This window comes from Columba livia, chromosome 1 (assembly GCF_036013475.1).
Source record: "Columba livia isolate bColLiv1 breed racing homer chromosome 1, bColLiv1.pat.W.v2, whole genome shotgun sequence".
Lineage (NCBI taxonomy): Eukaryota > Metazoa > Chordata > Aves > Columbiformes > Columbidae > Columba > Columba livia.
Window position 1 is genome coordinate 49,776,245 of NC_088602.1, and position 72,089 is coordinate 49,848,333.

The following is a 72,089-nucleotide window of genomic DNA, read 5'->3' on the forward strand; positions in this document are numbered from 1 at the left end:
TTATACTAAGAATTTAAATTGAGAAATAAGAATAGAAGTTTATTATCTTATATTTATATTGTCCATATATTGCCTGCCCAAACATTACTTTAAAGGGTTTTCTTATAAATTTCATGTTCAATGATTCTGTTTTTACTGTAAATAAATATCGTATTATGATGGCAAGTTAACAATCAGAACTCCACTGATAATTTGCAATCTGAAGGCACACAACTTCAGCTACATTAGATGCCTAACTCATATGTAGAGACCATTAGATGGTGCAATTGAAATTTAAATCCTTTTGAACACAAAATTCTGGACTCTAAAATGTAAATCTCTAAGTTCCATTGAGACAACTGCTTCACATTCTGGGTCATTTTGTGCTTATATATTGGACCTGTTCAGGTCATAATGCTAAACACAGTTTAGCAAGTCTTATTTTTCCTTTCTTTGTTTCTTTTTCTGCCATCTGAGGCTGAAATTTTGACGTGATGTTGGTGCAGAACCAACAGTGTAGGATCCTAAATAGCATGATAGCTCATCACAGAAGAGATGTGGTGTCTTGGGAAACTGGTAGGGTTGGGCTGCTGTGCAACAGTCACAGAGTTACCAGCTATGTGCGGCTGACAGAAATTTTATAATAGATAGGGGTAATAATCCCATGTTAAATAAAATAGGATCAGGAATTTATACATGAATTTAAAGCAAAGTTTTATGGGTCATTTTATGTACTAATTAGAGGCAAGTTCTCCTACAGCACGTCAGGCAAGTCAATACTACTTTCTTTTCTTCTGAAGTCCACATACTGCCCTTCTGGCAGAAAGGTGTAGTTTGTCAGGTTTTCCCCATTCAAAATATCCAAAACAGTGGAAGGCAGTTTTTCAGTCTCTCGGAGAAGTATATTTATAGCAGGAAACACAAAATAACTTGAATGGCCTGGAGTGCAGTGAGGGCGCATATGAACAAATGTCCTCCCAGAAACTTCCAAGGTGGTAGTGAACCAGAATAAATGGTGTTGTTCTGGGAAAGCCTGGGAAGTTTGGGTTTGGGGTTTTCTTTCATTTGTTTGTTTTTCTAGTGGTCTGTTATCACTTGTAAAAGTGATGATGTATTCAGATGGTCAAAAGACTTTTTGTAACTGTAGGCATTCACAACTCTATGTTAAATGTCTCCTGAAATGCCACAAAGCAGTAACTTTAAAGATACACTGATATTTTTTGGAAAAGACTAAGGATGGGCATCCCATTCCCCCGTTCTTCAAAAGATGTCCTGGTTTCCGCTGGGGTAGAGTTAATTTTCTTCCTAGTAGCTGGTATAGTGCTGTGCTTTGGATTTAGTATGAGAAGAATGTTGATAATACACTGATGTTCTGGTTATTGCTGAGCAATGTTTATGCCAAGTCATGGACTTTTCAGCAAGAAGGCCTCTATATTTGCACCAGAAGCAGAAGTAAATCTAATGCTTTGCACATACATGCAGGAGAAAAATAAGGCTTTACATATGACACTCAAATGCCCTTAAGAAATGTTTGTGCCATACATCTCCAAATGAAATGTACCAATATCTCCATTAGAATGATTTTTAAAGATATCATCCATTATAGACAACAGGTCACAATCAAATTTTTGAGGTCAAATTCAGTCCTGTAGTACTTAAATAAAGACTTCATATTTCTCTGGCTGATTAGTTACTAATCACTGTATGGGAATATTTCAAGGTTAATATAATTCCAGAGACAGACAAAGCCTCAGATTAAAGGGGAAGAAGAAAGGATTGCTACAATCATATATCCGCAGTCACATTGAATAATATAGCAGGTGCTCACATCAGAAGACTTCCATATTCCTGCAACTAGACAGTCTCAGTTGGACAAACATAGGTGCCTGTGCCCATGTAGAATACATTATGTGTTTATAGTGATAAATAAAAAAGTGTGATGGAATGAGCTCAAGCAGTGTTACCTGATTATCCATGCTGCTTAACTGTAAGCTGACCCTATCACTCATTTTTTAACTGCTCCCGCTAGCTCTCTGCAAAATAAATGTTTTAAAAGGAACTACCACCAAACAGAGAAGAAAAAAAACAAACAAACAACCAACCACAAATCCACAGTGGTGCCTGTTGACCCTGAGGCAAGGGAGTACTAACTACCTCTCTTTGCTATAACAATGTAGACATAATCAGTGCAGCTGAGGCTTGAAGGACACATAAGACTTGCTCCAGACAAAATGCTTAGATAGTGGAACATATGCAGCAAATTAGCATGTTCCTGGTGTCTTGGACCTCCTATTTGGTAGGTATTACTGAGCACAAAGACCATGCTTTGCAGAGCATGTGGATCTCAAGAAGACTAATTAATCTCAGCAGGCAAAATTTCTGCTGGCGTCCAAAAATCTTTCACAAATACTCTGACTAAATAGTGTTTGAAGTAGTGCTAGCACTTCTGTCCTTGCCTAAAAATCTGCATCTGCTTCTCTTGCATTTATTTATTCTATCTGAACGAGAAGAGATCAGCTTTTCAGTTTCCTCTTCTAACTGATGCTTCCAAATCAAATCAATTCCATTAACTATTATTTACTCTTAAAAAATAGAAAGGAACCTCAAAAGCACTGGTGAGATAGCATAAATAATATATGCATGAAGTTTTGAAAATGCTGTGCTTGAAAAGCATGTCAAAGTTAATTGAATACAAACACAAGAAATTAAGATGCTGACAAAAACCAAAGAAATAAAAAAGCTAAAAATCTTCAAAAGAAGAGTAGAAACAAAAGGGATAATGCATAGACAGAATCTATTTGAAATGGAAGAAAGAAGCTCATAAAGCTATTTTGAAAGGATGTGAAATATTATTCAAGGTAGTTCAAAATAGAAATATCATTCCTTTATGACAAGCTTATCAGTTGAAAGGCACAGAATAAATAAGTTACGATAAATAATGCATAATGAATATCCATATGTCCTACTCTGCAGTAATAGTGAGAGACTTTTTGCTAGAATTCCAACATTCTAATTTTTCCCAAAAATGTGTGTTGTCAGCATAAGGTCCTGTTTACTAGTTTTAAGTCCTTCAGTATATATATCAAATATTTCAACATATAAGTTTGCCTCATAAGTAAGTGAACACCAAATGAGGGAGAACCCAAGAAAGTTTTTACTTGACTTTCATAATCTGTAGGTTAAATAATTGAAATCTTTATAAGATTATGCTCAGGGATCCTTCCTATTGAAGGTTACTGTTACTTGTGAAAGCCACTAAAAATGAGTATTAATGGAGATGTATTTATTGTAAGCTAAGATTTAATGGGTTTTCAGGAGTGCTGACATTTGCTTTGTTAGTGTAAATTGTTTAAGAATGGAATTATGTGGTTTATTTTCACAGAAAATTTCAAAATCTTTACTCTCTTCAAAAAATGAACAAATGTTTATTTTATTGTGATAATTGTGCACACTTGGCTGAAACTAGTCATATTTTTTCAAAAGAATGAAGCGTTTTATTCATGTATTTTTAAAGCCTGCTTTCTGGTTAATGAAGAAATCATGCTTATGAGACTAAGTTGTTTTTTTGAGACATGTAATTTCACTGCAAACCTTAAGGAGCATGAAGAGTATACCAGATATGAAAGCATGGATTTCAACTATACATGCATCAGAGCTGTATCCCAGGATATAGTATAGAGGAGCACAGGCATGAGGTGGTGATAAGGGATGGGTCACAGGCTTGGTACTGAAGACACCACCACTGTAAACAAATCACTCATGGTCAATTAAAGTGCAGACTTGGAGCGGGTCAAAATCAGTTTCAGGAGAAAAAACTAAACAAAGATGTAATATCTGACGTATGTAAAAGGCACTACAAATTGCTAATTTGTATTAAAAGGAGCTGCAGACCCAGGAGGATAAACGAAAGTACAGAAGCATATTAAAGCACAGAAAAATTACTCCAAGTGGACCACAGGTTGAGAAAAGAAAGCATGGAGCTGACCAGCATATTTCTCCTCATGAAGGACTGCAGGTCCTCAGTGTTACCTTCTCCTCTTCCTCGCAACATACATGAGAATGAAGCCACTAGTTTTACGGTCCAGAGAAGAAGAAAAAGTGAGCATAACACTAGGAGCAGGTGTAGTAATTAAGTATGTGTACAACAGTGATAATTGGATTATTGTTCTTTCTTTTCATTTCAGCACTCTACACTAATAATAGTTAGTATTAAAATTCCTGAGCAGAAAAAAAAAAAAAAGTTGGTTTACAGTGAAGATATTCAAATTTATTTATTTATTTATTTAGAAGGCTAATCCTTGATCTATTTTATTATTTTGTCCTACAAAACACCTGGTTTCAAGAACTAAAAAAAACCTGTAGGGAGACATAATCACTAAAAACTCTTAAGTGTTCATTGTTTACCTAGACAGAAAGAGAAAGAGTTTATCTGCCTCTCTCTTTTTAATGGCACAAATTACAGTGTTCACAGAGTTAAGTAATATTACTGACAATAATTATTGTCAGTTAATTAATATTACTGACAATATAGATGCATTTGTTATGGATTTAGTAAATTTTGACTCAAAAGTCTGCTAACCACCTCAGTAATAACTAATTAGTGTGAGATTTTTAAGAGATATTAATTATAAAAAGCACAAGTATTCTGTATTATTTTCATTTACCTTTATGTTTAGCTCTGGAGTTACATGGCAATACAAACAATTGCTCATATATAAGAAAATGCTTTTTTGTTATCTAGATGGTAGACGGTTAGAAGTACAGAAATCTTGGGACTCTTAGATATGCTGAAATTTGCATTTCTATATTTTATTTATTTAACTCTCTTGAGTTAGTAAGTGAACTCTTTGTCCTTTGTTTAAAAATGTGTATGAATGATTAATTCTCATCCTTTTACATACATATCTCAGCCACCTTTTTTTTTTATGCTACCAAAAGCCTTAGATTAATTTCAGTTACAATATTCTGGTGATTCACATTTTAATACCCTATACATTTATGTCTAAGTATTAGGAAGAGTACATAAAAACTGCAAAAGCAACATTATACCATAGGATATATTATAAACAATTATTTCTTTCTATTATAAGCCTAATTTAAAAACAAAATAAAAAATTAGTTCAGCTTTTTCCCTTCCAACATAAAATATGTTCCCAGTTAAGTTTTACTCCTCAGGAGTAATTAAGGAAACTGCATTTAATTGTCTTGTGGTAATAGCCTGGATCACCCACAGAGGCCTATTGCAATGTGAACTATTCTATAACCATGTATTAGAAGTTTATGACTGAAAAAAAAAAATAAATCTGAAGAACTACCATAGGAGTGCATAAGTTAGAGTTATATTGGCTTTTTGAAGACAAGGACAAGAATAGTGTAGAGTATTGCATCTGGGTAGGAACAACCCCAGGTTCCAGTATAAGTTGGGGAATGACCTATTAGAGAGCAGTGTAGGGGAAAGGGAGCTGGGGGTCCTGGTGACAGCAGGATGACGACGAACCAGCACTGTGCCCTTGTGGCCAGGAAGGCCAATGGCATCCTGGGGTGTATTAGAAGGGGGGTGGTTAGTAGGTCGAGAGAGGTTCTCCTTCTCCTCTACTCTGCCCTGGTGAGACCACATCTGGAATATTGTGTCCAGTTCTGGGCCCTCAGTTCAAGAAGGACACAGAACTGCTGGAGAGAGTCCAGCGTAGGGCAACAAAGATGATTAAGGGAGTGGAGCATCTCTCTTATGAGGAAAGGCTGAGGGAGCTGGGTCTGTATAGCTTGGAGGAGACTGAGGGGTGACCTCATTAATGTTTGCAGATATATAAAAGGTGAGTGTCACGAGGATGGAGCCAGGCTATTCTCGGTGACAACCAATGATAGGACAAGGGGTAATGTGTACAAACTGGAACACAAGAGGTTCCACTTAAATTTGAGATGAAACTTCTTCTCAGTGAGGGTGACAGAGCACTGGAATGGGCTGCCCAGGGAGGTTGTGGAGTCTCCTACACTGGAGGCATTCAAGATCTGCCTGGACGCCTTCCCGTGTAACCTCATCTAAGTTTTCCTGCTCCAGCAGGGGGATTGGACTAGATGATCTTCTGAGGTCCCTTCCAATCCATAACATTCTGTGATTTTGTGATTCTGCAAATATCATAATGTCTTCTGACATCTGTCCTGAGATACATGTTATTTTTCATTAAAAAGACACTCAAAAATATATATGTACATTTACCTGTGTTAGTATTAAAGAAGATGTAGACACTGATAGTAGAGTAGCTGGACATCTTCATTGCCTTTCTTGTTGAATGCTGTCTCAGAAATCTCATGTATTTTACTACAATTAAAGTTATTATTGACATCTGTGCTGGCTTTGGCTGAGTTGATTATCTTCCTAGGAGTTAGTTTGGGGCTGTGTTTTAGATTTGTGACCAAAACAGTGTTGATAACACTGGGTTGTTTTCATTATTTCTGGGACAGCTGACCCCCAAAGGACCAAAGGAATATTCCATGCCATATGATGTTATGCTCAGCAACATATAGCCAGGGCAAGAAGAAGGAAGGGTGGGATGTTCAGAGTGATGGTATTTGTCTTCCCAAGTAACCGTGAAGCATGATGGAGCCTTTCTTTCCTGGAGATGGCTGAACACCTCCCTGACAATGGGAAGTAGTGAATGAATTCCTTATTTTGCTTTACTTGTGTGCACAGCTTTTGCTTTACCTATTAAACTGTCTGTATCTCAAGTCATGAGTTTTCTCACTTTTACCCTTTTGATTCTCTCCATCCCAGTGGCAGGCAGTGAAACAGTGGCTGTGTGGTACTTAGTTGCTAGATGGGGTTGATCTACGCCAACATCCCAATGAAGATTTTTCTTAATAGAAACTAATCACTTCTTATTTAGTCATTGGAGGAGGGAATAATATCTCATTTGTTCATTTTTGTCTTTACAACAGTCTTTTTAAAATTTAAATATCTATTATGCCTTCTCAACAGTTATATTTTCTTCAAATATCTTTAATATTAGATGAATCATTTTTAGATAAAATATTACTTAATGATTTAATCCTCAAATCTTTTTATACTGCTCATATAAATAAAAACATGAACACAGGAGAATTTGAAGTAAGAGGGCTTATTTTGTCTAGAAAAAATATATTGTGTGTAATGATAATCTGCATTAATCAAGAAGCTTTTTTTTGGGTTACCTGACCTTTTTGAGTGAAAGTGACTTTTTCTGCTGCATGTGCTCTAGTCTCCAGAAACAATTTAAAGTTCTTACAGTCTCCCTGGGGGACTTTCAGGACTCCACCACAAAATATTTTTTAATCCTTTATTTCAAATATTTATACCATGCATAGTTCTTCCACTTCCCAAAACTCCAGAATTTTGTATTTTTTGTCTTGTCACAGTTTAACAAACAAACAAACAACCCACCGCCCTTCACAGAATGTAGCTTACCTCAGGCACTAGAGAGGCTTAAAACTAATATTCAGACAAAACCCATAGCTTCAGTCATGAAGCTAGAACAGCATAATTTAACAAGTCATTATGCTATGGCATTCCCATAGCTAGTAATGGTGCCAGTCTGTAAACTACACAGAAAAACCTGCTTTGGGAAACAGTGATGGTAGTGGTAGTGGAAGGATGTATTTATTTCTAATCTTTAGACAGCTCAGGGTTGTTTGTTTTGTTTGTTTGCTTGATGGGAAACTATTATTACATAAGTAGAGAAACAATATAAGGGAGAACTTGCCCTAGTTGGAAAAAGACACAATAAGAATGATCTCTGTTGCCCAGTATTGTTGCTCTGACCTTAAATAATGCATTTTAAAATTACCTGAAAAGTTCACTGTTTCCTTTCAGCCAACACTGGAAACAGCAGCCCAGTACTTTCTATGCACATTCTATCTCATCATAACATTTCAAGATAAAATGAAACTGAAAAAAATTTAGATGTCAGAAGCAACTAGGTGGCACAGATACAAACAGCTTTCTGCACTGACAAATTTCAAATCAAGCGTTTAAGAAATGATATTTTGCAGTGGATAAGACATCATGACATCGCTTTGATAGTGTGTGTCAATGTCACATTCTTCAGTACACAGAAAATTGGTTTTCCATAACTCAAATAAAAAAAAAGGAAAACAATATATGTAGTCCTAGTTTCACCCTTTTTTTGCTGATAGGCAAAACAGACAAAAGAAGTCAGAGAGGTATTAAACAGCTATAAATTTCTTATTAGCCAAAATCTAAAGTGAAAAGCCAGTGGGTGAGGAAGAAGAAAAAGAGATAGTATTTGACCATGAGACAATCATTTAGATATCTAATGGTGGGTATTTACAGTCCAAAATAAAACCTGAAGGGGACACAAGGTCTCTTGCAGTCTGCATTTATCATGGAAACAGGAGATCTGATTAGATGCAATAAACAATAATTCTAAAAGAACTTAAAATATAAGGTGCATTTATTTCCTATATAGATTAAGTAAATAAAAATATTTAGCTGATAAGCACTTTTAAATATTTATTAAGAAACTGTAGTTGGAGAGGGTGGATGCCTTCCTTTCTTGGCTTAATATTTTCCTTCCTTCCTTTTCCCCTTTCTTTTAAACCCACAACTCCTGACATCCAAGAAAATGGCTCATTGGCTAGCTGAATGACTAGAGGACTTAATTACTCTAAATAAATAATTTTAGCATCTGAGAAAATCCAGATTTTTTAGTTAATCTTATTCAAGATGTTACGTCCCCATTTTCAACTATTTATTTAACAGGTCATATTGGCTGCTGTGATATTTGTGTAGACCTAGAGTCTCTAATTGTTCTCTGAACATACCTATTAGATCCAGCTGTGCAGAACAATTAGGCAGAGGAATGCATCATTTTTCTAGATAATTCTCAGCCACATTTAGGAGATAGGTGCCAAGATGCTGTCAAAATTTAAGTGCCTCTGACCAGATGTAAAGACAGCCTTTCAGTAATTGTGGAACTTGGGCAAAAATTAAGACATGTAGATATTAGGTGCTGCCTGGGTAGGCTTGTTTGAAACTAAATTCCACCTTATCTCTGTATTAGGCAGCCATGAATACATGTAAACTGTTGCTTTAGCTAGCTTTAAGCAAGCTAGGTAGGACATTACAACCTAGCCATTGTAGCATATTATTTTACTCTACTTTTGTGCAAATGTGCAAAATTATCTCTTCTGACTGAGCAAATCCAAACCTGTATCTGCCATCCTCCAACTTATACGTTCAATGTTTTTTATGAAAAGACGTTACTATGAAGAATATGAGAGAACATATGTCCATTTTACTATATGTTCAAAAGTCCAAGAAAGGGAATAGTGCAGCAGAATAGAAAGATCAAAGATTGTTTGCAGCATAGAAGAACAAAAAAGTGAGAGCCACCAAAGAAGTCTGTTGAGTAGCCCATCAGCATGTGTTACCTGGTATTAGCTGCAAAACATTTTTTCCCCAATGTTCTTTTCTTGTGGCAGATGCATTTGCAATACTTTCATGTCTGGATATTACATTTAGTGTAACAGTAACATAAACAAAAATACTACATGAGAATTAATGGGGGATTTCAGAGTAATATTTTCATTGTATTTGAAAAGAAAAACAATTGCAAATAATTCAGATCATTTGTTCTTGTGAATAGTGTCGGAATCAGCATTCAGATGTTCACAAAATGCCTAAGATCAGCCTGGATAGAAAAATTTTCTCTTCCAAATAAAGATATATCTGGTTATCCTCCTAAGGATAGTTTTATTCTGTCTTAATGCTTTCTAATTGCTTCATTCGTAAGAGTTATTAGGATATTCAACTCTAAAGAAGAAAATGGTGAATATAGAATGTTAAATGGCAATTAATAATAGCATGTCTGAATCATTAGAAATTATTAATCTCATGAAAGTATGTAGGTTTTTTTCAGAATACATATCTGACTTAGTTTGAAAATTGCTGAGGAGGGAAACACATGCACAAATATTTGCATTTATTCACCATAACCCTAGAAAGGTTAAATTTGTCAGGTATCTTCTGAATTCAAAGCATGGACATGATGTAACTTTTCCTGTACTCCCATGAATTGATCGAAGTGCAATTGATTTAAGGATCTAAACAACGGAGAGCATACCCAGTGATGGAGAACTTGGGGACTCCAAGTGTGTAATAACATGAGTACAATTTAGGATAGGTCTGACAGGAGCTTCATTAACTATGATCATAATGCAAGAAAATTCAGAAAGCATCTCCTCCTTTGCTCCCCTGCTGTCTCCCAAGTGATTGCTGAGACTCAACATATATACTGCTTCAGAAAAAGAAAAAAAAAAGGAAAGAGGTGAAGAAAAGCAATCATTTCAATGTTAAAAAAAAAAACAATAAACAGGTGCTTACAAAATGCTCCTTCATTAAAAAAAATACTAGGCATTGGGACCACCCATAACATATAGAAATTGATTTTTCATCTCTTTATCACACTCCTTTTCAGTTATATTTGGAATACTTAATGACCACACAAGTTGTATATTCTACCTTCAGAAACCAAAGCTAATGTTACCCCTGAGTTCACCATGGTCTTACAGTTCCCTATATAGATAGTGGCAGATCCAGAATTTCTTGGGATTTCCACTAAAGAACAGCTCCACAGCTCCTTCTATTTGGTATTTTTCATTACTGTTGACTAGCCTCACCTATTTCACATTGTCTTTACATCTCTGTTCCCTTCCCCTCTACCTCCCTCCCCCAGCTCCCTTGGACTGTAGGCTCAATATTGTCTTTGCAGAAACAGTAACTCCAGAAACTTCATCATAATGCCAGTATGTTGCTACACTACAGGCAACTACCTGTGCCTTAACAGTGAAAATCCCTGTGTTTTTCAGAGAAAGATTTAGAGACAGCATGCAAGATTGTATTTCTTGTGCACTGGTAACAACAAAACTTTCTCAAATGAAAACTAGGAGCAATACACTTCTACAGTTTACTGTGATGAATAGGATTAACTAGACGACCTCTAAGGTCATTTCCAAATCTATTTTCCATTATTTATTGCCTCTCCTCACCTCAGTCTTCCCAGGAAACAGCTTGCCTTTCCCCTGGACACATTAATTAAATGCATCAGACTCCCACAGCAAAAACAGGTCAGCTGCAACACATGCAACATAATCACATTCACCAAGCCACCACTTCAGGGAAACCTGAGTTTCACTTCAGGGAAACAGTATTCATAAGCAGAAAAACCTGTCTGCAAGTGGCAGGGCACATCAAGCATCCAAGGTTATAGTTCAGAATAAGCTATTTTTTTCTAGAGTGGGTGATTTTGCTAACAGTGCTCCTTCTTCAAAATTGCAGGGTATTTTCTGTTTGAAATTATAGTGACCATTTGATGTTGACTATGAATCATAGCTTTAGCAAGGCACAAGGATTAAAATGAACAAATATGCATAACTATTCCCTCCATACACCCTGATCAACAATGCACCATGAATAAGCAGACTTTATCTATGGGAGATGTACTGTGTGTTGTTTGTCTTTTTTTTTTTTTTTTTTTTTTCCAATTTATTACCTTCCGCCTCCAGTAAATATATCCTTGGCTGGGAAAACCAAATCTATGGCTCACAGTATTGGGTGAAAATTCTATAGATGACTTACTGAGGTGCTTGGCCCTCCAGTTCAGTCTTCCCAATTTCAGAGAGCCCTTTAGCTGTAGTCACATTCTTACTAACCCAAATATATGTACCCACACCCACACAAATGAATCTTTAACTCAGTGAGAAAGACAGGAAGAAACAAAACAGAACATTAGCACACCCGCTATCATCTTCCCTCCAACACTCGAGAGTTCTCAGTGAGAGGAAGTCCCAGCCACACATTCCTTTCCAGCACTCAGTGCCCTGCATCCTGAAACCCCAGAACAAAACAAAGCTTCCTCAGCTTCCAGCTGTCTCAAGCTGTATTGATCTTTGTTGCAGCTATAATAATTCAGAAAATGGAACTACTTGAATGTACATATTGCTGGATATTTTATTTTAAAGATAATAATGCAAAGAAACAAAAAAATAGGAAATTATTCATAAAAGGAAAACAGTTGCATACTCTTAAAGTTGCAAAGTCCTAGAAAACTAGAAAAGCACGTATAACTACATGCTAAAGCTCTTAATTGTATACGCACAAATCATTCTCACCGATCTACCCTATCACAAGGACAATCATTCAGTGCTCAAACAACAAAAAGTCTGCCATTTCTCCATGTTCTAGAAACTTATTTTAGAGTTTAAAAATTTCATTTGTTTGTATCTGACCTCTAGATCTGGAAAGCGGAGAGCTAATGATAAACATTATTATAACTTATTTCTTTGGCTTGTGGTTTACTGCCTATTTTAAAAAAAAAATCTGTAAATGGTGAAATATTATTAAAATTATAATATGACTTTATCTTGAAGGAAGTATTCTTTCAGTATTTGTGTTACTTGTCCCAGTGTGCTTGTCTCAGTAAACTCTATTTGCCTGCAAATTAAAATGAAGCACTTTCTTGCACTACTGCAGAATATTGACTTCCACAGGGTGGTGTCATGCAGTTGTGCAGTATTTGCCATTCCTTTTCCATATAGCACCAATAAGGGTAGAGGTGCAAAATATAGAAAGCATTTTCTTCTTTCTTTACTTCTTCTTAGTCCCTTCTTTGTTACTTGTTTTCTCAACATATTTGTGCTGTTACCTAAATTCACTACAACTTCTGACAGGCTCGCCATCACAATATCACTATAATTAAATATGGCCTCAGATCTAAACTCACGTCTTATTCTCAGAAAACCAAACACATGACATTATGATTCAGGTATCTAATACTGATTAGAGAAGAGGCTCTTATATGGTGGGAAGTGAAATCTATCTAAAATATCATTAAATGGTGTTAAAGATGAGGATAGAATAAAGAAGAAAATATATTGGCTTTTTGGGTATTCAGGATTTCTCAAAAAAAAAAAAAAATGAAGTTAACATATTCTTTAGCAATATCAAAATTAGAACATTCTAAACACAGCTATTCACCTTACTAAATCGTCAGGGGAAAGAAGTGAAGGAATGTTCTACACTAATTAAAATAAATTAATTCTAAAATGCAAATAAACTGTCACTGTATAGTAGCTTGAGCTCTTAAATGAGATTACCTGTGGCCAACAGCAACCCCATAAAGCTTAACTTTAAACTGCAATTTAATAAAGTGCACACCTGTTTCTGTTCTTTCTTCATGATAGTTTCACTAGGTGGAGCTCTATGTCAAACATCCTTGCAGTTACCTTGAATACTTTATCGTGCTAATTTTGGAGATTTGTTTTAATATCCTCGGTTCACCACATCTGTTACCATAAAATGAGGTGCAGAAACTGCATTGGCGCTTTTGTTTTTGTCACTTTATATTCACTGTTTATGTAGAAGTGTAATTGTCCTGAATGATGAGAGGATTAAATAGAAAATCACAGAAGCTGTCAAAGTTAACAGGACTGTTGCTGCAGTTTCATGACATATACAGACATATCAGATTTGTCATGGTTCACATTTTTATTAGTTTTGCTACAATGCTTCTGCACTGATGGCTTATTAAATAATAATTCACAAAGTTCATAAAAATTCAGTTCTTTGAGACATACTCAAATCATCGATCTCCCTTTGTTGTGAATAACAGATGACCTGATATAATATCAAAAAGAATGGAGATGTCAAATGTCAAATGAATTTTTTTAGTTAACATATGCATACAAAAAGCGTGACTTATGTTGTATTTTCAGGGAAGACTAAGAACATTAACATATTTTTAAAATGTATAAGTCCCCAAAATAATACTAATAACAAAGCAATAGAAATAAGACATACTTCTTCCCAGTGTTGTTTTTTGGTTTTGTTTGTTTGTTTGTTTGTTTGTTTTTGGTTTTTTTTTTGTTTCTTTGTTTGTTTGTTTATTTTCTCCCCCAAAATAAATGCTTGGCTTAGTAGCCCTCTCAAACATGAGTACTACGAGCTGGAAGTTCAGCACTAAGTTAAAAGACGAAAACTTAAATGTTCTCAGGCACCAAAAACGTTGATCTTTCTTTGACCACTTTTTGCTTGAGACTTAGGTTGGAAAGAATATACAGAGTGTAATTTATAAAATGTGTTGAAACTTTGGTTTAAGCTTCATTTTTTGATGATATAGTACATGTGACCAGAGAACTGACAGCACACAAAAACTTTTCAATTCCATTCTATTAACTAGAGCAAGAAAGAAGCCCATTTTCTAAAATAAATTATACTGTTTTGGACATGAAATCAAGTGCTGCTTGGCATTGTAAACCAAACAAGGCCTTGACTAATTAATTCAACAGATAAAGTGAGAATAGGTGAACAAAATGAAAACGTAGCTTGAAAAAATAAATCTGTAATAGATAAAAATATCTAAAACAAGAGCAGCTGTGATTTTTTAACCTTATCCTGTAAATAGTACTCAAAACACAATTATTTCTCTTTTAATAGCACCTCTCCAATAAAAAAAATTAAAAAACTCTAGTTGGGATTCAACTTGTCTTCTCAGGAACAAAAGCACATGAATTAAGTACATAATGGAATCCTATCCAGCTGGAACACCACCTACAAAATTCAGTAAGTGGCTGACATGTAAAGATAGAGACACTTCAGTGGAACAAAACCAACAAAAAACATGCACACACTCTAAACCATCAGTAAGCAGTAGATTTACATTTGTTCTATTCACAGATGAAGTTTTGGTGTATACTGCAATGGGTTGAAGAATAAATCTGTTTTTTTGAAATAAAGCTTTGCAGCCAAATCAGAATCTGTTTCTATGTTTGACTTTTTGCCATGAATATTGAAGTTTACATGGGCAGTGATTTGCAGGTAAGTGTTGAACAGCACTGTACTTCTCAAGCAAAAGAAAACACAGATGAAACACTAGATGTGTGTTCTAAGGTGAAATTCTCCCTGATGTGTTCCCTCTAACTGCTTGCCAAACAGATATACTGAATGGTATCAGAATTAATGAAAATCTGTATAATACACAGAGACACAGACAGTTTTCTGACTCATATTCTGAAGATCTGAACTTTTATATAATGACTAAAAGCACATGTGCATGTTTGGTATGGAGGAACAAAAATATTACCAGAACTTTTTTAAATTGACCATTTGTCAGCTGCCTAAGTATACAGTTAGAAGTTTAGGTTGAGATACCCTCCCCAAGGCTTGTGCTACTGGACATAGTACTACTAAACATAGATTAGCACTCTGCCTGTCCCGAAGGACAATGACAGAAATTAATTTGATACAGGAGGGAATTGCTATTTGGTCATTACTGAGATACTGATTTTTGGATGGACTATGAAGTGAACAAATTAAAAATTAATCAGACTGAAAGAAAAAACAGTTTCAAAAGTAAGTTTATTTGTATACCCTCCCAAATCTGTATATTAGGCTTCCAGCATAGAAACTACGATGAGGAAATAACAGTCTGAGGATTCTTTATAATTTATCAGTCTTTGAATTGAATAATTGAATGGAAAAGTAAATATGTATTCATATTAAAACAAGACAGGTTTTTCTTATACTGCTTATCTAGTGAATTCTTTTCTTGCCTCCCCCTTTTATAAAACATCTGTGTTTCACAAGAGGAACATTTGCATTAGTACTTCAGTAGCTATATTCAACCAATACAGCATTTGTTTGGATTGTCTGATACTTTATATTAGGGACCAAACAAAATCAAACAACTGAAAAAAGAGGCCAGAAATCCCTAAAAACACAAAGCAACTTTCGCAGTAATTTAGTTAACATTCTATAATTCTTAGTAGTTAAAGATATTTGTCCTTCCTAAAGGACAGTTCAAAATCAGCATGAGGTTTAGCAAACTACATATTTCATTTCTGTTAAAATAATGGACTATTTTCAATCACAGAACAGCTGAGGTTCAAAAGGATGTCTGCAGGTCATCTAGTCCAATCCCCCTGCTTAAAGCAAGGTCGCCTAGAACAGTTTTTACCAAGCCATGTCCAGTTTTGTATATTTTCAATATAACCTTTCTGTGCAACCTGTTCCAGTTTTCAATTACTGTCATAGTAAAGAAGATTTTTCTTATGTTTAGGTGAATTTTCCTTCCTTTATATTTGTGCCTATTGCCTCTTATGTTGTTACTGGATATTACTGAGAAGAGTGTGACTTCAACTTCTTTACTCCACCTATCAGGTATTTAAACACATTAATAAGATCTCTCCTGACCCTTTTCTTCTCCAGCCTTAACAGTCCCAGCTCTCTCAGCCTCCCCTCATATGACAGATGTTCCATTGCCTTTTTCCAGATTTGTTCCAGTATTTCCATGTCTGTCTTGTACCAGGGAGACCAGAACTGGATGTGCCTCACCAGTGCTGAGTAGAAAAGGGTTGCCGGCCTTGACTGGCTGGCTATGTTCACCCAGGTGCAGCCCAAGAGACTTGGCCTTCTTTGCTTCAAGTTGTTTATTGTTCAGCTTGTCCACTAGTACACCCAGGTTGTTTTCTGCAAAACTGTTTTCCAGATATTCAGTTCCCACTCTGTACTAGGCCGTGAGATTCTTCCTCCCCGGGTGCAGGGCTTTACATTTGCCTCTGTTGAACTTCATGAGGTGCCTGTCAATCCATTTCTTCAGCCTTTTGGGGTCCCACTGAAGAGGAACATACCCTCTCCTCAAATCCAGGGCTAGGTTCTTGCTGTTTTCCCTGTCCTCACTCTTCAGAATCCTAAACTCCATCATAGCATGGCCATTATTGTTAAAGTGATCCCTATCTTTCAACTCCAGAACCAATTCTTCCTCATAGATTAGAATTAATCAGCTCCAGCAGAGCCCCTCCCTTTGCTGGCCCCTTCATCATGTGTGCCAGGAATTTATCACCAATGCACTCCAGAAACCTCCTGGATTGCTTGTGATCTTTTATGTTGCTCTTTCAGCAGATATCAGATTGTTTCAAGTCCCAGTTAAGAGGTGCTCAAGTGGAAGAGCATCGGAAAGTAATAGCTCAAGGGCCAGACAATACTCTGCAGTTTCTCCACAATGTTCTGGATCCAAAACCCAGCAAGCAGCAGTCTCCTGAGATCACAAGTCAGGATGGCAGATGGGGGCTGCTCTTCCTGATTGCAGGGAGTCACCCACTACCAACATTATGCTCTTTCTCCTGCTGCTGCAAGGATTATACTCAGCAGGCTGAGATGTTTTTCTAGACAAAGCTCCCAGCCCACCCATTCAGGGTGCTGAACCTCTTCTGTAGACACAAATCTGCAGGTGAAACACCTTTTAGTGCCAGAAGTCACATTCTTCTAGCCTTCACCATCTCAGAAGTCTCCATTCCCCAATCCAAGAAGCCCAGCCTACGCCCATACTTCCTTCAGAAGAGATGAGGTGTTGGGGCTCCTCTTGTAGATGCGGTGTCTCAAAAGAAGATCTGGTGGTTTGAAAGGAAATCAAAGGAAAGAATGACACAGTAAGTGGCATGTATTTCCTTCAGTGGACCAAGAAAATAGAAGAGGAGGAGAGGAGAGGAGAGGAGAGGAGAGGAGAGGAGAGGAGAGGAGAGGAGAGGAGAGGAGAGGAGAGGAGAGGAGAGGAGAGGAGAGGAGAGGAGAGGAGAGGAGAGGAGAGGAGAGGAGAGGAGAGGAGAGGAGAGGAGAGGAGATAGGGAAGGGAAGGGAAGGGAAGGGAAGGGAAGGGAAGGGAAGGGAAGGGAAGGGAAGGGAAGGGAAGGGAAGGGAAGGGAAGGGAAGGGAAGGGAAGGGAAGGGAAGGGAAGGGAAGGGAAGGGAAGGGAAGGGAAGGGAAGGGAAGGGAAGGGAAGGGAAGGGAAGGGAAGGGAAGGGAAGCATGGATTCCAGATGCAGATTAGGACAGATTAAAACAACTCAATGTAGGTGTCTTCCTTTAATGATCTATATATTAAAGCAGCCACCATCATTATTGGAAGTCTAGGGCTTGATCCACTGTTCAGATATTAGCTCCCATCAATTTATTGTTGTATCTAGGCCTACCTGTACATCTCAAATACCTTAGCATAGGATACACTGTACAAGGTTACAGTAGGATAAGCATATGCACTGAACGGCCTGAAGGCAGATGAAACATGCTAACTTCAGTATAGTTAAAGCAGCAAGGAAGACAATAAAGTTCATGTTGAAGAAAGTATCAGGAAGTTGATTCTGTTGCTAGACTGCACATCCCTCTGAAACCGGTTTCTTAGCTATTAGCAAGTTTACTGTTTTAGGGTATTCCGTTTGATTTAAAGACATTTTTTTTACTTGTTATCTGATTCTTTACACATGTTCTAGAATCCCAGTTCAATAGAGTTAAAAGACATCAGTTGACTAACCTACAGTGGCCAAAATATTAATACAAATCAAAACAGAACTTGCAGGGAAAAGTTATTTTTATAAAATTAATATAAATATATATTAATTAATAGGTTTATTGTATTTTTGTTCAGCTGCAGTTCATGGCATAAATTTATTTTCCACCTAAAAATGAAAATAGAAGTTTGTAATTGATATGTTTCTTGTAGAATATAAGCATAAAATTTATCATGGCATTACAAACCAGACAGGGATAATCAGTCTTTTTTTGAAATATACAATATTTTGTTAAAGGTTAGGGTTGAATAAATTTAATGCATGTGACTTGTTGACCCTAAAACTTGTTCTTACATGAAGGTGAGTAAGTAGTCATGAAATTACGAGTTACCTAACTTTCAGTAAATTAAGACAAAAGTAGTACCCCTTGGCACTTACTGTCTTTTTCAATATCAAGTAAAGCAACTATATTCAGAGTTAATGTTGCCCATTTTAATTATCACAGTCACTAAGAACTTCTTTTAAATCACCAAAACATCATGTTATATTCAATCTATTAGACACAATAATTACATTTAGTGAGTTTTTAAGAGGTGTTTGCTCTCTTTTTAGTGGCTAAATTCACTTGAGAAGCTGTCTTACAGATAGCAGATTTTCATAACTTTATTCTTCATGTTGGCTTAGGATATAATTAGAGAAAATTTCTATTGGTCTAAGAAATTAGGATTGCTCATAAATCTTACCTGTTCACATTGCTGAAAAATACAGTGTAGTAAAATGTACAAGTTTGTAAGCAACTACTTTATATGTCTCTTTTTGAGTAGAGTTTGTTTATGTTGTTTTAGCACTTTCTGCCACTTCAGCTGCTTTTTTAATCTTAGAATGGCAACATTTCTTTTTTTCATTAGTTTTGCTTTTTGCTCCAATACATACATTATATTTTATAATGAATTTTATTTTCTTTTCCAAACTGAGTAAATGACATCATTCTTGACAAATTAATGCAGTGTCTTTTAACATTTTATGTATTTTGACTCTCAACTCAAGTCTTTCACCTAGTATAGTCATAGATTTACAAGTCAAGGTAGGCTAAATTAAAACAAAACAGGTTTGCTAATGGGCAGTACTGTCAGGCTACACAAAAGTTAACAAAGGTTTTAGAAACAAGCTTGGCACACTTCAAACGTGTTTTACCCTCACATACTTATTATGCAGATGACCGACATTTCAGATAAATCTATTTAAAAAGTCAATCAAACTGAAAGTCACGAACATCCTGTTTACAAAATTTCTATGATTTTCAAAGTTCACAACGCTCTGAAAATTCCTGTCACACATTCTACTAAGAGCTTCCTCATTGAACAAATTTTAAGTTTACCACTGAATGAATAAGAAAAGTTCAGTCTAAGTCACTAATTATTTAATCAGTTATTGATTACGGAACTTAGTTTTGCTTCCTGATTTTATTTCTAATGATTTATCATGTTTTTTTGTTATTTTTTCATTCTAATATATAAATTCCAAAAATTCATACAGTTATTTCAATAATAATTTTAAAAATCCTTTCATTTTAATGTGCTAGTGCAGTGTAATCTGTGTACCTCACTTCTATAGGATACATATAAGGAAGCATGTTGGTATTTAACTAGATATAGACAGTATTATCGTAACTGAACAGTTTTCAGATATTTTCATATGTACATTGTTATCCCTAGCAAATACTGAATTGATGTTCAAGGAAAGATTCAGTGATTTTCTCATGTTTTTGAAGGAGCATATGACATACAGAGGAGAGGACTATCACATAATCACAGAATGATTTGGGTTGGAATGGCACTCTGGAGATCATCTCGTCCAGGGGTGTCAAACTCATTTTCATAGGGGGCTACATCAGCCTCACGGTTGCCTTCAAAGGGCCAAATGTAACTACTCCCATATTCACACAGTCCTAAAATTGCATTTGGCCCTTTGAAGGCAACCACGAGGCTGATGTGGCCCCAAGTGAAAATGAGTTTGACACCCCTGATCTAGTCTGACCCCCTGCTAAAGCACATCCACCTAGAACACACTGCACAGGATCATGTCAAGGTAGATTTTTAATATCTCCGGAGAAGGAAATTCCACAACTTCTTTGGGCAGCCTGTTCCCGTGCTCTGTCAACCTCAAGGTAAAGAAGCTTGTCCTTGTATTCAGATGGAACTTCCTGTGTTTCAGTTTGTGCCCATTGCCCCTTATCCTGTCATTGTGCACTACTGAAGAGTCTGGTCCCATCCTCTTGACACCTGCCCTTAAGATATTTATAAGCATTAATAAGATCCATTCTCAGTCTCCTCCACGCTAAACAGACTTAGATCTCTCAGCCTTTCATTATAAGAAAGATGCTCCAGTTCCATGATCTTCTCTGTAGTCCTCTGCTGGACTCCCTCCAGTTGTTCCTTGACTTTTTGATCTGGGGCCCTAGAACTGGACACGGTAATCCAGATGTGGCCTCACTAGGGCAGAGTAATGGTGGAGGATAACCTCCCTTGACCTGCTGGTCACATTCTTACACTCTTCCACGGTTACTTAATGAATCCTAGGATACCACTGGCCTTCTTGGCCCCATGGGCACATTGCTGGCTTATTGTTAATTTGTTGTCCACCACGTCTCCCAGGTCCTTCTACACAGAGCTGCTCTCCAGCAGGTCAACTTCTATCCTGTACTGGTGCATGAGGTTATTCCTCTCTAGATGCAGGACCCTACACTTGTCTCTGTTGAACTTCATTGGGTTCCTCTCTTACCAACTATCTATCCTGTTCAGGTATCACTGAATGGCAGCATAGCCTTCTGGTATGTCCTCCTGGTTTTGTATCATCAGAAAACTTGTTGAGGGTACACTGTCCCTTCATCCAGGTCATTGATGAATAGGTTGAACAAGACTGGACCCAGTACTGACTCTTGGGGAACACTACTAGCTACAGGCCTCCAGCCCTTTGGTGAATTCATGTTGATTACTCCTGACAACCTTGTTTTCCTCCACATTCTTGGAAATTATGTCCAGAATGAGCTGCTCCATCATCTTTCCTGGATTGGAGGTGAGACTGACTGGCCTGTAATTTCCTGGGTCATCCTTCTTGCCCTTTTTGAAGACTGGAGTGACATTGGCTTGCCTCTAGTTAGACACCTCTCTTTTTATCCATGACCTTTCAAAGATGATGGAGAGTGGCTTAGCAATAACATCTCCCAGCTCCCTCAGGACTTGTGGGTGCATCCTGTTGGGGCCCATGGATTTGCAGGTGTCCAGTTTGCCTAAATGATCTCTAACCCAATCATTGTTGACCAAGGGGGGAAAAAAAAATAAATAATTCTACTTCAGTGTTTTGACCGCATAATCATGTGACCTAACTATGCCTGGAGTTTAGACTACAGTGTATTTTATCTATAAGTGATTTATCTTTGCCTGAACTAGTCTTAGGAAAGAAGCAGACTAGTTTGGGCAATTTCTCACGTTCTCACAGCATGACCTATGTGTTACCTTATTTACAAAAAGCTTAGGTAACTATACTCTTACTGTTCTATACATTGCAGATATTCCTGAAGGAATCAGCTGAAAAAGTTAGGAGAGCATAAATAGAAATCTAGTCTACAAACTAAACCCTGACGTAATGGACACCGTTGTATCGTGTTTTGTTTTCTTCGCAGGCAGGTTAGCAAAAGGAAATATGTTTTCCTCAAGTCTTCCATGTGCTGTGTGTTCTTCATACTGTTCTCTTGCCTGCTGCAGCCTGAACTAGCTGTATCTCTTCTGGAGATTTCTCCACGGAGGCTTGCTACAGACAGGCAATGAGATTCATAGACTAATCACTGAAGTCTTATATTCTAAGCATTTCTGGACACAAAATACTTGTTCTCAGGTATGTACAAACATGACACAATGGATGATACCTACAGATAGATAAATTATCATAATAATAAGCACCGGGAGTGGATACGATAAAGGGTGTATAAATTTCTGTCAACAAGGAATTGAATTTTCTGACTTTAATAGTAAATGTCACAACTCCTCTTTCAGTCCTGTGTTTTCAAACCGTGAGTTATGATACCCAAGAGGGTCACAGGAGGATTCAAAGAACATTACAAAGTGTTTATACTATCTGGGTAGCATTAATTACCCAGCTGTTTCCAGCAATTAAAGGCAGTTAGCTGTTCCAAGGCTAATGGTATACTTTTAGACAATAATTAGAGCAGATTCTTGGAGTGCCTAAGCAGTAGCCCTGTGTTTTGAAAGGGAATGAGAAAGAGGTTTCATCTAGAGGATTTGTCCTCAAAAACAGAAAAACCTTAAAAGGACTAGTGTTAGCAAAAGCATTTAGGAAATACTGATCTGTTGTTAAAAAATAATAATAGTGAAGTTATTTTAAAAATACATATGTATTTCACTGTGGAATCCTGGTCTAGCTTAAGTCACGCAACTAATATCAAACAATTTGTAACAGCAATTTTCTTGGTGTAAGCATGTTCATGATGAGGTCACAAAAACCTTCTCTTTTTGTTTCTCATTTTAGAAAATTCTTTATGTTAAGTATATTCCAAACTGTATTGCAACTTATATAACATCAAATCCAAACAGAAAGTCTTTCCACAAAACCACATTTGCTGCAGCTGTCTATAAAATATCATTAAATGAGACAAACATTTAGATATAATTTAATTTTCTATTTAGTTTTGCTAATGTAATATCTTGTGTCACTTAAATAGGATTTTACTACTGATAGGACTTCAGATTATGCAAAAATCTGACATCCAATCTCCTATTTCATGTTGAACCTTAAAGTGATATTACATTTCACTATCTAGTTATTTTTCTTCCAGTACCAGTTACTGTAACATTCAATAAATGCCCAGTACAGTGTCTCATGTTGAGATGCAACAAAAGGTTTAAGTGGCTTTTCTGTTATTCTGCTATTCTGAAAGGTCCTACTCTCAAAAACTATTAGGTATTTACCTCTCTGAAAATGGAAGTGCTGGAGGGACTCCCTAGGATTCTCGTTCTCATAATGCACAGAATCACAGTTGTACTGGTTTCAGCTGGCATAGAGCCTTTCCCTCACCTTCTGTCACGATGTTTCCCCCTGCAGCCATCAGGGGATGGAGATTCTCCTTAGCCTTCCTTCTGTTGATGATATATTTATAGAAATATTTCTTGTTGCCTTTAACAGTGCTAGGCAGGCTCAGCTCTAGTTGGGCTTGGACTCTTCTAATTTTCTCTCTGCATAACCTCACAGAATTCTTGTATTCCTCTTGACTAGTCTGCCCCTCCTTCCAAAGGTTATAAATTCTCTTTTTATTTCGAAGTTCCAGCCTCAGCTCTCTATTTAACCAGGCTGTCCTTCTTCCCCACCAGCTCACATTCTGGCACACAGGGACAGCCTGCTCCTGTGCCTCTGAGATTACCTTCTTGAAGAGAGATCAACCTTCCTGGACTCCTTTCTTTTCAGAACTGCCTCCCAAGGGACTCTGCCAACCAACCTTCTAAACAACTCAAAGTCTGCCCTAAAAAGATCAAAGTCTGCCACAATACGAAGTCTGCATAATACATACTGAGATGAAAACCAAGTCTGGGTGCAGAGTTAGGCAGATACCCCATAGTGGCCAAGACAAAACTGCTGTGACAGATGATCAAAGCTTTTAGCCTACAGAAGAGGTCTCCACCTCTGCTTTCAGTTCTCCACTTTTCAATTAAGGCACCCTGCTGTCCCATTCCTCCCTCCAAAGTAAACTTAACACTCAATTCCTTCACAACTCCAAAGGTAGCAGAAGATCGATCCTCTAAGCAACTCTAAGCAACTCTAAACACTGCGCACAATGCATTACCTAGGAAAGTATTACTATTGCCTTTAGTCAGGGTGCAATGAAGTGAATGACCCTCATAATAGATCCGTACTATTTTTGCATGGGAAACAAATATAGCCCTTCAGAAAAAGAAGTAGTAAAGAAGGCCCAGACATCAAACAAGAGTAGTGGCAGTCTGAGAGAACTGAATGAGGGCTGACAATGGGTGCTGAGCATAGAAGGAGACCTGGCTTCCCTGTTGTCAAAGTGCCACTGATAGGGAAAGGAACATCAGTGCCAGAATGAAATGTTTTTCTATCAGACAGCTTAACTTGGGCTGATAAATGAACACACCTACTGGACACTTATAACTCCATGCAATGTCATGACCTTCACAATAATGGAATGACATTTGGTTTCTGTATGAATTATTTGCTACTGGCATTGACTGAAAGTGGTCTGACTAAAGTGGCACTAATTAGTGAATGTCTTGGGATCGTTATACAGATCCTGCAAACTTTTTATGGAATAAGTGTGAATTAAATAGTACAAAGGGAAATACTGAGAGAAATAAAAAGTCTTAATGCCAAATCTAGTTCCACAAAAGTATTTTCCTGTTTCATCCCATGACAGTCACACAAGTTTTACCTGTCTCTGTTTTAACAGAGCATGAGACTAGGTCTAAGGTCACACACACAGAAATGGAGCTGCAAGTGATAGGAGCTTTATTAAAACCACAGAAGATTGATCTGTTATATTAAACTACCAAAGCCAGCAGTTTCTGAACCTTGGAATGAATTTTTGCTTAAAAATACCAAAAAAAAAAAAAAAGTAATTACATGCCAGTTACCAAAAAATAAATCCTATGTGATTTTCTGTTTCAAAAGGACTGCAAGAATTTATAGGGTCAGATTTTACTCAAGACTTAAGGTAGAGGCTTAGAGGCTTGAACAACAGAGAGAAAAAATGTGTACAAATTATAGCCAAAGCAACAGTCTTCCAGGGGAGTTTGGTTGGAAGTTAATCAGGAAAATGAACAGCAGATAGGAAAAAATTCTAAGTGAAAATACTGATTTAATCAGGGAGTCCTACAAGTCCTTTATTCATTGATGTTTACTGCAGTGCTCAGATCTACCTAGACAAAGGCTATTCTGGTGTTTCGTCATTCCTAATGCAAACAAGCCTAATATTGCCCCTATCCAGTCCCCATGTCTCGTAACGCTCAAACCATATCTGTCAATTTTATTCAAGAAAAAGGATTTCAGCAATGTGATACTTACACCACACCTATTCATCAGGGAGCAGAACTGTCTATATATTTCATAGCATGTTAGCATTAGTCTGTTGGACAGATTCTCTTCTCTCTCTCAGTAAGATTTCAGTTTGCCTTCGGGCAACAAAATGAAATGAAAATAAACTTGCATCAGATGTCTAATATCAGGAAGTAGAAGTAGCATCAAGTAAGAAAATAGTAATACCGACTTACTAAGTGAGGCATCATACAGGAAAAAAGGACTGCAGATCCAGATTTCGTATTACACTCTAAACATGTTTTCATTGCACCTGGCTTTATGTCCTCTAAAGTACCTTGTCTTTGGGTAAAAACAAACAAACAAACAAACAAAAACCTCCTCACACAGTCTTTGCTACTACACAGAACTACTCTCAAATCCAGTTTTCCAGCTCTTGTAGCACTCTAACTTAAGTAAATGGAGAACATGCCATGTTCTTGAGTGAAATTTATTACAACCAGATGCATACTTTATATCATGGATACCTCATTACTGATGAAATTTAAAATATATCTTGAGGAATGCAAAAACCTATGTTAGGACTTTCTGAATATAAAATATAGATTCAATAAAGTTCTAAAAATAGGAATGCAGAGAGAGGTTTTAAGCCACCTTCCCTCCATTGTTGAGACCAACCATCATCAGATACAGTCTTCAAACAATATTTTTGAGTATTTTTTTTATAAGCAGTTATTTGTTTTACAGTTTTGATCAGCTATATTTATCCAGTTCTGCCATAATAATAATGTATGAAGGAATTTTTTGTCAATGTTATTGCTGTGGGGAATATCTTCTTTTCATGGCACAGAAAAGGAGTAAAGCATAACATCTGTGCTAGGCCTCCAATCTTTGAGATGTTACAATCAAAAGGAACATCTCACAAACTTAACCACAGTCAGAGACATCAGAACAAAATAACATACTTTATCACATTATTCATAATCATGTTACTCAATTGTCTTTATGAAATCATTAAAGTAAATTTAAAGGTAGGCTCTTCAATGAGAGAAACCTCTAAAAGTAAAATTTTCAAAACACTAAAAAAACCCTTTTCTTTTAACAAATAATATAAAAATTACACAAGAAGATACTGAGCAATTAAGTTACTATCAGTTCTCCTCTTAATTCTGTGAAGAGGAAGGTTCTGTCTTACCACAATGGAACATTTTGTGATTATTTGGGAAACTGAAATAGAAACTGGCAGGTAGTTTATATCCTCCATACTTTTGTTTTTCACTTTTGTGCACCACATTTAACATTAATGCAGTGTAAATTCACATAGGCACTGTATACTGTGTTCCAAACTAGTCTGTGATTCTGTTACATTATAAAGACATATATACATATACTGTATGAGGAAATATTTGTTTAATATATCTATAATGATTGTAACACTCAAGACAACTGATTTGCAATCACTCACTGATGGTGTTTAAGAAACTTTGGAGAAGGCAGATCCATACAGAAATCAAATGTAATACAGATAGCTGTCATGTCCCAAATAGTTAATTGGTATCTATGTCAGCTAAAATTGTGGAATGAGCACAATTAAATATGATTAAAAGATAGCCCCCCCTCCTTGTCTTGATTTGGACTGCAAACTAGGTGAAGGGAAGAAGCCAGAGAGTCGTGGTCAATGGGGTGGAGTCTAGCTGGAGGCCCGTTATCTAGTGCAGTGCCTCAAGGGTCAGTACTGGGGCCAGTATTATTGGATGAGGGAATACTATCAGCAAGTTTTTTGATGACACCAAGCTGGGAGGAGTGGCTGACACACCAGAAGGCTATGCTACCATCCAACGAGACCTGGATAGGCTGGAGAGTTGGGCGGGGAAAAAGTTAATGAAATATAACAACAGAAAGTGTAGAGTATGGCATCTAGGTAGGAACAACCTCAGGGAATAACCTATTAAAGAGCAGCTCAGGGGAAAGGGACCTGGAGGTCCTGGGAGACAACAGGATGACCATGAGCCAGCACTGTGCCCTTGTGGCCAGGAAGGCCAATGGTATCCTGGGGTGTATTATAAGGGGAGTGGTTAGTAGGTGGAGAGAGGTTCTCCTTCCCCTCTACTCTTCCCTGGTGAGACTGCATCTGGAATATTGTGTCCAGTTCTGGGCCCCTCAGTTCAAGAAGGACAGGGAACTGCTGGAGAGAGTCCAGCACAGGGCAATAAAGGTGATGAAGGGAGTGGAGCATCTCCCTTATGAGGAAAGGCTGAGGGAGCTGGGTCTCTTTAGCTTGGAGAAAAGGAGACTGAGGGGTGACCTTATTAATTTTTACAAATACATAATGGGTGAGTGTCACGAGGATGGAGCCAGGTTCTTCTCGGTGACAACCAACAGTAGGACAAGGAGTAATGGGTTGAAACTGGAATACATGAGGTTTCACTTAAATTTGAGAAGAAACTTCTTCTCAGTGAGGGTAACAGAACACTGGAACAGGCTGCCCAGGGGCGTTGTGGAGTCTCCTACTCTGGAGACATTCAAAACCCACCTGGACGCCTTCCTGTGTAACCTGATCTAGGTGTTCCTGCTCCGGCAGGGGGGTTGGACTTGATCATCTTTTGAGGTCCCTTCCAATCCCTAACATTCTGTGATTCTGTGACCCTCTGTACCATCCTAGAAGGGAGTCATCTACAATTATCATAGTGGTAAAACTACTGAGTTTTCCCACTATGATAACAGTTATTTCTATTACTTCTTTGGTGTATACCCAGTCCTTTTGTCTGTTTGTTTGTTTGTTTTTGTTTGGTGTTTTTGATTGTTTTGTTTGTTTTTGCTTGGTGTTTTTGATTGTTTTGTTTGTTTGTTTGTTTTGTGTTGGTGTTGTTTGTTTGTGGGTTTTTTGTTGGTTTGGTTTGGTTTGATTTGGCTTGGTTTGGTTTGGTTTGGTTTGGTTTGGTTTGGTTTGGTTTGGTTTTGGAACAATCAGCACAAAAAAGCCCACTGCACCACCGTGGTACAGCAGCAAAGTCCTAAACTGAGCTCAGTGTAGGTGTCTTGAACCAGAGCTACTGAAGTACAAACAGCCTGAAACATAATGTACAAGGTATGAGTCGTAAGTCTAATTACACATAAAGCCATTTTTAACTTCAGTGTGTGTATAAAGCTGAGGTGGTCATTAAAGACCTTTCAAGATCATATTAATACAGTAGCAGCTTACGTCTACTTTTCCTGGAAGTTCTGTAAGTCACTGTACTGCACTCCACTAGGTCAACACAGCGTGCATACACCACAGCAAAGGGGTAAGAATACCATAAACATGATAAAAAATTATTTCATAAGCTATTCTACATGTAAAGTTAAGTCCATTTTCTAGTGTTTACTGCTAGACAGTAGCTGTAACTTTTATGTTTAGCAAGTGTAATGTAATTTTTTTTCAATGTTTTGTCAATATGAATGATCTTTGCACACATTTTTTCATCATGATGTTGTTACAAACACGAATTATGTCAAATTATCTTGAAATGCCGTCATGTCAGTACTTTCCAAGATGATGATATTTGTAATCTCAGAAAAGAACATGAGGATATCAAAAAACTGCCAAAACCTGACTGACATGCACTATTTATCTTTAAATATGTTATTTGTGTGTGTGTGTGACACTGTGTTATACCGTAGGCTATAGAATTGCTGTACTTTGACTGCCACATGATCTATGATCCAGATCTTTCAAGATTATAAAAAGAACCTGACTTACAGGTGATTTTAGTTTTAATTGAGTGTAAATAAGGCTTGTTTCAACCACTGCACAGTCTATCAGAATAATCTATAAAAACTGACAGACAGATCTAGACATGAGGTTATGTAAGTAACTTATAAACTGACTTTGAAGAGCTAACAGAAGATCAGAAATATTTTATTTCTTTTTTTTTTTTTTTGTCATAACTCAGGATTTTTTTTCATAACTTATACAGCTACTGTTACCTGTCCAAAAATGTATAGAAAAATATCATTCAAAATGCCAACTCAAAAGTCTGCAAGGTACTTGATGCCAATACTAAAATATTGTATTTACCTTCAAAGTATGAAGGTATAAAACATTATGCCAAATGAATCCAAATCTGTTGTGAAATTTATATGCAAACTGAAAATGGAAGAAACCAAATGTTTTATCATGAAAGGAAAACCCATGAATATGAATAAGGCATTTCTACTGCTATGGATTCAGTAATTATATGCCTACTGCTATTGTATTCAGTAGCAATAGTGACACTGAAGGGCTTTTGAAAGCAGAATTTGAATTTCTCTGGAGTTGTTTGTTTTTTGTTAATAAAATATTCCATGAAAGAAAGAAAAGTAAGTCAGTAATAATAAATATCTAATCATATAAAGCATGGAAAACTTAAGCTGGAAGGAAACTTTATTGAAAACTCTGAGCATGTGAATCACAGAATCTTGTATGTTGTATCTTAAAGAAAGACCTAGTATCATCACATTTAGAAATTATTGTCTGCTTATGTTTGTGTCAGATGCACTTCCTCCTCCATCAAAAGTACCAGAAACTGCTAGACCAATAGACCACTATGGTCACGTATGCACCTTTTGGTCAACAGACAGTGCCATTGGCCAATGAGATGCCTCAGTTGAGAGAAGTTTCTGAACCACTACCATAAATAACCACTGCTCAGATTCACCTCGGGTAGAAATGGATCCCGCTAGAGACCCTGTTGAGTTGGTCTTCCCTGGAACAGTGCATCTGCAGTTGAAGACTCTCCTCCTTAGACTGGCCATCTAAGGCAAGTTCCTTGAGGACTGAGACACCTTGGTTTATTGGTAAGTCATCTTCTGGGTAGCCATGAGAATCCTCACTTTGTATGAGTGGGAATATGCATATTTTGAATCATCATGTTAAGAGTTTTGGGATCTAATCCATCGCGTATGAAGTGGCTGTGAAATAACTGAACTCCTAACTCATATCTGAATCTGTGTTTTATGTCATCAGAGTGCTGAAATCCATCACGTATGAAGTGGCTGTGAAATAACTGAACTCCTAACTCATATCTGAATCTGTGTTTTATGTCATCAGAATGCTGAATAATTTTTGATGAAACCCGTTTCTAGTTGATTTTCCACTAAAAAGTTCTTGTTAGAATAAAGTCTGTTTTGAGCTTATCACCTGCCTAAATTGACCTTTGAGGTGCCTCTATGACAATATCAGGTTCCTGAAATGTTTCTATTCCATAGTTCTCTGTAGAGAAATGAGGTTTTTTGTTCATTAACTTACTTTACAATAGGACCTGAATATGGGACTACAGCGGGTCCGTGGGTTCCCTGACAGAGGGCATGGGAACAGAAATTAGCCTTGAAGGTATTAAGGCCTACTCATGAGAAAGTTGGGAGTAATGGAGTATCCGGAGATGTTAAGGATGTACCCGTGAGAGAGAAGGGAGGAAAAGAGTAACATTGATGATAGCCAAAATAGCCAAGAAGATGTTACTGCTGTAACTTGTAACCAGTACTGAAGAGACACATGAATTGGTAAAACTGTATAAAAATGCACTTGTGGCAATAAATGGCATCTACTACTTTCATCCTGGAAGAACTTGGTCTATGTCGTTTGTCCGTCTCAACCACGACACCTGAACATCAGGACTTTGCTCAGTTTATGACCTCACACTAAGAAAATCACGATCTTCTTCGGATAACTACTACTACAGTAGAGAGCTGGAAATGACCTGAATTCTGCTCAGAAAATGCAGAGCCTATTCAGTTGCATCAATAATTGTAAAAGTTCTGAATTTGAAGTTATCTCAGTGATCCATTACACAGATATTTTGGCAGTATTGTGAAATGGTAGGGCAATTAGATCTTCCTTGTTCAAAAGTAATACCATGCTGATGTTTGGCATCATACAGGTTTGAATGATGTGACAGCAATAACTTTCTTAATGGGAGAATAGCATTTCTCATGTCTGTGGAGTACCTTAGTGTCAGTCATCTATGAAATAAGGTTTTCAGCTGTTCCAAGATATTTTGATACAATTAGGCTGAGATTTTACTTGAAACATGTTTAAAAGAAAAAGGTCTAACAAGCTGTCATAAAAGCAATTCTTGAAAAAATAATCAAGATTACTAAGGATCTTTAAAGTTTATACCTTAATGAAATTAAAGTGAGTGTACTTAATCCAAAGAAGGCTTCAGAATTAGAAGACAGTGAAAAACAAAACAAAAAACAAATTGTAAAATAGATATTCTGTGAAGAATAAAGGAAGTATTCTTGTTATCCAGTTGAAGTTTACTAGCTTTCTTTTCTCACAGGTAGCTGCAATACAGACACCACAGTTTTCTTACTAGAAACTGTCTGTATGCTTGCTTAACTGTTCTTATAAGCAGGCATAGCTTCTTTAGATAATGTAAGCTGCATTTACTAGCTTCTTACGGAGTTCAGAGACACTTTACACCCACCTGTGGAAGTGATCCTTGCATGAAACCTTAGTGTCACTGAAAAGGTTCATCAAATTCTGTTTGAATCCACTAAGATAAGGATTTGCACATCTGGGACACCCTCTCATTTCATACAGGTTTATGCAGGTTTCCAGACTTTTGCAACGGTACGACTAGGGATAAGATGCAAACGCATAGGGAAGAAGAGGCTGAGTGTGAATGTGCACCCAAACGGGCTCACAGTGTACACACAGGTCACCTGGCTGTGTTAGAGTTGTGCTCCATTCTGTTTCTATTTCCAAAGCTGACTTTCAGGGAGTCAGTTTGATCTTCTTTATTTGCACAGTGTGAATAAAGCATGTGATATAATTCTTTTAGTTTGCCTGTGGAAAAAAACTGAGGGAGGAGCAGCTTCAAACACATTTTAATTAAAAATAGTTCCTGTTCAACCTGAAGATTTTGTGGATTCATTTTTGTAAATGCCAATTTAGCTGCCTAATTCGCTACTCTACAATGAAGAATGAGGTGTCTACAGCAGACACGGAAGAGGAGACAGTAGCTTTGCCTTTAGGAGAAGAAGCAGTCTGTGTATCTGAAAGGATGACATCAGTCAACAAGGCTATAGATGTTTATTATACAGCTCTCTTGTTCTCTTCTTGTTCCACAACCTCATAAAGTATTAGTTCAGAATCAGAGTGATCTGCTGCAATCTTGTCTAATGCCAGAGTTCAGAGCTTGTATCAGATCCTTCCAGCACCTGAATAAAGTGTTGAAACCTTATAAATGGCCACAAAGAGGCTTTGTAAGTTCAAAAATAAGCGGTTATTCAGTAATTTTTATATTTCCAAACTATTCAAGTGAAAGTCCAAAAGAGATCATTAGGTGGGGTTTCTTTTTGTTTGTTTGCTTGTTTGGTTTGATTATGGGTTTTTCTAGTGTGTGTTAAAAGTCAGCATATATAGCTCTTTTGTTTACGGATATCATGCCTTATCCCTTCTAGCATGTCACAGCTTCACATAGCTTTTTTAGGTATCACTGGTCTCAGTCCATAGAAGGGCTGATGTTCAGGTGTCTTGCTTTTTATCTGTTCAATTATCCATTACAGATTACAGCTACAAAAGGAGCTACATGGGCTAAGTGCATCTCCAGAAGAAAATGCATCTGAGGGAGGCAGACATGCAGAATAAAACAGAATATCTCATTCTTCCTCAGCTCTCTGCTTGATAAGAGGTGGCAGACAACAAAGTAAAGCTGTGTCAGCCGACAATCCAATATTGTGGAGAGATACCAGTACCCTAATCTGAGCTGGCTGAAACTCTACTTCATGCTTTACCAGTTTACATTCAAATGTCAGAACAGAGACAAATGTACAATGTGTTTCACCATATGGCAGCAAACTTCTCAGTACATTTCTAAAGTATTTTAGAAAGCCTTTTTCTGCTTCTTTTGAACTTTATTGCTGTTGATTTGGCTTTCCATTTTACTGCTTGCATTTTTATTTTTCTCTTGTTTTTCTTCTGTAGCATGTTTTATTTTCCTTCCACATCTTTTGGGTAAGTCTACTGTGTTAAATAACAGAGAGGCTGAACCGTACAGACTTATTTGCACATGCTGCTTAAGTGGCTTCATTTTGAACTTGTTCAAAAATCCCTCTCTGAGATAAATTTCACACAATGTAGGCTCACTCTAAGCAGTGTGTCTATGAGCCAGTTGGTGACACTTGAACTCAAACAAGAAATCAGTGCTTGGTCATCTTATTGAGGCATAAAAGCATAGACTTTCAGAACACATTTACTGAATTGAATTCTTTAGTTTCAGGAAATCTTAATTTAAATTCCTTTTCAAGATATTTATTTCTCCCTGTTAAAACTCCCTTTATCTCTTGCCTATTTTGTAGCACTGCCATCAGAGTTGTGTTTCTCATTACATACATCAAGTCTATCAGCCTTCCTTTCATCTTCTTTTTCTAACTACTTCACTAGATTTCTATCAGGTCCTTCTAATAATCTGTTTCCCCCTGCTTATCTCCTTATCTACAGTGTCTCCTAGAGTATCCTGTATTCTTCCCTCACAAACTGTTCCTTCACTTTTATAGGCTTGATCTTGCATATTGACAATAAGGGAAAAAAATCTTGATCACTTCACTGATGAAATATAAAATAATGATCTGTCCTTGCACTGCAGTTCCACTGTTACATTAAAAGATAGTGATGAATAATGTCTTTGCTGACCTGTTCCCAATTCAAGAAGATTACTGAGCAAGGACAGAAATGGCTGAGTAGAGAGAAAATGGCAGACACAGGCCTAAATGAAACATTAACAAACTGACTCTAATATTCTTCCTGACAGTCCCAGATGAGGGAATAAAGCTCTGAGTTTGAATGCCTACAAGAGTTAATGTAATTAATGCTCTAGTCACTGACGCTTGTAAGAGTTCATTATGTGGCAACAGGAGAATTTATTTATTTATAAGAGAGACAAGATGAGAAAATGTCCTTCCTGAGTATTTGGGATTTTAATTCTGACTCTTTTATTGTTGTTAAAGACATTATGAGTGTTTGACCTTAGAAATATAGCTGCTCTAATTCTCTGATTCAGGTTCACTGTGGAGAAAAAAAAAAAAAAGGCAAAAAAGACATTTTACTGATTTTTAGTGTAGTTTAATGTTGACACCAATTTAATAAATTGTTGGGGAATTTCAGATTGAGACTATGTAGAAGCAATTATTAAACAAAAAAATAAAGAAAATAAAAAATGAACAAACAAACAAACAAATAAAATCACTGCCAAAAAGATCTATGAAATACATGTATGTGTTTTTGTCTATGTATAAATAAATACATATACCCATATATATATAAGATAGCGTATATAAGTATATTACAGAAGACAGAGGTTTAGTACGTTTCTTATTTTAGACAGAAGACAGGCATTCAAATTTTTATTGTGTTTATTTGTAAATGGGTTTAATGCCAATAGCCATGCCTTCTAGCATTTCATTATTTACATTTAAATAGACTTCTTGTGTCACTGAAGCATGAACAAACATTTAAATAGCTTTGAAAAGAGGGGTTTTCCTCATGGCATTATTTTATTGATATGTTAAACAACATAATATCTGAACAGAAAGTTCAAATTTCTCTGAATGCTGACATCTAAATTGATGATATATTCATTCCATTGCGTGCATCTCTAGGATGGCACACCAAACAAAACACTAAGATTTTTAAAATATGTAACGTACAAGAAATTTGAACTATGCAGATTTGTATGTGGTATTTATATGTTGGTTTAGTGCCCATAGACATTGTGGAGCAAAATTAATTTACCTTTATAAGCCTTCAGTTAGAGCAACAATCTAGATTTTTCATGATTACTGAATACAAAAGACAGAAATTGCAAAATATTTTACTAGACCATGTATGATCATTTTTACCAGTTGTGAATTGGTTGCTTTGGACTGTTCTGGAGAGTTCAGAGGCTTATGAATACTGAGTTTTTCTCTAGTGGAAAAAGATCCTTAAAAACTTCAAAGAAACAAACAGGTACTGGACATGGCCTACTTCCTTATTTTCCTTTTCTCCTTGAGTGGCACAGATGTTCTTCACTGATGAAGTAATCTGTATTGGCAAAATGCACTGCAGAAGAGTTGCTCATGCACACATGCACATTAAACTTGATGTGTGTGCATGGATGGATGTTTGAGCAGATCCACAAGCTCTAAATCAATCCCAGCAAACAGTATGTGTGTGGTGCATTCCTTCAATTACTTCTTTTGTGATTGTGCAGCTGTTCAATATCACTTCTAAGGGACATTGACATAAATGTCATAGTCTATCTTAAAATATGTTCATTCCCCAAATTGATTGTGAGATTATTTTGTCACTAAATTAAATTCTGTCAATTGCCACAAGCAAAGCTCAGCAAAGGACAACGAAATGGGATGTGAATATATGGCAGATCTCTACTTAAAATCTGTATTTACAAATGCCTGAGATTTTCAGAAAACTGCATCCTAAAGAAGAGATCAATTCAGAAGCTGTATAGAAACAAAACAAATAGCAAGGGATTTATCTTCTAAATTTAGGATGTTGCATCTACTCCAGCTGATTTAAACACTGAATTTCTGACTGTGTACTTACTTGTATGCAGGAAAAGATGTAGCAAGAAAATGCATACTATTAGCTGTTCTCCTAATGAAAGAAAATAAATTCATCTGAATGCCTGATCTTAGCTGTCAGCTTAAGTGTGACTCCAACTGGCTTTCTCCAGACCAATGTTTGGGAAAAATCTGAGGATTATTTCATTTCCAGAACCTCGAAGCATAAGACCAAAGTGGTAACAAATTGCACTAAAATTCTAATTAATTTCAGACACTCCAAGCTGAAAAAAAATCACACAAAATGGTAAATGAGGGCACAGAAACACTATTTGGCCAAATGACATAGCACTGGTAAAGAAAGCTTCTGCTAGGGGGAAGTAGGCAAAAACAGTGATAGCTTGATTTTCTTTGCTTCTTGAACAGGAATTAATCCTTGCTCTATTTTACTTAGTGCTGAACAGTTTGTTGTTCCTGTTCAGTCTGTGAAGTGCAGCAGATACCTGTTAAGGGCTACACCTGGCTTAATGTGAAAGAATTTCCCTGTGACAGCCTGTCTTTATCAGCTATACGGAGAATAAATACTGCTTCAGGCATCTGATCTTTTAGGCACAAGAAGGATGCCTAAAATTAGGCACACTGGCTCACAAGCACTGGTTTTGGTTTGTTTTAATTTAACTTTCAAATTATTATGAAAAACACCTGAAATGTTGAAAATTAATTGATCTTGCAGTTATTACTGTTGAAGTCAAGTGAAGCTTCTCCACAGATAATTTTCCATATGCTTTGTAGTTTTCTGTCAATAAGAGCAAACGATAAAATTATGTGTTATTCCCAGTAGAACTAATAAGATTGCTCTGAGAATCTCTTCCACATCAGTCACCTAAGTTTATAAATGAAATATGTCTTCTGTAAGAAAAGCACTCTGATAATATGCGAAGATCTTAAATAGATTATCACTGAACTGTCAATTTCTGAAATCCTTCTGTTTATTGATAAAAAGCAGTAAGAGAAATAGATGTTCTAAAACTGAAATTATATCAATGTTCTAGTCTGCTGTCCCTTTTCTTTTGAAAAGGTTTAATAAAACTTCCCACATTACTGCTTAAGCCCACTACCTTTCAAATTTTTTAATACTATGGCATACTTTTTCTGATATGCACCTGCATGTTGAACAATTTTCCAGCATATTCACAAAGAAGATGGTTAGGCAGAAGCACCTGTTCAGCCACTGGAACCATGATTAATGCATCTTTTCCCTCAGTTCAGGGACACTTATCCTCATCAAGCTCTTAGAACTGGTGGATAAGGACAGCCAAGTCAAGCACACTGTCTACAATCACTGCAGCATGCTACTTCAGAGTCATTGACTTTTCTCCAAGTCCTCTCCAGAGTCTAGCTATTTCTACTATGTCATCAGCAAATATGTGTTAATTAGAAAAATGAAAACACTTGGGCATCACCTACGAATAAAAATTAAAATTATCTTATGTCTTACTGTAACCACTAAACAACTTGGATTTCAGGCTGTATGATTTATTAACCTTTTCATCTTTTCTACAAGAATTCAGATTTATTTGTTTGGAAGCACATGCCATATATAATCTCAGAGTTTATTTTGTATTTCTAGCTATTTGCAGATGTCATGTGCATTCAGAGTTTTGCTTTGAAGGAGAAGTGAACCTGTGTGAGACCTTGAATTTGAGTTTCTGGCCACACTTCTATTTTATGGAAACTGATTAGTATGCCAAAGAAGGAGAAAGGGAGGAAGTATACTTAGTGCTCTTTGAATACAGATGGTGAACTTGCATTGTCATTGAAAGCTAGATGTGGTAGGCATAAAATAATATATTTTCTGGTCTTGAAACCACCAACCAATTTTAAGTGCAATTGCCTTTCAACATTTTTTTACAAAAATAAGTCAGTGTCTGAAAGTATTTCCAATATCATCGTATTTGATCCTTCTACTTAGTTATCCAGGCACCTTATAGAATTATTTATTACTCATATGAGAGTTTTATCCTAAGCACATCCTGTAAATGTATGAAGGCAATTACATGCAAATACTAAGCTATCAGTTCTTGACTATTTGTCAGTGCTTTTCCTATTGATTTTGCAATATGAACACATCAAAAGATTAATTCATATATAGAAAAATCATCATCTTTTACTTTAAAAGAGATAATTCAACATTCATAAGCTGTCCTGAATATGAAAAACAGAAGACAGAAGACATACATCTATATGTGTAGATGTGTATATATATTCATACATATACACAATGTGTGTGTGTAAAAACATAGATACACATATTGATATATGTGTATGTTGCATAAGTACAAGTATGCACATACACATATACCCAGTCATACACCAGAAGGAGGCAGAAAAGCATATTATATTTATATTATTATAGTCTTTGTTATCTATAAGGTAAATAATTTATCTTTTTATTTGTTGATATGCGATTTTATTCCATTTTTTCCTTAAACATTTTGAAATGCAAACGTAAACAATGCTCTGAATTCAACATTATGCTTGGAAAGAAATATAGTAAGTAAAACAAAGCAGCAGCACAGATTTCATACATCCCAGGACCTGACACTGAAAGGAACATCAGCTGAATTCAATTAAACCTTTTCTTGTTCACAGAGTCATACACCTTTGCATCTAAAATGACAGGACCATAATCTTTGCTGAGAACATAATTAGTACATTCATGACTAGAGAAATTTATATAACTGCAAAATTTGTCTCCAAATGAATGGTGCTGTCAGTGGCAACTCTCTGGGATTTACTCAGGAACAATATTCAAATTTTATTTTTCGTATCATAAATTTTCTTAGAAATGTAATGCAATCTCTAAATTCTGGATTTGACTGGCCTTGAAATTTGGATAAATTCAGACTTTAAAGTGAAGTTTACAGCTGGCTGTTGACATAAAATGTGAATAAAGAAGTCTGATGGAAAATGAGAATTTTCAAAGGAAATGTCAGCAAATAGGTACAGAACATAAAACAAAAATTATTTCAGTAAGGGGATGGTGATTATACATTCGACAAAAAAATAACTAAAATTTTAAGTAGGAAGCTTTGGGGGCATAAATTTGCTTTTGAAGCAGATAGCAGACAAATTGCTGATCTGAACTGAAGCCAAGTATCAATATGGTTTGCAATCCAGGATACTTACATCTTACACACGGCTGTAAGAAAGCACTTTAGAAAAAGGTAATTGTGGAAAATGTGGATGCAAAATGGCAGACAGACTTGGCTGATGTGCAGCAGTTCTCCATATACAATGATAGTGTCAAGAATATTTTAAAAGTAATAGCCATATTATGTAAGCATTCCTGGGCCATTGGCCTAAAAGGCAAAACAGCTTCTGAAACAGCTTGTGGTTTTAAAGTAACTTTTAGTAGGGGGCACAAGTCTCTGATATCATAGACCGATTGTACTTTATAAAACTTGTGAAAGCAGTGCAATGTTCACCATTTTCACAAAACTACCAGATCCGGGCCTGTGGACATGAACTTTTTAAACTCTAAAAGCACTTGGAAAATTCTATATGGAGATATATTTAAAATTAAAGAATCTGAAACTCTGCTTGAAAAGGGAGACCATGTCTGGGTGTCCAAAACAATAGAGGGATTTCATAAGGGTTATGAGCTGATATTAACAGAAGAAATTTTCATGGTAACTGAAGCTGTGAGAAAGGGACAAGTACCTATGTATCACTTAATAGATTGTGGTATATTATGAAGCAGTTGAAGGAACTTTTTACCTTGAAGAACTTCAAAAAATCAGTCCAGATAAGGACTGAATCTACAAAATTGACATGATAATTGCTGCAAAATGGAAAGGAAGGAAGGAACAGCCACTGCTGAAATAGTGTGGCTTGCCCTAGTAGTTCAACAGCTGGAGAAAAGCCTCCCAAGCTCAGCATCTAGTGCCTGGCAACAGAGCAGGGGAAATAGAAAGATTGTGGATGGTGGTTTCTAGATCATGCTGTTCAGCAATGCCAGCTCCAGAATCTGCTCACAAAACACAAGATCAAATTTTAGCACACATCTGGCGAGGCCCCTGGAGTTCTCCAGAATGTGGGAGGTGGGGCTGATGGAAATATGGTACCACACAGCTGGAATAACATCAGCAAAGATGCTCTTTGAAATAGCACTGCAGGGCAAGACACAGCAGGATACTTTGTGGAAAGGCTATTATCCCTTTCTCCCTCCATGTTGATGGAATGTATGAAACATCTTCTTAACGCTCAAAGGAAAACTTCAGCTATTGACTCTTCAGCAGTGGACCTGGTCCATGACCTAATCATGAGGAAAATAAAGCTAAAAATGAAAGTTATACCTTGTACTTTTTCTACCATGTGGGATCTGGCACATATTTGGGGAATTCTCTGAGTGCTGCTGCTAAGAAATTTCCCTTTGGTGCAGGCATTACCAGAGGTTTTAACTCTACATGCATCTTGTAGAGCACCAGCCTTTTAGGGACTTTGTGATTCCTTTATTGTCCTGTGTTCCAGAAAGCAGAAATAACAATGAGTTTACAACAGTGACATATGATAAGCTGCATAATGTGCTGATAAACTGCCAACAGTATTGAAGTCAAGACAGACCAGAAAAACCATGTCTCATTTTACTTTGGGAAAGTCATTGTGAAGCTACATATTTGGCCCTGGAAGCCTCTGATATTCTAAGTAACCATGCTAAAAGGAAAGTGGGAAAACTTACAGGTACCTGTACTTGCATGCAAAATATTATAGAACCCAGGCTTGCAGTGGTCTCCCTGGAGATCAAGATGCTTCTGTGATGTATGGCATAGATGTTGGACTTGTACTCTGTAACACGTACATAAAGGCCATCCTGCTTTTGAAAAGGTATTTGGAAATCACTTAGCCACATGCTAGAATGGTGTTTGGCATACCAGCTGTCAGTGATGTCAGCAACCAGGAAAACTTGTTTCTGGGACAACTGCTCCAGGTTGTTGTTATTTGTTTCATAGATAATGACATTTTTATGGAAATTATGCTAAGAACCCATTCACTTTTAAACCTTATGACACAAATCTTGTGACCCCATGTGTGGATGGTGAACCTTATAAATATTATCAGCCCTGTAACCCTCTTCCAGAGCCTTGTTTAGTTCCCAGGGACCCCAGGTACCCATGAATGCTCTTTCTTCATCATTGTGGGTACAGAAGGCCTGGTGGGTTTCGGCACAAGGGAAACAATAGCTTGCCACTTACTATCACAGGAAGCACGGGGAAAAATGTCCCATGAGACAGGTATACCTTTGCTTTGACTAACTCAGAGTAGGCCATCAGGGTATCAAAATTCTAAAAAATAACTCTGGGGTGTCGAAGAGGATATTGTTTTATTGACGAAGCTATGACCATGGTCATACAGTACAACTTTGCTGACATCCTTAACACCGTAAGAATGTTCATCATGCAAAAGGAGGAAATAGATCTTAGGATATCTAAAACTGTTGTTTGGCTTAAGAGTCCCCCAGACCCTTTTCCCTTTAAATTAGAATAACATGTAGAAGATCCTCAAACAAGACAACTTTCTCATGCACATTTGCCTTGTAGCTCTTTTGCTCTGCTTAATATTTATGCATTTGTCAGAACTCCCACTGCTGTAAGCTCTGTGAAACTGCTGGAAAAAGAGAAGTTATTGTTGTTATTTAGATTAATTGAATTGCATCAATTTTTTCTATGGTTTTGGAATGTGGGAAAGACCACAAGGTCTGGCTACCCCACCCCCAATGGCCTTTAAAATACTGAGAGCAAGTCAGGAAGTCTGAACCAAATGCAGCTTGCTCTGACTTTGTAGGAGAGTACTGATCCAGTCTAAATATTTTGCAGTGTTCATATTCTTTCAATTAATGGTGAAGGAATACAAAAGCATGCACACTGACAACTTCAAGATGGAGCTGAGATAATCATGAGGTTCAAACAGCTGCTGTAAATGATCATAAATTTGCTTTACACCCTGAACAAATGTTTCACAAACTTCATGCAGTGCTACCTGACCTAAACTAAAAAATCTGTACTCTTCTACATATTGCCTAGATCAAAACCTCATGACTGGCCATTCCCACTGCTGAACATATTCCATGGAAGCCATGAGGTGGTCTCCTTCACCACCTCTGCTACATTTGAGGGTATGGGGTAAAGCTGGGCTTTCAAATTAGCCTTCAGGACTTAGAAGTGCAGCAAGGTGAACACCCCTGGGGAAACATCCTCATTGTGTTTGACAGCCTCTTTCTCTGCAGAGAAAGGCTGTAGGAAGAGAGAAGTCTCTTCCAAGGTGTCATCCTCTACCCTAATGGGAGATACATGTGCTGGATCACCAGGTTCAGAAAACAAGTTTTTATTTAAGGGCCCTGTATTTCCCTTCTAAACTTTTGTCTAAACTTTTGCCAACAAGATGCTTTCAGCAATGCAAAATTAGTTTAGCTTTCCTAATTAGCAGTCTTTGTTGTAACACTTTTTTCTGTTTTGACAACCTGCAAGCCAAGGCCCCAGAACTAACAGCCCCACCAGCCATTTTAAGATCACCATCCTGCTGTGATACATCTGTGCCTAAAAATAACCATGGTCTTCTAGCTCTGAAATGCACATGCTACTCTTACTGATCCACTTGCTCTCTCTACAGAAACTGTGATCTCTAAGAGCATGGAACTGAAGTCTGTGTCCCAAAGGCTAGGTCTTGCTGATTTTGCAGTAATCATTGTCTAACACAATAAACTTGATTGCGTGCTTGGCGTTCTGCCTTTTCTTTGCAGCTTTGCTCTCGGGATAAGGAAACACATATAGCACCAGCCTGGACACCTCAATGGTCTTCCAGGACCTGACGGATCTCCCAAAAACATGGGCAAAGTGAGCTTCCTTCACATCACCTGCCCTCTCTGTATGAGACTGACCTCAAATCCAATTCGCAATTAATGGGGCCATTCTTCTGTTTCATGTGGTCTTTTGGGCCTGGATGCCAGAGCCTCTCAAATCAGTTCATAGGTCTGGGATCTTCTTTTCACGTGACAGGATTTACACCAGAGACCCCTTGGTGGGCCTCACAGGAGGGGTCCTTAGCCTTTGGGCATGTTCCAACTTGTTCATAATTTCCCTTCCCCTTTTGGTGCCCCTTTGCCCTCCTGAAGTAACCCACCAATGTGTTGATACTTGTTCTGCAGCATCATAGAGTAGGAGATGCAAAACAACACTTTTTGTTTAATTATCTTCTATTGACATGTAAACTTTAATTACTCATTACTCATTCTATTGGGTCTTTTTTTTTTTTTTTATCATTCTCTATCTATCCATTTATGGATGCATAATTATATGGGTGCTTCTGCTGGAAGTTGGAGGTGGGATACCTGTCACTTCTCATCTTGGTAGAAGTTGTCCTAGTACTGCTGAACTGGGTCAGTTGGAGAACTCAAATATATGAATCAAAGAATGACTATGCTTCAGGAACAGATTTAGAGTAATTCATTATGAGACTGAGGCTGCTGACTGTTGAGAGCAAGTCCAAGTTCTTGTCTGGACCATTTAAATAAAGAGGTGAGATGCAGCAGTTCTCCCTTTTCCTTATTCTTTAGAAAATTCTGTGTACACGATGGGAGGTAGTAAGTTCTGGAGAATGTCTTACTCTATTTTCAATCAAATGGCCATGACAAAAGCTGAGAGAGAGCTGCTTCTATGTACACATAAGAAAAAAAAAAGAAAAAAAGAAAAAAAGAAAAGAAAGAAGAAAAGAAAAGAAAAGAAAAGAAAAGAAAAGAAAAGAAAAGAAAAGAAAAGAAAAGAAAAGAAAAGAAAAGAAAAGAAAAGAAAAGAAAAGAAAAGAAAAGAAAAGAAAAGAAAAGAAAAGAAAAGAAAAGAAAAGAAAAGAAAAGAAAAGAAAAGAAAAGAAAAGAAAAGAAAAGAAAAGAAAAGAAAAGAAAAGAAAAGAAAAGAAAAGAAAAGAAAAGAAAAGAAAAGAAAAGAAAAGAAAAGAAAAGAAAAGAAAAGAAAAGAAAAGAAAAGAAAAGAAAAGAAAAGAAAAGAAAAGAAAAGAAAAGAAAAAGAGCTTTTCCCTGAAGATCAATTTCAGCTGTATCTTTTCTAAAGCAATAACTATAGATTAAATTATAAGTTTTAAATTAAAACTTTTTCTGACTGTCCATGTCCTCCAGGTTTACCACAGCTTATATCATTCCCTAGTTAGAAAGATATGTGAACTCACGATCCAAACTATTAAATTCTGTAATTAAAGACATCACCAGTACAAAAGGTTTGTCTGTCTAAAAAAACATAGACATTTATATAGAAGTACTTAAATGCTGGCTATGACACTCAAGATGGGAACACAACTGCACAGGGAAGACGTCCCATATAAATCCAACCAGAAGTGGAAATAGGACAAGCATGCGTGAGTCTGGTTCTGTCCATGTAGACTACATAACTTATTTTGGAATTCTGACAAAATTACTTATTAGAAAATGGTTATTTTCTTTGTATTTTCTATAACAGTCCAACTCATCAGGGCATCCATATGTTTTTGACATCATGACCTGTTTGGTCTGAAAATAAAAATGCAAAATTTAGTGACATATGGTTAATAACTGCACCAACAACATAGCAGGGAAGGCCCAGGTTAAGCTTGTGTACAATCTGGAAAAGTATTTTCTAAAAGCTATGTACCATCAAGACATGACATCTAGTAAAGAAGAGATACATCAGAAATTATACCTATATAGGTGCCACACTAAATATGATGTAGTGAAGTATCTCCGAATGGCCACTAAAATTGAACTGCAGTGAGCAGACTCTGTTCATATAGCCAGTAAATTCACCACGTCCTAAAGAAGAATAGATTTGTTCAGACTCAGTGACTTCATAAGCAAGCCTATCTTATCTGTTATGACTAGTGTGGGTGACCAGTTCAAGTTCAGACATGTAAAGAGAAGTGAAATTAATCCCACTCTTAGTAAAGAGTTTTGTGAATATATGGCATCCCAGACAGAATCTTTTCAATTTAACTAACCTAACATCACTTCTGCATAAGAATCCATTCTCTGCCTATAGTTACTTGGTATCTGAAGGTAAATTCTGATAACATGAAATTAAAAAAGATTAAAGATGTATGTTATGCAAAGAAGCTGTACTATGGATGCAACTGGCTAATGTTAAAAATATTGTCAGAAAAATTAGCTGTATTATGACAAACTGGAATCAGCTTTACAAGCATTATCTTCTAGTGAACAGCACTTTGGGCAGCTGCCCCCCATTTTAAAACATTCAACCATCTTATATGGCTGTTTATTCCCTCCTTAAACAGTTATGTCTGCTGTCAGACAAGATTGCTTTATTTCATAATGGCAGCTACAGCTCACGAAGTCATAAACATGCATTTTTTTTTTTATTTACTGTATTATTTGTCTTTACGTTCCTAATTGTTGGCAGATCTCTTAAGGTCCTACAACAGGCAGACTGACTGATTTCATCAAACACAGTACACAATGATGAATGTAGCAAAGCTGACCGTCTTTTGAGTTTTAACCACATTATTCAGTCTGACTAATATCTTTCACAAAGTCAGAGAAATCAAGATGACAATAGCTGATATGAGGTTGCCATAAGATGTAAGCACGCCATTGTAAGACTGAGCTCTATACACTTTAACATCTCAACATCTTTTTTCACCTCCAACCCTTGCAGTAGCACATTTTTATTGAGATATCCATTCTGTGCCAAAGTCCCTAATACAATGATTTAAGAAGCTCTAGACCCAGCACAGACAAGGATTAGCCTAACAACAACAACAAAAAAAAAAGCATTTTGTCCTGTTTTCTTAGACTCCTGGCCGTGCCTGAAAAGACAAAATACGTCAACGAAGATAATCACCAAATGGAAATAAGTAACACTTTTCATCTACTTCACTTTCTACTTCACTTATAACTGTCAAGAGACTCCTCAAGAATCAGAAAACCACTGAAATTAACAGAAATTGTGTTCAAGGAGTTTGTAAGGTCTTAAGTTTCAGACTACTTTGAGTGTTTTACTCACAAGCCAGCAAAAAAGACTCGACTCTCTGGTAAAAAGCAGCTAGTTCATATAGAAACACCCACAGAAGTGTCCTATTAAACTGAAAAGACTAGAAATGAAATACCTTCACTGTCTACCTGCCTTACTAATAAATGAAACTGAAATCACTAGGGCTTCATGAAATGATGAAGCTTTAAGCTTTACCACTCAAATGATTGTGGATAATGATTTAGAGGATGACTTGCCGGAGAAAACTAGGTCTCTGCTAACCATTAGCACCAGATTCTGATGAGGTTTAACAGATATGGCTAATAAAAATGATATAATGAAGATGCCTGCTGGAACTTTATGTCACCATATGAAAAATTAAATTCAGAGACTACTCTCAAAGCACAGAAGTGGGAATTTCATCATTATTTAGGTATACGTGCAAGAATAGATATCTATGCACATATACAGATACATTTAATGTTATTCAATTATCTACATAACAGATATTTTTCTGTCTTTGAATTCACATTGCGAATCTCTTTCTTAATATATTATTTCCTGTACACAGGAAATAATAACCTGTTCTGTACACAGGTTCTCTTTTTTCGAAACATGAAATTTTTGCTATAAAAAGAATTAGTGAAGCCTAAAATTCTAACCTGAGCTTCCAGCTGACAGGCTTCAGTAGAAGTGTGAGCACCCAAAATGGCTCTTGTTGCCCAGTGCTTCAGGATCATGAGTTAGATTTGCAGGATATAGTAACACCATTAAGGCAGAAGCTTAATTCTTTCAGTTGAGTTTAAAGTAATAAGAATATAAATATGAAATATTTAGTTTGTTTTTTTTTTTTTAAAAAAAAAAAAAAAAAAAAAGCAAACCCACAAAATGAACAACCCAAAGCTTAAAGTTATTTCTTCTTGCAAGTTTTCTGCTGTTAATCTTCTCTGCTTCCATCCAGAGCTGCTTGTGCCCTTTTCACTTCTACTTCAGGCTGATGCTCTGTCCAGAGGAACACAGTAGGCAGTTGTTTCCTTTTCCTTGCTTTTTTGACATGTGATTTTCTTGAAGAAACTAAGAATAAGATGCAAGCATTTCAAAGGAACTGAAAAGAACATGCTTCACAATGCCTTCCTTTGTACTGCTGGAATTGCTCTTTCTGACAAAAAAGGCAAGAAGTAGCTTTAGTATCTCTCAGTTGTAGCATTTATGAAGAATCACATTTGACTGCACTGCAACTGTTTTGGTAGAATCCTCAATAGAAAATGCCACTAGTAAGTAGGCAAAATGTAAGGTTGAAATCTCAGATTCACAAAATCTTATTCAAGGTGAATACTATGTTATCTATGAGTGACTTCGCTGATTATTGTGCTTCCCTCAGACTTAAACTCCATAGGCAGAAAAGTGGTGAAACCAAGCCCATGATATCATTGCCATTTCCAGAAATAATTAACCTTTAGAGAACAGTGACATAAATAATATTGCTGTCAAAAATATATTTTCCAATCCTTGGAGAATTGGTGACACAAGTAAGCTTGTAGTGAACCTCTGAACACTGGTGAATGATAGGTGAGATCTTCCTTAAAGAGGAGAATAACACACCCCTTGCTAGTTTTTCTTAGCAGTTCAAATGTAATAAAGCTTGTCAGACAATTTGAGAATTTATCAAATATATTAACCTTTTGTTCCATCCACTAAGTACCATGCAATTAGAAACAATTCTTCAATATTGACTGTAAACAAACAAACAAACAAGCAAACAAACCCCAACTAATAGTAATTTGACCGCAATTATAGGCTAGATATCATTACTTCTTTTGGAGCATGTACCATCAGTGGTACCATCTACCTTTCACCAAAGATCAACTAGCCTAACTCCTTTCACACACCAGTGACAAGAGATTGGATTTCTTGTTATTATACTTTTGTTTTTTGAAGAAATTTTACTACAACTACTTGGTGATGGGGTATGAGTTGAAACAGAAAAATACAAGATTTTTTTTTTCTCTTCAAGAACACACCGACACTGCTAATCACTGAATATTCTCTTCTGTAGTCTTCCCTTTTTGGAAGACAAATAGTGGCCATGAAGATTTTTCTTAACTTGCACACTTGCACAGTCTGGCATTTCCGTTTGAGAAAAAGACATAGCAGATTTCAGACACAAACACATTCTTAAGCCTCTTGACTCCGAGTTTGCAGAAAATGGAGTATTGACATATATTGAGTGTAAGTACACCATTGAGAATGTAATTGATGTTGTTAGCATACTAATGGTGTGCTTAACTATAACCTCTACCTTACCATATTCCTCCTATTTGTCAGAAAGTTATTAGCAACTTTACAACACCATTTTCAATAATGTGAAATCGTCTCCCATTCACATTCTTTTACTCTACAATCATATGCACAAGGCCTTGTACTATGCTGTGCACAGCCCAACCCTACTCTTTCCTTATTGTCATTTTTCTTGCCTCGGGAGCAAGCATGAGATAATAAAAAGAAAGTTGTTTTTGGTTTTGGTTGTTGTTTTAATTTTTTTTCATTTCAATACAATTTTAGTGTGCTTAATCACTAACTAATGAATTATATTTAGGCTCCAATTTTAAGCCTTTCCCTACCTGTAAGGGTATTCAAATATAATGAAACAGTAATGCATGAAGTCCAGATTTACCCTAGTTTATTTTGACAAGGTTTTGTTTGGTTGTTTTTTTGTTTGTTTTCATTCTTCCCAGTGTTGTGAGTCATAAATGCTGTCTAGATTGAGACACAGAAAGGAATACAGTAGTTCTATAATGTATATAAGACAGTTAATGTCGACTTTGAAATTAATTATGCCTTCTTTCCCTCTCTCCTTCTGAGGTGAGCAGCCAGAAAAGTGACCTGGTTAGAAGGGGAAAATTACTGAACAGAAGAAAATGTCTTCTGAAATACTAACAGAGAAATTGCCTGCCAGCCTGGGAGCTATGAGCCTGGGAACTGGGAATGTGAACCAGAAGCATCATTGAAAAATGCATCTGGCATCTTTGAAGTGCAGCTGGGTACCTAGAAACCAGAGACATTCTGAGATACCATCAATAATTTCAAAATCCAGGAACTGTGATGACAACTTCTTGTCTGAAATGGTGAAAAATAGTCTGTAAAATAGTCTGTAAAAAACATCCTGAGAAAGTAACTGCCATTGACTGTTTTAACTGCAAGAACAGGATAAGAAAAAAAATGTCTGAAAAAAAAATGTCTGAAAGAACAGAAAACATTTATTGGCTAGCTTGAGTGAAAAATAGAAACTAACAGCATCTGCTGAAGACTCAGAGTGGTGATGTTCTGCACCCTTTTATGTGTCTGTTATATAAAAAAGAAATATTTATTTTTTATCTAAAATGGAGTTTCTCTCTCAGAACTTCCTGTGAGGCACATTGTTTTTCTTTCCTAAACAGGCTGAACTCTCTGCATGAATGTTATACGAGATCTCGGACCCTTGCAGGGTCCACGTGTCTGATTCCAAACTCCTTGACGTGCCTCATCTTTGAAGTGAGATTGTCTGTTATTTTACTGGTTCACTTCTGGGCACACTTCTGGGGTAATTTCAGTTTGTTCTCCCACTTTTGGGATGATTGGGTCCCTTTTAGATGATAAAGCTTCTGTGTCCTTGTGTATTATGCAATCCTATGAACCCACCGTTGTGAACTCTACATACCTGTGGGCTGGATAACCCTTCCTTTTGTAACCTTTTTTAGCACAATAAATTGTTTGGGTAAAGCAGGTTTCCTTGTTGGCTTCTGAACATGCTGCTCCTGATGACTGAAGAGGTATAATGGTGGAAATCCCGTAGTGGTGGAAAACCAACTAAACTTTTCACTCTGTCCCTTACAATTCATTCTCTGTTTTTGTGCAGGATCAAAACAGTATCTACCCTTACCCCACCACCAGAAGCCAAAACTAAAGATGAGTGGAAACATTCTCTGATACAGTCTTTTAATGGTATTCTGTCCCTAATATTCACTGCATTTGCTATGTATCTTATTTAGTAGAGCTCAACATTTTGAATTCACAAGTAGTATTCTCTACTAGAATAAGAGGCTGTTTTTAAACACTGCTTATATTTATTGATATGTTTGCATTAGTGCTATCAAAATAAAAATGTATGTGAAAGACTAATAAGATAAATTGAACAGCCAAGTATACAGATGCCATCTTGATTCAGGTTGCACATAGGTATCTCCAGATATGATATTAGCATTCATCATCAGTCTTTAAAAAACGCTATATTACTGTTTTGTTTAGCAAAGCATGACTCATACATCTCTGTGTCTACATGTATCTATATAGAGAGAAATAGAACATCATAGGTTTACAAATCTTACCTCTGTGAAAAGGGATATGGATCAGATAGTAGCCTACATGGAAACCATATGAACTTCATGCATCAAGTTTCACTCTCAGCACTCTTCATCTCTCTGGTGATGTATGAGAACTGTATATACAATCTAGATAACAGTCTATAATTTATTTTGTCTAAATGAAGTGAAGAAAAGTCAAGGCTTCAGAATAACTAATTCTTTTTGTGTGGCTTTCTCAGAGATTTCACTTTATAATTTCTATTAAATATCTATTAAAATGTTATGTGGCAGAACTGTTCAAATGTCAAAGCAAACATTAATACCAAGAAGTAAACAAATAAACAATAAAAGAACAAAATTACCTTTACATCTGAGAAAACACACCAGCACCTTGCATCTGAGAAAAAAGGCTCTATTGTTGTTTAGTTGGACCAATTCTGTAGCATCTTTATTGCTGGATTTTAGAAAATGAACCTTGAAAATTTGATTTTTTTTTTTTTGGCTGAAATAAAGAATGACAGCCTTAAAAAAAAAAAATAAATAAATAAACTTTTAACCTTTTCTTAGCAAAGTAGCAGTTCAGTGGTATGTGCATTGCTACTAGAATCAAGACTGTAGAATGGGCTTCTAGTCCTGAGGCCAAGAAGCAGAATACATTTATACTCAGAATGCCATTGTCCCCTATTTTTCTGTTTTTTTTTAAATAATGTAACTCCACAGACTACTTCTCTAATATCAAAGTTTTTTTGTGACTTTGTTAATCATAAACGTCTTGATTTCCTGCCACTGTTCCCGAAGTTCTTAAATAGAAACAAAAGCTCTCTTTGCTGGGTAGCTGCTGAGAAAATAATGTCAAGACAGCTGTGTATTTGGGAAGATTTCTCAAGTGAAGCCTCAAAGTAATGAGACTGTGGGATGTCGCTGCCCTAGAAGGTGTCAGACATAAGCTCTGCACTAAATCTGACTCAATAATAGGGTTTGAACTTCATGGGAAGCTTCATAAAATTTGGGTTTATTCCAGAAAAAGGCTGAAGTTAAATAGCAAGCAAGCAAGGAAACCCAGCATTTCTGCACGGTCTGAGACTGTCCCATGAAACTGATATTCTCAGACCAGCATAGAGAAGTTTAAAATTACACAGCAGTAAACAGTCCAGCTAGAAAAGAACTGCAGTATCCACTTCTGCTTCATAGCATGATCAGGCCTATCTATTTCATGCCTGTCAAGTATATTTTAGGCTTCCTTCAAAAGCCTTCACTTTTGGAGACTCAGACTTTGAGCAATCAATTCCAGTTTTTCCAATGTCCAATCAAAATCTCCATTCCTGCACATAAGCCTGTTACTTCTTCTCCTATTCATCTGTGGCATGGAAATTAACATATCTGTGTGAAAACAAGAAAATCAGATAAAGTACTGTTCTGACTGTACATATATATTGGTTTTACACTTCTGCTACCATACTCATTAATCTAGATATTGGTATGCTCTATTTATATAGTGTGGGGTTTTTTTTGGTTGGTTGGTTGGTTGGTTTTTGATCGTTGATATATAACAGGTTTAATCTTTTTCTCATGTTGAATTATTCACTGAAAAGTAAAACACATGCTAACTAAAGTAATCATTACATGGATTTAGGAAAGAGATTGATAAATCTGAAAATCTATTAGGCATACTGAAAAAATAATGAGTAGTAAAAATGTAATATTTTGGGTAGCCATGTTTAAAACAAAAATAAACAACTGCTGTGTTTTAAAGTTCTTTTCTTTTCTGATATAAGTTTGAGGAAGCCGGTGCTTATAACCTACTGAAGATCATGAGGAACTGAGAAACTTTTTTCTCTTTTTTTTTTTTAATATAACTTTGTAAATTGCATATTATAAATATTTCAATGTCAATACTGTCCTTGTTCTTTATGAATCTAATGCATTATCTAATTCCATTAATCTTGCTTTTGTGTTACTTGTTCTATTGAACAGTCTGCCTTTTTCTTCCTTTTTTTTCTTTTTTTTTTTTACTATCTGATTTCAAGTAGTGTCTATGTAGATCTCAGAAGAAAACTTCTTGCTGAACATTACTTGAAGGTAATTATTGATTAAACTATTTTTGCAGGCTTATGTTCATTTTTTTGTCCAAACCATGTAAAGTAACTCAACTCAAATTTTTAAAAATTGGAGACAATAAAATGCACATTTTACTGGTAAAATGACTTGACAGCAAATGGTTATCAAGTAAATTGAAGTCATTACAGGATACTTAAACTTGCTGCACTCAACAACTGGCCTTCAGCCAAAAAGCTAAGAGCACGTTACATATAAGTAAAGCCAAGTATTCATTGTTAGTATAAATGAAATATTGAGAGTCTAATCGTTATTAGTCTAGATTAAAGTCTTACAGACAAAGAAAGAATGCGGATAAAATAATTGTGCACACACATCTCCAATTCAGGCCCTGTTCCTGGTGTCATGTGCACCCTGATGCTCCTCTGGGCCCTGAGTTTGGTGATTTCATTCCAGTGTATGTGTGTGTTGGGGACAAGGGAGTTAACAGTGAGTTGTGGGTGGCTTGAGTCCTTTACTGGGAGAACTACGAAACTGACGTTGGTGTGTCCCTCTTCATTTCTCTAGAGTCCATGTGGGGTCATTTTGACATGTTTGCTAACACACTTTTACACCTTTGCTCTTTCTTCATTCATCTGCAGCTCCATGTTACATCCATATTCACTATCTATGGTGCCTTTTTACATACATTGGATATGTACTTTTTTTTCGTTTTACCCCTGAAGCCACTGTTGTCCAGTTCCATGTCTGCACTTCTTTAACTGACCATGGGTGAACTGTTCATAGCTCTGGTGTCTCCTCTTGTCACCTCCATGCCTGAACTTTTCTGCACCACTTCTCCAGGTCTCTGCTGTTCTACAATACCAGATCTGTATTTCTCTGCACTATGTCATTAAGTTAGAGCTGTATATATCTCATTCTATGCAGAAAAGCTGCTTGTTACAACTATGGTTGCACTGCTCTGAAGCTAGAGGAAATTAGCTGTAGGCGTCTGATCAATTAGGGAAATTGCTGTCACAGCTAAACCAAGCAAAACAAACTTGCAGGCAGGTCAGAAGTTCAGACAGGGCAGGCCTGATAAGCCTCAGCCCTGTGGGCTTGCAGACTCAATACAGAGCTCATGGTCTGTTACTAGCAACGGTAATGCTGTATTACCGAAATACATCATTGCAAGCTGTTCTGTTCACCTACTGCTTTTTTTTTGACTAGAAATTCATGAAGCAGCAGTGCTATGGAGAAATTTAGGCTAGATGTGGCCACAAAGACAGGATCACAACACCCAGTTGTGTTAAGATTTAAGATTTGTTTATAAAGGAACATGGGAATAGTGGGTAGATCATTATTTCTATTCAAAGGTCTCCAACCTACAACACATATGATTTCTGCAAAGAATACAAACTCACACAAAACACCATGGTCCCAATGCAACAGGCAGGCACCATAGTTTGAAGAAAAAAGACACTCTCTCCAACCAGTCAACATGAGAGTGTTTTGGCTGGTGGTCTGGATATCACACATGGTAGCTCAACCCCAGGCTCAGCCTTCTTCAAGATGCTGGTTGTCTGTAGATTTATTCTCACCAAGGGGCCATTTTTTTCATGATTTTTAGCTTTCCAGCTCAAATGGTAGCCATATGCTGACAGCGGTCTTGTTGGTCACATGACATCAGAACAATATAAAGTAAATTAGTTGTTGTTGCCTGATTTACTATTACCTTCTGGTTTCCTACTCTAAACCTGTTATAAGAATGCAAATATGTTTAGAATTTGTTTGTGCTTCTTTGTTTAAATCTTCTGTACGTAGGTGCATACCAAGGATTTTGGTAAGTCTCTCTGCAATAATTCTCTGTGCCTCATTTGTTTTCCCAGAAGAGAGCTTTGAGCTGGGCAGCTGTAGTCAACTTCTCACTTATGTGAACAGTCCCTTTGGCTACCGTTCACCCCATAGAACAGTTTTATACAAAATCTAGACAGTACTGAACATTTTTCTAGTAATTTCAGTGCAGCTTCATGTATATGTGTACATTACAGTTTTTTTCACAAGTTGCTCAGGGCAGCTTAGTAGATTCAGAGTAACTATTACTTATTTATGTCAAATCTGAGAAACCAATAATTCCTCAGAAAGCAATGTTTTATTCTTTCTGCTCAGTGAAACCATTTTTCCTTGTTTAAGTAAATTAAACCAAGTAGGTTTTAGCTGCATAAGCCCAAAATCTCTGGATTCCATAATTGTTCATAATCATCCTTTTCTGAATATTAGCATTACAAACAAGAATGGAGAAAATAATTTGTTTCTTGTGTCTTGTGTCATGCAACAATGACAAAAAGGAAAAACTTAGATTTCTAAGAATAAATAAAATAAATTAAAGAAAGACGTCAAGGATAATTGTCAAGGTAAAAGACTGTGGTAGCAGTGGATTAGAAGTACTGGATTTATTTTTAAAATATTGGAAAAAAATGCAGACAAAGGACACATTTTATACACATTTTTGCAAATGGAGGAAAAAGCCAAAGAAATATCTGAAGCCAAAATAAAGAAAAGCCAGTCCATCTGGATGACACTGAGAGCTTACACAAAGGGGAGATATGAAGTAAAAAATAAACAGATAATTAAAAAAAAAAGATAATCCCAGTGGTCTTATTCAGAAAGTGTTTGGAGAGTTGCTCCATCAACAATATGCAGGAGAAATAACCGACAGGTATTGTACCTTCCTTGTAGCTCTGGCAACAGGACAATGTATGTTCTAGTGAGGTACTGTTATGATTGCCAAACGCAGATCTTTCTGAGATCTTCATTCAGTGAGTTAGAAGTGTTTCCTCCTAGGAGAACTGTATTTTTCTATTTATGTTCAGAAACATGATCACTTATGATAATGTAGAAGTATTTTCCCTTTAACATTTCCTTATCCACATAAGATGCCCAAGGGACTTGACTATTTCTAAACATTTTATGCCAGACATTTTCATATTTCTGGTAAATATTCTGAGTGCTCTTTACTGTTTAAAACCTTTCAAGGAGAGATAAAAACAAGCAGTAAGGGAAAGTGTAATCCCTCTGTTTTGAGAACAGTTATGTCACCTACTCCCCTATAAAGGAAACAAAAATAAAAAATATATTAAAAAAGGCATTTTATAATGTGATTTAAGTTATATGTCAGTACAGTAATACAAAAATAAATCCCACAGGTCAAGAATAGCTTATACTTCACATTGATGATTTCTGCAGAGTCCTTTCAGTCTGAATAAAAGCAAGAAAGAAGAAACATTTCTCCTCTTGGGTAGCCTAACCAGCAGAATGGTTTACTGAGGAGTGAAGATGAGGATAGTTGAAGGCTACTTATTACCTCTATACCTAAAGTAAAAACTTAATATAGAGCCTACAACCAACGACATCAAAAAGGAGAGAAAAAACACATGCAGGAAAATCCTTGGAGTAAATCCAATCAGGCAGTGGAAGCATTGAATCATACCATCTATACATCAAACAAACACATTTTACTTCTAGATAAAGGGAGTAAGAAGAAAAGAGAGCACAACAGTGTGTTTTCACAAATAGAAGTTCTCTGGTGAATGGAGGTGCTAGCTGAGTTTTCCTCTGGATTAGATCACAGAGATGAGTTTGGTGGTAAAATACTAAGGACCAGTGTGTGATCCAACTACAGACATTATTCCAATAAGCAACAAATACATCTACAGTAGAATTTACTGTAAAAATGTAAGCAGATGGAGAATTTATACATTATTATTATTATAAGTTTCATAATTTTGGATAACAATACTCTTTGTTTCAACTGTGTGCTGATGCTGCACTCTCTCAGCTCACAAATGAAGCTCCATATTACATATCCTCTATAAATCTAGTTTGTTGGGGGGTGATAAAAAAACTTGACACTTAGTAAGAGATGCCTGAGAAAATCTGTGGCTTGTGTAAAGCCACAGGCCTTTTTGGAATTTCTAGCTCAGCTCATGTAGATTTTTCAGCATGTGTGAAGAAATGATAGGTTATGGAATGACTGATTCAGTGTACTTGTTTTTACCACACTGGGATTAATATTGAAACCTCTGAGTTTGTTTGTTCACCTTCCTCAAAGGACAAAAATGGACAATTACCTGTGTGATCACTTAATAGACTTTTTTCTGGACCCCTGTCAGAGGTTTTAATGAAGAAACACTAGAGCTTCTTAAAAGAGAGAGTGAGAGGAAACAAAATAAAACTTGAAAAAAAAATAATAATTCAGTGGAATTTAGATTTTTTTTTTTTTAATATATCACTGATTTATGACATAGCTGAAAGCCATAAAATGTATTTTTTTTAAAGTGGAACTTTTAAAATGAAGTGATGTTTTCTTCCCAATGAAACTGTCCTGAATAATCATCATTAATTCTCATTGGAACAAATGATGAATTTTCTTGTAAAAAAAAAAAAGTAAATGTAAATCCAAGAATAATAAATTCTGATAAGAAATCTTTAACAGACGAGCAGAATGAACTCTGAAAACCCGGATATGCTTGTTTACATCCTGGCTTACTTATGAATAATTAAACAAGATAATGCACTTTTTATAGATCAGTCTCAATTCATACAGAATTTTCAAGATATCATATAGTTAGTTGCATAAATATTTATGAGTATTCGGTCTTAGGATATGTGAAAATTGTCTGCCAGTTATACATGAGTAGGAATTGCAAAGAGAAAAGGATAGTCATACAACCTTATTGTCTACCACTTAATTTTTTTGGTGCATACTTGTGATATAAATCCACCACTTAAGAGCATTCTACCAAAATTAAGCTTTGTAGTCTTTACACAATTCAAGATTTCAAGATTTTCACAGCTTTTTCTTTTTTTTTATCTTGAACCAAAATGCTAACTATACCATTCCAATGAATGAGTTCTTATAGTTTGATAGAATGCATGATGCACCCAACAATGACAAAAATTCTGTCCAAACTATCTCAGAATTTTGTGAATGAAGGAAAAAAAAATATTTTGAAGTCATCTGTTTTTATTACTGTGTAATTATTCCTCAGTGATCTGAAACTGTCTCAGTCTCACAGGATTTGATAAAATAAACTGACAAGGACAGATATGGTCCAGTCTGTTGCAATATGTGACATAATCTTTCTCTATTAGCATAAAGGATTTTCAGAAAAGGCAGACTAGTTAGTGCAACATAATTCATTTCTAATTAAATGCATTTGTCAAAATAATAAAGATGTTTTCTGCTCTGTGATTCAACAGAGCCAATTCAAATACAGAAAACTTATTTATCGGCAAAATATGTCAAAGGTATCTTTTTTTGAAGAAAATGCTAGTCAATGGAAATGTAACTGTGAGTACTCTGTTATTTTTAAATGGGATGCTGTTTTATATTGAAATAATTTCCTTTTTTTTTTAGGTCTCATTTGATCAAATAACTTGATTAGAATTGCTTAAGATTAATAACAAACCTCCTCGTTTAAAAGATGTTAAGGTAAATGAGGATCACTCTGATTGCCCTCACCAACCATATTCATGGCAGAGACCAAAGAATCTGTTACAGAAAATTCCTTGTGTCAAACTGGTAACCTCTATGTGAGCTATTGTGCAATTTTCAGAAAGTCATGCAGGCCTTGATGTCTTATGAAGGACTTAATGAAGGTGGAATTCCTTACCATATTGTATCCCTAGATAGACTTATCCAATGATTAATCATCTTCACTATAATGTATTATCTGCTTCATTTCACTTTTTTTTTTTTCCCAACCAACAATTACAAATTTGAGATATCACTCATCTGCAGAATTTTTATTATTATTCTGTGATCCATTTTAAAAAATACATATAGAGAAGTTTCATAAGCATCTTATATACAAGCTTCCTAGAACTCATAACATTATTATAATACTTTCCAGTGCTCGCTCTTGAAGTGAATTTAGTATTCTAATAGTTGCTTCTGTATTATCACACACAGAGTTCCTGCTATCTTCCAAAACTCTTTCACTTAGTTTGGGAGCCATTCTACTTCTACTAACCATTGGATGATTATAGCATGGACTGCTTCATATACCTAGCAATTCATGGGGCTTCTTAAAGTCAACTCCCATTTTCTCTGTGGAAATTGGGGATATTAACACCACCAGCTCAAATGAGCTGCTAACAACACATGGTTTCAACATTCACAAAGAACTTTCCTGGGCAATCCGTGACTAAAATTATTCTGCATTACTGTAACTTAGACAAAAATAAGGTATTCATTATAGTCATAGTTTATTCTTAGATAGGAAATACACAGGGAGATAATAGAACCCTGTATTGTTACATTGAAGTCCTGTTACTGTCAAAAGTGGAACACACCTTTTGCCTGGACACCAGAATGTCTTGTTAGCCCAGTTAAAATCTTAACCACCCTCCCTCCCACCAAAATAGAGGAAACATTAGTACTTTTACAATGATAATAATGTTCACCCTCCAAATTCATATGGAATAGCTCATCATTGCCCTCTTTAAAATCACTATACAAGAATAGCACCTAACACCAACCCCTCCTCTGTGGTGTTGTATGTCCCTGATCATTTACCTGAGGTCCCCAAGCTGATGGTACCAGTCTGCTTTAGCCTCGGGAGGTGGATGTCACTGCAAGGGACAGCACTCCATGGTCCCTGTTCTGACAAGTGGGGTGTCCATTGGAGGTGTGAACCCTCAGCTAAGTCCCTGCCCAGAGCTCTGGAAGAGTATTTCTGGAAATATAGAATGCAGTGTGGTAGTCACAGAACACTGATGACTGAAAAGGACCTTTCAAGTTCTCTAGTCCAAACCTGCTCAAAGCACGTATAATCAGGTCAGGTTGCTCAGGATGGTGTCCAGTCCAGTCCTGAACATTTCTAAAGATAGAGATCCCACAAACTCTCAACAACAGGTTCCAGTGTTTCATTGCCCTTATGGTAATATACTCTTCATCATGTGTAACTGGAATTTTCCGTGTTCCAACTTGTATCCTTTGCTTGTCATTGAACCTTTTATGAGTCTGGCTCTGTCTCCTCTGTATCTTCTGATCAGGTACTTGTAGACAACAATAACCTCTTTGTGCAACCTTTTCTTCTCTAGGCTGAACAGTTCCAGGTCGTATATAGCTTCATCTCATATGACGGACACTCCAACATCTTATTATTTGTGACCTTTTACTGGGCTTCCTCCACTATGTCCATGTCTCTCTTGTACTGGGGAACTCAGACTGGGACACAGCACTCCAGACATGGCCTCACAAGAATCACCTCACTCAATCTGCTGGTAACACTCTTCATAATGCAGCTATGATGCTGTTGGCCATCTTTGAACAAGGACACGTTACTGGCTTGTGGTAACCTTACCGTCCACCAGGACAATCAGATTCTTCTCTGCAGAGCTGCTTCCCAGTCAGTTGGAACCCAGCCTGTACTGGTGCATGGGGTTATGCCTCCCAAAGTACAGGACTTTACATTCACTCTTGACAAAATTCATGAGGTTGCTGTCAGTCCATCTCTCCAGCTTGTCCTTCTAAATAGCAGCCGGGTCCTTCAGTGTACTCATCATTTCTCCATGTTTGCTGTTGTTCACAACAGGCTGAGAAAGCACTCCATTCCCTTGTCTAAGTTTCTACTGAAGATAATAGACCAGTACAGATCCCTGAAGGGCTAGATACTCATCAGCTGCTGGACTTTGAACCTCTCATTACAAGGCTTTGAGTCCGGAAGTTCAGCTAGTTTTCCATATCATCCACTTATCTAGCTCATATCGCCCTAGCTTGATGATGGAAACATTGGAGTCTGCATCACAGGTCATTCTAAAGTGGGGGTATACAGCGTGAGTAGAAAAGAGCATATAGAAGCTACACATTTCTATGGTGAATATTTTCATGCCACAGACTGATATGCTCAATAGGTTTAATCTACATTCATATTTAAATCTCATTTTACTATTCTATTCAAAGAACTCTGCTAAGCAAATTCTTTAACAAAAAATATTTTGTGTAATTTTGAACTGAGGAGTTTTTGGATAAAAATACTGCTATAATTCTGAATAGTGTGCTTATACATAGTAAACAATAACCATGGTAGGTGATGTGTCAAGAGCCTGAAAGCTCATTTGTGTCCTATTCGGACAGACAGCATGGAAAAACAGAGCATTAGACTTGAATCTGTCATTAAAAGAATACCTCAGAATGCAGATCCTAACCTGTCCTGCTTCTAATAGACAGTAACTACAGAACTAATTAGTTCACCCTGTTGCATTGCTCTAACAGTGCACAAGACACAACTCATATGAATCATCAGTTTGACAGGATTTTTTTTTTCCCTTGACATAGAGAGGTATTTCCTAGATTTAAGTGAGAAACAATTAAATGCCATATGGAAAATAGAATTGCTGAAGAGATTATGTTTATGAGATTTCTCTAACAAGAAGAAGAAATAGCTTGGAGCTTAATCTTCTAGTATTTAGAATAACTATTTGTATATTTGTAATAAATAGTGGAAAAGGTGTTGCATGTATGCAAAACTTTTGCATTAGAATAGCATTTTCTATTTACGTCAAAAAAAGCGAAAATTGCTTTTAAATACGAACATGGAGAATTTCAGACTACTTATGGTAAAATAGAGTTATCAAACACATTACTTCATGCACATTAGTTGGTGCACATATAATTGATGCTGATTTTATCTGGTTGAAGAGAGTAGAAGAAAGAAGCCTTCTGAGGTGATAAAAGAGATTAATTGGGAAGGGTGAATTGGAAGAAAGGAAAAATGTGAGGATATAGGAGAAGCACAGACATAGAATAATCAGTGATTTTGAAAAAGAAGGAAAAACGTGTGAACAACAACAAAAAATACTATGAATTTTGTCTGCCTAGCTGGCATGGAACTTTGCATTGATTCCTTCACAATATATTCCTTCACAATACATTTTTGTTCGGCAGTTCACACTTCATTTCCTGTGAGGTTTCCAATTACAACAGTGAATAACATGTCTAAAGTTGGGTGTTAGTAATGTACTTATTACAGAAAAATAACTCTAAGCTTCAAATTCAGTATCAAATGTAAGAAATAAAAATAGAAATGTATCAAGGAAAACCAGTTTATATGAATGTATGAGAATTGTCTATAAAAATGGAACTTATCTGCTCTGTTCAGGAGGGGTGTCACGGAGGCACTCCGAGGTTAGTTTAAGGGACAACAGGGTCCAAAACTTTTATTAAATCGGTGAGAAACAGGGTTTTAGCACTCCAAATGTGACTTAAATACAGGTTCGGTTATCAGTTGAGGAAAATTATTAAGGGGCAGCAACTAATACAACAGGCGGTCCACAGAGTGCATGCACGTGACTTCACCAAAACAATGCTGGAGCCGTTCCTGAGTCCCAGAGAAGTACACACTTGCCTGAACACGGTGTGGGATTATTTTTAAAGAGATACACGTAGTCATAGTGAGTACGGAAAGTGTACACTCGCGATTGTGCGAGGATAAGTCTATAATACACTCGCAAACCTGCGAGGGTTAATTTACTTACACATGCAAATGTGCAAGGAATATTACACGTGCTTATGTGGAAGCACGGGAGGAAAATACACTCGTGATTGTGCGAGGAAATAATTTATACACGTGCTTGTATTGAGCATGGAAAGTTACGCGTGCAAATGTGCACTGAAAGTACACGTCCTTGTATTAGGCACGGAAAGTTACACGTGCAAATGTGCACGGAAGGAAAATACACCCGTGATTATGAGAGGATTAATTTTACACGTGCTCATATTGAGCACTGAAAGTTACAGGTGTATATGTGCATGGAAAGTATAAATATACTTGCAATCCTGCGAGAAGTTTTACTCACACCCGCGGCAGCAAGGCAAGCGGAGTCTCCATCCCGGGGAGGGGGGCTCTCGGCAGCAGCATCTCGCTCGTCCTCCGAGAGAACCGCGACAATGGGCGGAGTCTCGACGAGAGTCCCGTTTTTATACTGGCTGATCAGATCTGACTGTAGGCATTCTAGAAGCTTCTCTGCACCCCCACACTGGCTGTGCGTGCCCCTAAAGCCTCCAAACATCCCCCACACTGGCCGCAGGTGCCCAGCGGCTCAGTGGTGCCTCGGCACTCCCTTCTCCTAATGGCCCTGGCCAGGGTGCTCTGGGGCCAAACAAAAGAAGCTGTTAGCCTCATGTAGCAGAGAGAGAGAGACATGTGCCTACTCCTTCCATACTGAAGGAGGGAGGGGGAGAGAGGGGGGTTTGCATTCTGCCACAAAGGGCTACAGGTTTATTTCCAGATTTCAATAAAGAAGGCACAACAGCACATAATAATAACAGAAATAAGAAGGGAAATGCAGATAGCGACTAAATCTAACACCCCTTCAGATGTTGGGAACCCCACATTCATGCAGCTTTGGACAGATGCCTGGTGGACAGCCAAAGCATGCTACACAGAGTTCCCATCTGTGAAATGGTCCAGTTTCCCTCCCATACCATGGCGCCCTTTATTTAGTGCAAAAAACAAAACTGTATTTCTTGTCTTGACAAACTGGAGCGTTTTCTCTTTCTGTCCATCAGAGCATTTCCAGCTGCACGTATCCAGGAACTAGACCCAGCATATGTTCAGGTTGTTCCAGCATGTTCTCTGTCAGTGTTGCATACATGAAGCTATATCGTGGTCTCTCATGCTAACACAGAGGTTATTAGACCTAACACAGGTGACATGGCTTGCCTGAGATCAGTAATTCCTCAAATACAGTATCTTCAACAATATTACTAATACAATATAATATGTAGAATCAATCAATCTACTGCAGAAATATGTAAAAATGTTTTAAAAGTATATAGATATAGATATAGATATAGATATAGATGATATAGATATAGATATAGATATAGATATAGATATAGATATAGATATAGATGTAGATGTAGATGTAGATGTAGATATAGATATAGATATAGATATAGATATAGATGTAGATGTAGATGTAGATGTAGATATAGATATAGATATAGATATAGATATAGATATAGATATAGATATAGATATAGATATAGATATAGATATAGATATAGATATAGATATAGATATAGATATAGATATAGATATAGATATAGATATAGATATAGATATAGATGATATAGATATAGATATAGATATAGATATAGATATAGATATAGATATAGATATAGATATAGATATAGATATAGATATAGATATAGATATAGATATAGATATAGATATAGATATAGATAGATATAGATGATACAGATACATTAGACATAGATAGCAAGTGTTTAGCAGCAGTAACAAACTGCAACACGTATGGAAGCAAAGGTTTGTACAGCTAACATCTATTTTTTTCCTAAGTATAAAATTTTGCCCTATAAAGCTGCAAACTGACAGAATATATATAGACATACAAATATTTTCTATCCGTATTTAACTGCTTCCTTCAAAAGCACTTTCTTAGTTTTGGAATCTCTAAAGGGTATCATTATTGTCTCATTTATTTACACAATAATTCTGTTTGAGTATTACTGCGAAATGGAAGTCAACATATTACAGCTAACCAAAATTGAAACAGTTTATTGTGGATAATTACTTCTCTGATGAAGATATATCAAGCATATTTTATTGCTTGCAATTATACACATATACATTTACATTTACATATACATACACATTTAAATGTAAAATACAAATGCAAATACATATGTAAAAACAATACAACTTCCAGTCTGTCTAGCTAGACCTTTTTTTAGTTCACAGATGTTTCTGTGGTACAGTGAAAATTGTCTGAGTTGAGTTTTCAGCCCGGTGCTTGAGAGACACTCTTTTTATATCTACTTTGTCCCTATGTTTTTACACAGATACTCACTTTTGTTCTCGGTGGAACTGATCTTTCTCCTTTTTCTTATCCTTTTGCAGTCTAAATGAAAATACTTCTGTGCTTCAGGAAGCTCAGTCAAATCTTAAAACTGGTATACAGAAATACAGGGCTAGTAATACTTTTAGATTACTGAGTCAGTTCTAAGACAGGGCTAGTAATACTTTTAGATTACTGAGTCAGTTCTAAGCTTTTGAAAACAATTATAGTATGTAATTCTTGTCATGATATATCAAACATTTACTCGAATGCAGCTACATTTTTTTTTTTTCTTTTGCTTGTACTTCACTGTGATTGCAGCTGCTATAGAATATCTCTATGTGATGGATGGAAAATGAAATTTCCAGTCTGAATGTATTTGTGGGCAGTTTATATCCATTTGTTCCTGTGTCAAGATTGTTTGGATAACCATCTTCCGTCATTTGTAGTTTTATAGATCACAGTTTTCTCTCATGAAGAGGCAACGATCTATTAGCCTCTCATCTCATTATTCTAGTAAACCTTGCATGCATTTCACAGAATCACAGAATGTTACAGATTAGAAGGGATCTCAAAAGATCATCTAGTCCAATCCCCCCACAAGAGCAGGAAGACCTAGGTGAGGCTACACAGGAAGACATCCAGGCAGGTTTTGAATATCTCCAGAGGAGGAGACTCCATAACCCCCCTGGGCAGCCCGTTCCAGTGTTCTGTTACCCTCTTCTCATATTTAAGTGGAACCTCTTGTGTTCCAGTTTCAACCCACTACCCCTTGTCTTACCATTGGTTGTCACCAAGAAGAGCCTGGCTCCATCCTCGTGACACTCAGCCTTTGTGTATTTGTAAACCTTAGTAAGGTCACCCCTCGGTCTCCTTTTCTCCAAGCTAAAGAAACCCAGCTCCCTCAGCCTTTCTTCATAAGGGAGATGCTCTACTCCCTTAATCATCTTTGTGGCTCTGCACTGGACTCTCTCCAGCAGTTCCCTGTCCTTCTTGAACTGAGGGGCCCAGAACTGGACACAATATTCCACATCGGTCTCACCAGGGAAGAGTAGAGGGGGGGGAGACCCTCTCTCCACCTACTCACCACCCCTCTTCTAATACACCCCAGGATGCCATTGGCCTTCCTGGGCACAAGGGCACAGTGCTGGTTCGTGGTCATCCTGCTGTCCACCAGGATCCCCAGGTCCCTCTCCCCTACACTGCTCTCTAATAGGTCATTCCCCAACTTAAACTGGAACCTGGGGTTGTTCCTACCCAGATGCAAGACTCTATACTTTCCCTTGTTATATTCCATTGAAGTTTTCCCCACTCAACTCTCCAGCCTGTCCAGGTCTTGCTGGATGGCGGCACAGCCTTCTAGCGTGTCAACCACTCCTCCCAGCTTGATATCATCAGCAAACTTGCTGACAGTGCTGACCCTTGAGGCACTCCACTAGATACAGGCCTCCAACTAGACTCTGCCCCCTGACCACAGCTCTCTGGCTTCTTTCCTTCAGCCAGTTCACAGTCCGCCTCACTACCCGATCGTCCAGACCACACTTTCTCAGTTTAGCTGTGAGGATGCTGTGAGAGAATGTGTAAAATGCTTTCCTGAAATCAAGATAGACCACATCCACTGCTTTGCCACCATCTATCCACCTGATTATGTCCTCATAAAAGGCTATGAGGTTGGTTAAGCATGACTTGCTCTTGGTGAAGCCGTGTTGACTGCCCCTAATGACCCTCTTATCCTTGATATGCTTTGAGATGACACCAAGGATTTGTTCCATATCCTTTCCAGGGATGAAGGTGATGCTGACCAGTCTATAGTTACCCAGATCTTCCTTCTTGCCCTTTTTGAAGACTGGAGTGACATTTGCTTTCCTCCAATCCTCAGGCACCTCTCCCGTTTCCCACAACTTAGCAAAGATGATGGAGAGTGGTCTAGCAATGACCTCAGCCAGCTCCCTCGGCACCCACAGGTACATCCCATCTGGACCCAAGGATTTATGGATATCCATATTCCTTAAATGGTTCCTAACACAGTCCTCATCAACCAAGGCAGACTCCTCCATTGTCCTGACTTCCTCGGGGCTTCAGGGGTATGAGGCTTCTCAGGACAGCCTCCAGCAGTGTAAACAGAGACAAAGAAGGCATTCAGTAACTGTGCCTTCTCTGTATCTTCTGTCACCAGGGCACCCACCCCATTCATCAGTGGGCCTACATTGCCTCTGGTGTTAGTTTTATCTGCCACGTATTTGAAAAAGTTCTTTCTGTTGTCCTTGACCCCTCTCGCCGGGTTTACTTCTAAGAAGGCCTTAGCTTTCCTAGTAGCCTCCCTACACCCTCTGATAACAGCCTTATATTCTTCCCAAGTGGCCAGACCCTCCTTCCATGATCTGTAGACTCTCCTCTTCCACTTGAGCTTGCCCAGCAGTTCCCTGTTTAACCACACAGGTCTCTTGGTTCCCTTCCTTGACTTCCTGTGTGTCGGGGTGCTCTGATCTTGAGTTTGATAGAAGCAGTCCCTGAATGCTAACAACTGTCTTGGACCCCTTTACCTTCAGTCAGCTTTGCCCACGGGATTTCCCCTAGCAATTGCTTGAAAAAGCCAAAGTTGGCCTTACTGAAGTCCAGGGTTGCAGTTCTGATTGGTATTCTGTTCCTGCCACATGAGATCCTGAAATCCACCATCTCATGGTCACTGCAGCCAAGCCTCAACCTTTGCCACTTCAACCAGATCCTCCTTGTTAGTGAGGAAGAGATCCAGCAGTGCACTGCTCCTAGTTGGCTCACCCACCATTTGCATCAGAAAGTTATCGTCAATGCACTGGAGGAACCTCCTGGACTGCGGCTGGCTGAGTAGTCCTTCCAGCAAACATCAAGGTAGTTAAAATCCCCCACGACAGCCAGAGCCTGTAACTGGGAGGTTGCTCTCAGCTGCCTGTAGAAGGCCTTATCAACTTCCTCATCCTGATCCGGTGTCTGCAATAGACACCCACAAAGGTTATCACCACTACCAGCCTTCCCCCTAGTTGTGGGGTTTTTCAAGTAGAAGTGGGATTCCTAAAACTGGAGCTGCTCTTTTGTTTAAAATTCTGTTGTAATTGATAGTTCTGGATTTCTTTGATGCACTCCCTGTGTATTACTACCAAGAAATCAAAGCTGCACATTTCAACTCCCTCACACCTTGCAGCAAACCATACCATTGTGCGGGACTTCGGTTATTCTAAAACTGTTAACTTGGTGGGAGGTGGTAAAGCCAATGGCTTTTGTCCACACCTGCCCATCTGCCATGTGGGGTTTTTTTTGTCTTTTCATGATTTTCCCACTATAAGGATCCACTTTTTCTTTTTTTTTTTTTTTTTTTTTTTTTTGTCCCTCGTGAATTCACTAAGTCCTGAGGGAAAGATGGCCACTTAACCCAGGTGCCTTAAACTTGCAATGCCATGGGGTGACAACATAGGTTGTTTATAATAGTGAGTAATATTGGATTAGTTTACCTCTCTCCTTACACACCTAAAGGTTTTGCTTGTTTATTTATGTGCTTTGCTATGTAGGATTATTTAATCCATTTTTCAAGTGCACTAACTCAAGTTTTTACAAAATGACTCCACAGACTCTTTGAATCTTTTTTTTTTTTTTTCTTTTAATTTCTTGATAACCATGCTGATCTAATGCTCAGAAATGAGCAGGAACGGTGCATGCAGCTACCTGTGCCCCTGTATGACTCCACATAATGGAGGTTTGCACATCTGGAGACACATACAGATTGTAGCAGCCATGTCCTACAAATCTGTAATATTATTTGCTAATGCCTTAGGCTTCCTTGGTCTCTGGGGACTGGAGAGCAATTCACTGCTATATTATGGCAATCTCTGAAATGTTAACATGAATGAGAAAATATGAACTAAGCATAGTTTAAAGTAAATGAAAGTTTAATAAAAAGAGCTTCGGGCTTATCATAATTGAGAAAGGTTTGTACCAGACATTAAAATTAGGATAATAAAAACCCCAGTGTTATACATACAGTATAATTTAAAACTTTTGTAGCAGTATATAGATTAGCCTGTGTCTTTTCACCATACATAGGAGGAATAATAAGCATCCTTGATTGTCTGTCAACATGTAATAAGTCATATTACATTATTATATTGCCTAGATTAATATTATAATATTGCATGATATTATATAATTGCATAAGTATTATGATGCATCAGTGTTATAATTATATAGCATATAATAAGTATACACTATATCAATTTTAACGCATATTACAAAATTATCAGTATGTTAATATAATATTTAAAATATTTATGCAGTGTAATTTACAATATTATGTATAATATGTTGTATATATTATACAATTATAATATATAGATTAAATGATATAATATATTTTTCAAGCATATAGATATACCAGCTTATGTGATGTTATGTTATATCAACATATTATATATTTATTTATTGAAATGTTACAATTTGTGGTTTGGTTTTTAAAATCATGTATATCAATACCAAATTATGGTAATACTGTTTGTATTTACAGCTATAAGACTAATAGCATCAGATATGAACTGATAGCAATCTGAAATAGATCCATACTTCGTATTTTTATTTTTATATGAACTTCCAGAACTGTAGTAGTCTTCAGCAGATAACACAGAATATTAGAAGAATTCTACAATGTTTAAAACCTTAGAGGTAAATAATAGTAAATATTTCTGTGCAACATTTACCATACTGCTTTTTACAAGTCAAAACAAACTTAAAATCCTTATTTGATAGGAAGTCATGTAAACTGATAGAGCAGCACAGCATGAATGTGTTTATTTTGAAATTGTGTCTTGTGAATAAACTTTAAATTAGAAAAAGACTTACAAATGTAACTGTTAAAAACTTGAAGTTATGTAAGTAGAAATTATAGTTTTGTGAGAATTTTTATCAAGGAAGAAGAGAAAGTGGACTATTCTTCTTATTTCTGTTCCTTTTATCAAGACAATATGAGCATCAGTAACTCTTTGAAAATAACTTTCAAAGGCTTCCAAGACTTTAAGCTACTTCGTCCAGCTTAAAGGACTAGGATTTTTTTTTTTTTTTTTTTATTTACAGTTACAATACAAATTAAAGGATAATCAGAATGTATTTGAGTAATGCATTTAAACATATGCTAAGAGGATGTTTCATTTGTGTAGACCTGTGTTGAAGAGCTTGTCTCATGACAGCACGGAAACTAAACTGCTTCATGGATCAATACATCCCCAGCCTAAATGGGATAAGGTTCTTCACCCAGAGAGTGGTGGAGCACTGGAACAGGCTCCCCAAGGAGGCAGTCACAGCCCCAAGCCCAGCGGTATTTAAAAAGAGACTGAACAGTGCCCTCAGACACACAGAGTGAATTTTGGGGTTGTCCTGTGCAGGGACAAGAGTTGGACTTGATGATCTTTGTGGGTCCCTTCCAACCCAGGACATTCTATGATTCTGTGACTACATCTGATGTTCCAGACCTCATCCCTTACTGCTTCATTCATGGTAGCAATGCACTGAAGCCCTAGCTGTTAAATCCACAGCTGACTAGTCTGTCTCCTCATATTTATGAAAATATAACAGAAATTTCAGATATTATATCCTAACAGTCACTCTTGGCTAATAATGCAAGTAAAGTCATTCTCCTAGAAGCACTTCATTTATATTCTTCCTTACCTACATTTGCCAAGTTCTCTGACACTTCCAGTTTGTACTATGCATACAAATATGGTCAAAAAGACTGCCAAAGTTAACTTTGATCTCTGGTATAGAGACAGAAGAATACAAAATCTACAATGCTTTGCAAGTGTTCTTGATATCCATTGCTAGATAAGTTACAAAATTGTTTAGGATGATTATGAAATACATTGCAAAAAAGCAGAAGTTGAGTCACTATTTGAATTCCATACTAGTTTCTTTGTTATGTCTATACAATGAAATAACAGCAACGATAAGCATCTTCACATTTTCTAAGCCAATTTTTTAAATTGTTATAACCATTATGCTGCTGCTCCTCACATTTTATTTCATTTTAGTTTGATTTCATTCAAGATAATAAGACCTTTTCACTGAGAATTTGTACTCATTAAACTTGCAAGTATTCATTCAGCTGTTATCTTTCAGATGCCTGCCAAAAAGTGTGGACGGTAATGAGAATAAGTAATGTCCTAGAGAAACTATTTTATTTTAATGGCTCCCAATTAAGAAAAAAAAAATCCAAACGTTGAAGACTTCAGTGAAGAGCATATTTTTCAGCTGGCTTCCCAACAACTTTCATTATAGACAATGGTCAGATGGCATTTAGGTGAACAGTACATTTTTACCTATGTAAATTGGAAACAAAAACTGCATGAAATAAAACTGGACTACACATTGCAGTATAAATATAGTTCAGTACGTAAAGCATGAACACAAATGAGATGACATGCATAATGCTTACAGTGAATATAAAGAAAAAAATGAAAAATAATTTACACAATGATGACTTATTACTGAAATCTGCATGAAACAGAGCTGTTTTCTGAACTATCCACAGAATAACTTATGTATTTCTGACATGAAATCATTAGGCATGAATTCTGTTATTGATGGTTTGTAAAATGTTTCTTTCAGTGTTGGTGAGACTCCTGTATCATGTTAGTGTGACGAACTATTTTAGAAAAAAATATCTTAAAACTTGTAGCACATGCTTCTATTTAACTCTATTTCTACTCGAGTAGTGAATTTTTATGTCTGGACATATAATCAGTTTTCATGCTATTAATGTCATTCTCAAATACACTTGTAAACAATATTAATTGCAGTGTCTCAGGACAGATTAATTTAGCAGTATTTTTTTTTTATCATAGGTACATGTAAGATATAACACATCTTAATCAGAGAGTTTGCCTCATTCATGTGTTTTAGCCTATTTTGTTTTATTACAATGTATTTTATCAATTAGCTAAATCTTGTTAAAAATATTGTAAGTTAGTATGGCATAAAACGATTTAATATTGAGACCAAATAAGTCACATTCAATTTTTCACTGTGTATGCTGTAGCTTTTACTATCTGATCTGTTTGTTGAATGATCTTGATGAGTATCTAGTTGGTCACAATACAATGAAGACAAGAATAAATATGTGAAAGTGCTGAATGTTACTTGCTTAATCATATTAGTTTTCTTTGACTTATCCATATTCTGAGTGAATCAATATAGATGTAAATACTGTAAAATAATGTTTTGGGTTTGTTTTGTTTTTCAAATGCATCTACTAGTTGTTATGCTTTTCATTTTTTAAAAGTTCTGTGATTTAATTTGACATATTGTCATATCAATGCATGTAGTATCTCTAGACTTGGTCTATTTTTGTTAAGAAAGAAAGGTGACTTATGCACTTAAGTGTATATAAAGAAATCCTTCAGAATCTTTTTTTTTTACTTTAGAATTATAGAGAAAAAAACAAGGGGAAGAAAAAATCCACGATAATCTAACAATATATTTTAGAACACATTATTGTGATTTATCTGGTTAAAAAGGGGACAATATAGGGAACAGGTTATTAATTTACTTTTGTTCAAGTGAACCTATTTTATATTTTTTAAAGACTTTCATACCTGTTATACTGTGATAATGGTCTTATTGGTGTGTGTGTTTTAGGGAAATCTGCACAGCGCTTATTATATGGGTGTGTAAATTTGATGTAATGAATTTATGAAACTCTAGGTTTGCATTGCTACTACATAATCTGATTAATTACTTGTAAATTACATCAGTAATCTTATATATTCTTTTTCACAATAATGCAAACTGTATCAGCAAATACTGAAAACATCTTATATGCCTTAGTAGAGTCAGAGGACCAATCTGGTCCAGATGAACTACATTGCTGAGAACTTCTGAGACCTTACTTCACTCTGGGACTCCT

The 72,089-nt window shown here is 36.7% G+C and overlaps 1 long non-coding RNA gene across 1 annotated transcript; it reads right to left on the bottom strand.

The window, feature by feature from the left end:
• Positions 1-15,369: 15,369 nt before the first annotated feature.
• Positions 15,370-46,961, bottom strand: LOC135579040 (uncharacterized). Its single transcript, XR_010471304.1, has 2 exons — positions 46,589-46,961; positions 15,370-17,418 (listed from the first exon to the last, which is right to left on the bottom strand). It is a non-coding gene; the product is annotated as an uncharacterized LOC135579040 (long non-coding RNA).
• Between the last annotated feature and the right edge of the window lie 25,128 nt (positions 46,962-72,089).